General features: G+C 32.5%; 6 protein-coding genes and 1 long non-coding RNA gene across 8 annotated transcripts; 3 read left to right on the forward strand and 4 right to left on the reverse strand.

The window, feature by feature from the left end:
• Nucleotides 1-289: 289 nt before the first annotated feature.
• On the reverse strand, nucleotides 290-3,325 carry LOC144573765 (alpha carbonic anhydrase 7-like). Its single transcript, XM_078323514.1, has 8 exons — nucleotides 3,203-3,325; nucleotides 2,914-3,131; nucleotides 2,709-2,815; nucleotides 2,456-2,561; nucleotides 2,286-2,357; nucleotides 663-767; nucleotides 522-575; nucleotides 290-387 (listed from the first exon to the last, which is right to left on the reverse strand). Exons 1-8 carry the CDS (start codon nucleotides 3,285-3,287, stop codon nucleotides 304-306), a joined length of 831 nt encoding a protein of 276 aa, XP_078179640.1. The 5' UTR covers nucleotides 3,288-3,325; the 3' UTR covers nucleotides 290-303.
• A 3,811-nt stretch (nucleotides 3,326-7,136) lies between these two features.
• On the reverse strand, nucleotides 7,137-9,368 carry LOC144574206 (alpha carbonic anhydrase 7-like). Its single transcript, XM_078324106.1, has 7 exons — nucleotides 9,235-9,368; nucleotides 8,914-9,131; nucleotides 8,713-8,819; nucleotides 8,075-8,180; nucleotides 7,651-7,818; nucleotides 7,511-7,564; nucleotides 7,137-7,406 (listed from the first exon to the last, which is right to left on the reverse strand). Exons 1-7 carry the CDS (start codon nucleotides 9,317-9,319, stop codon nucleotides 7,323-7,325), a joined length of 822 nt encoding a protein of 273 aa, XP_078180232.1. The 5' UTR covers nucleotides 9,320-9,368; the 3' UTR covers nucleotides 7,137-7,322.
• Nucleotides 9,369-14,809: 5,441 nt separating this feature from the next.
• Nucleotides 14,810-18,675, reverse strand: LOC144573766 (alpha carbonic anhydrase 7-like). Its single transcript, XM_078323515.1, has 6 exons — nucleotides 18,588-18,675; nucleotides 18,275-18,492; nucleotides 18,067-18,173; nucleotides 16,337-16,442; nucleotides 16,056-16,205; nucleotides 14,810-14,893 (listed from the first exon to the last, which is right to left on the reverse strand). Exons 1-6 carry the CDS (start codon nucleotides 18,673-18,675, stop codon nucleotides 14,810-14,812), a joined length of 753 nt encoding a protein of 250 aa, XP_078179641.1.
• An 8,021-nt stretch (nucleotides 18,676-26,696) lies between these two features.
• Nucleotides 26,697-30,928, forward strand: LOC144574352 (mitochondrial phosphate carrier protein 3, mitochondrial-like). The gene is made up of 6 exons (XM_078324296.1): nucleotides 26,697-27,125; nucleotides 28,529-28,890; nucleotides 29,145-29,188; nucleotides 29,798-30,012; nucleotides 30,386-30,510; nucleotides 30,604-30,928. The coding sequence occupies exons 1-6, from the start codon at nucleotides 26,877-26,879 to the stop codon at nucleotides 30,665-30,667; spliced, it is 1,059 nt and encodes a 352-aa protein (XP_078180422.1). The 5' UTR covers nucleotides 26,697-26,876; the 3' UTR covers nucleotides 30,668-30,928.
• Nucleotides 30,929-42,057: 11,129 nt separating this feature from the next.
• LOC144574311 (uncharacterized) lies at nucleotides 42,058-43,583 on the forward strand. 2 transcript variants are annotated; one of them, XR_013518181.1, is made up of 3 exons: nucleotides 42,058-42,187; nucleotides 42,301-42,345; nucleotides 43,346-43,583. It is a non-coding gene; the product is annotated as an uncharacterized LOC144574311 (long non-coding RNA). The 2 variants fall into 2 exon arrangements; XR_013518182.1 differs by having other exon boundaries at nucleotides 43,411-43,583.
• Nucleotides 43,584-47,072: 3,489 nt separating this feature from the next.
• LOC144574028 (S-locus lectin protein kinase family protein) lies at nucleotides 47,073-50,125 on the reverse strand. The gene has a single exon (XM_078323848.1). The coding sequence runs from the start codon at nucleotides 50,014-50,016 to the stop codon at nucleotides 47,377-47,379; it is 2,640 nt and encodes an 879-aa protein (XP_078179974.1). The 5' UTR covers nucleotides 50,017-50,125; the 3' UTR covers nucleotides 47,073-47,376.
• Nucleotides 50,126-69,933: 19,808 nt separating this feature from the next.
• Nucleotides 69,934-71,592, forward strand: LOC144574424 (heat stress transcription factor B-4c-like). The gene is made up of 2 exons (XM_078324392.1): nucleotides 69,934-70,533; nucleotides 70,639-71,592. The coding sequence occupies exons 1-2, from the start codon at nucleotides 70,276-70,278 to the stop codon at nucleotides 71,407-71,409; spliced, it is 1,029 nt and encodes a 342-aa protein (XP_078180518.1). The 5' UTR covers nucleotides 69,934-70,275; the 3' UTR covers nucleotides 71,410-71,592.
• Nucleotides 71,593-72,089: the final 497 nt, after the last annotated feature.

Genomic DNA, 72,089 nt, shown 5'->3' on the forward strand with positions numbered 1-72,089 from the left:
ATATGAAACTATTTGTATCTCAAAAAAATAATAATAAATAAGAATACGATTTGATCACTATCAAATCAGTATCTGACCGTTGACACCATAACACCTCTATGTTGGAAGCAATCAGTAGAAAAATAGATTGATGTGGAAAGAGTAGATCTTAATTCTCTTAGAACTAGTGATAATTATTTTTTTTAAAGGAAAAATTAAAAAATGAATGGCTCCAATAGGGAACATCAAAACAACATTTTGTTAAGAACAACAAAACGACATAGAAAAAATCATATAAAATATTATATTGAAGTAAAACATGATCTAGTTTTTAGTCATCATAGGTCTGTACATGTTGATCATTCTATCGTAGATACTTTGTAGAGGCCGGGAGTTGTCATGGGCCTTCTACAAAAATATTAATCCAAGCCTTAATAAATCAAATCCATGCATGAGACCTATAATTTACAAATAGATGCAAACTAGAAATATTTACAAAAAAAAAAGTTAGAAAATTATTTGTGATTACAATGTGAACTTACTTCATGAACAGCATCTTTTAGCAAATGTACCTGATCTTTTGATACGGTCCTTATCTATCAACAATAAAGCACAATCAAAACACAAATAACAGAAGATACTAAATGGAATTAAGTTTGTAGAATTAATATTCTGATACCAACCTTTTTGACAATTGTCCAAACTACCCCCTCGGTACATGGTGGTACAGTAAGAGAACCCATGTATCTGTAGTATTTTCTACTTCCTAACTTAATTTTGCCGAATTTTTTATTAATATCCAAATTTAATATTAAATTTCAAAAAATAACCGGGTCAGTAACGTTTTTCGAAATGTACCCTTTCCGGAAATTTTTTTTCCGGAAACAGAGGCTGTTTCCGGAAAAAATTTTTACGGAAACGATAGCTACTTCCGGAAAAAAAATTTCCGGAAATAGGCTAAATCCGGAAAATTTTTTTCCGGAAATAGGATTTTTTTTTTTTTTTTTCCGTAAAAATTTTATACGGAAATAGGAAATTTTTTTTTTTTTTTTTTTTTTTTAGGAATTTTTTTTTTTTTTTTATAGGAATTTTTTTTTAATTTTTCAGTTTTTATTTATAATTTATTTATTTTTTGTATTTAAGTATTACAAATATTTAATATAGTTTTTTAAAAAATAGATGGAATACTATATAATTTGATTTATTCGAAGGACTGCTACAAATAATCCGGATCAACATTTTTCATGCCGGATTTTTTATGACCGTAAAAAAAAATAATATAATATAATATATGCATATGTATATGTATATGTATAGGTATATATAATATAATATATATGTTAAAATGTGCTTGCATATCAAATTTTATATTTTTTTGAATTTTTTTACTATTTATTAAGTATTTAACAAAATCGCTATCTATATTCAGACCATTGAATTTTTGTACCCATCTTAATAAATAGTAAAAAAAATTAGAAAAATGTAAAATTTGATCTGCAAGCACATTTTAAAATATCCATCATGTTGAACGGTTTGAATCGACTGTTTGGACTTTGAAAACTTTGAAAATACCGATCGTTGAATGCCTACCGTTGAACGAAAAATTCAACTGAATTTTTGAGGCACTAAACGAGGGTTCCAACACCTCATATTTTTTATACCTCATCATACCTCGTATTTTATATCTTCATTTTCATATATATTATATTATATATACATATATATACATATATTATATTATATATACATATACATATGCATATATTATATTATATTATTTTTTTTTACGGCCGTAAAAAATCCGGCATAAAAAATGTTGATCCGGATTATTTGTAGCAGTCCTTCGAATAAATCAAATTATATAGTATTCCATCTATTTTTTAAAAAACTATATTAAATATTTGTAATACTTAAATACAAAAAATAAATAAATTATAAATAAAAACTGAAAAATTAAAAAAAAATTCCTATAAAAAAAATTTTCGGAAAAAAAAATTCCTAAAAAAAAAAAAAAAAAAAAAAAAAAAAAAAAAAAAAAATCCTATTTCCGTATAAAAATTTTACGGAAAAAAAAAAAAAAAAAAAAAATCCTATTTCCGGAAATTTTTTTTCCGGATTTAGCCTATTTCCGGAAAATTTTTTTCCGGAAGTAGCTACCGTTTCCGTAAAAAGTTTTTCCGGAAACAGCCTCTGTTTCCGGAAAAAAATTTTCCGGAAAGGGTACATTTCGAAAAACGTTACTGACCCGGTTATTTTTTGAAATTTAATATTAAATTTGGATATTAATAAAAAATTCGGTTAATTTTGCTTGGATCAACAATTCCAACCCATTCTTCTTCATTATTTTTGTTTGCAATCTCCTTGATGTATGGTTCCAGCTGCATATTAAAAAAATAAAAATTAAAGCTTCCTAGATGCAAAATTTCAACATTCTATTTATGAATGTTGAAAGCAACTTCTTTTGAAGCAAGGGAACCTCATCCAGCAATGGGTCAGGACGCCCGTACTTGTACAAAAACCCGATAACCGCAATTTTCTTGCCATCTGGAGTCATGTGAACCATGTGCATCTCCATTGCAAACCTGTCAGTATATATTATTCTATCAACTTAATCTCAAGCAAAAAATACTTGTAACGAATTATAAAGGAGTAACAGTACAGCTAGAACTAATATTTTTAATAGATGAGAAACCGAGATGCTTCTCTAACTTGATGCAATAACAATTCACCTTCTGCCATTGATTGTGTGCTCGGATGGAGAATGCCAATGCATCTGAGTAAGATTATAATGATTTCCATCTATCTGTATGCTCCCGGCATCCTCGTGCCATTTCAGCTGTACATTCAAAGAAATCAAACAACAAACAAATTAATTGAACTACGTACATGATCCCGGTACAACAAACAATATCCCAATAAAGAAGTTAAAATTACCTCTATATCATGGCCACGGTTCTTCATTATGGCATTGGCCGGCCGGTACGACCGGAGCAGCCTCCCCATGTAAGGATTCACTTGAACCCTTTCATTCAGTAAATCAATGGGGGATTGCTGGTGACCGGTACCGCACTTAGTCCAATTTACATTTATCTTACCCCAGTGCTTGGGCCCATTTTCGGCACCCGATTCATAACTAAACTCGTGCTCATCCTCTGCACAATTGAGGAGAAAAGTTAGCTGAGAAAATCTGAAAGGTTAAGAGGAAGAGGAAAGCAAGACATACCAACTTCTTGGGATGATGCCAAGGGGATGGAGAGGAGGAGAGAAATGGTGAGAAATGTGGAAATCACAATTTTTATCATTTTCATTTCTTCCAAACTTCTAGTGTTGTAGTTTTCTTCGTTTTGGGGGAAAATGAATTTGAACAATTTGTAAGCATGGGATGGGTTTTATAAAGGCCCTAGGGTATCAATAAAGGCAGTCTTTTTTTTAAAAAAGGAATAAAAAATAAAGGCTGTCTGATTGTCTGGGTAAAGATTTTAACAGATTAGTTTTGGCTTTATACAACACACAGACTATAGAATCAAAACAATGCTGCATATGGTTCGTGCGCTGCATGAAACAAAAACTAATCTGTCAGGTGACAATAATTATTGTCTGAACCTCCGTCAGGTGACAATAATTTATTTACTTGCTATATATTACAGGATACACGGTTGGACCGAAAAAGAGAGAACTAGTAAAAGTTTGCATGTTCAAAATGTTGTGACAATAAACAAAGAAAGTATAACGAGGTGTTGTCACTTGTATTTAAAAACACTCCAACGCCCCGGTCATGAATGCACATACGAAGGAGAATTGAATTTTTTGTAACGGATATAAAATAGTTGTTTAGGGGGTTAATTATTTGGATTCTTAATCATGTTGGCCGTTCAAGTGGTGGAGGCTAATAAAAATTAAATTTTAGTGGAACATTATTTTTTCATCTGAATATCTTTGAGATCAAATATATTTATAAAAGAGAAAGCCCAAATAATTATGAACCTCCTCTTTCAATCATTGTTGTAAAAAATGTCCGTTTAAACTGATTAATCAGTCGATTTGTCGTTGGCAGCAACCAAACCGTTACGGAATTTTTTGATTAATCGGCTGATTATTTTCGATTATAATTGATTATTCTCTATTTTTTTCAATTAATCGCTTGACAGTACTGTGTCCGTTCAATAACCGTATACCGTTATTTACAACACTGCTTTCAATAAAGAGACCACAAGTTCCAATTCTTAAAAAAAACATGTTAAAAAAGATAGATGTCTCAATTTACCAGGTCACTATTTTCAAGGACATTTATTTTTTTATGTAAACGAGGACTCACGTCCTTTTTTCCCTTTTGTTTTAAATCTTCAGTTAGTTAGATTTTAGGGAAGCCAATCTTAAGAAAAGGAAGACCCTTCTATTCTCCAATTCGAACTGTTCAACATCGATCAAACAACTTCAATTACTTTTTTCTTTTAAATTAATACAATCTATTAAAATAAATCAGATGTAATTCAAGCCGTTTGATTGATTTTAAACGGTTCAGATTGGAGAATAAGAGGGTCATTTTCTCAAGAAAAGGAGCAGATTTCATTCCAGATTTTAGAGGTTGGGGGTTTTTACCATGCAACGAGCCGCGTGGCAAGGGTGTCACGTTGGCTCTTTCTCTTTTGCATATTTACATTTCAAACTTTGAATTTTTCTCATTGTATAAATAAGTTAAAAAATTTACATTAAAAAATATTAAAATTTCCGGTTGTTACAATGACATATATAAATATTAATGACGTTTTTAAATAAAAAATTAAAAATTTGGAAACAATTGTCAGTATTGCTAATTGAATATTTATATTAATGGATTACAAATAACTCAAATATATTTTTATGATGACGAGGACTGTTTTGTGGGGGAATACAAGGTTAATTGTTGCATTATATAATAATTCAGAAATGCCAAAAACTTTCTTTTATTCATATCAGACCCTGACATTTATCGGAAAATTGGCAAATATGTCCAACTAATCAAAGGCCATCTGATTAAAGTAGACTATATATTAACGGAGTTGGTGGATCTTGTTAATTAATATATTAACCACTCAAGTTATCTTTAACGAGTAACGACTAAACATATATATATATATATATAGAGGTGGGCTACGGTGAGTTGCGAAGTAAAACGCGTTTCTACTTCACGCCGTATTTTTATTTTGAAAGTCCAAACGACCGATCCGAACCGTTAGATGTTTAATCCATATTGAAATGTGCTTAGAGACCAAATTTTACATTTTTTGGAATTTTTTTACTATTTATTAAGCATTTTTGAAAATTGCTGTTTTGCTGCAAACAGTAAAATTTTCTGGACCATCAGATCAGCGACTTTCAAAATTGCTTAATAAATAGTAAAAAAATTTCAAAAAATATAAAATTTGGTCTCCAAGCACATTTCAATATGGAGAACAAGATGAACGGTTCGGATCGACGTTTTGAACTTAAAAATCGCAAAATATGAGCGTGAAATAAAATAGTCGCTTTACTTCGCAACTCACTGTAGCCCATCTCTCTCTCTCTATATATATATAGAGAGAGAGAGAGTGGCTAATATGCATTTGGTTACATATGGACCGAAGTGCTTACGGTCCAAATTTGATTTTTCAAAATCCAAACGGTCGATCTGAACCGTTCATCTTGTTCTCCATATTAATATGTGCTTGGAGACCAAATTTTATATTTTTCTGAATTTTTTTACTATTTATTAAGTATTTTACAAAATTGTTGATCCAACGGTAGCTGCTGATTTTACTGTTTTGTTAAGCTACCGTTGGATCAACAATTTTGTAAAATACTTAATAAATAGTAAAAAAATTCAGAAAAATATAAAATTTGGTCTCCAAGCACATATTAATATGGAGAACAAGATGAACGGTTCAGATCGACCGTTTGGATTTTGAAAAATCAAATTTGGAGTGTAAGCACTTCGGTCCATATGCAACCGAATGCATATTAGCCCCTCTCTCTCTATATATATATATATATCTGAACAACTTTTTTATTCCGATTGCAGTCGACCTTTTCAACAAATTAAATGTCAAATCTCAAGGAGGGATGACTATAGAGCTCATGAATATGGTCACAATATATGCGATATATTTGTGTTTTATTCTTTTCTCTCTTTTTTTTTCTTTTTTTTTTTTACGTTTCTGAATCGAACTTTGAATAAAACAGAAAAAAAGTATAATACGTTTTATTCGTGAATAAAACACATATAAATGCGAATTAAGAATTATTCGCAAGAAAAATACAAAAAAAGCCTCTTTATTTTTTGCTGGTTTATTTTTATTTTTTACTTCCTTGTTGTACTGAATCATTTCCGAATTATATCCGAATGATAAATTTTTGATCCCGTTGAACCGAATCCGAACTATTCATTTGTCACTATGCTCATGAATGTGCATACCTGTTGGAGTATTATATTTGTAGGAGAATAGCGCTTAAGTGATTTATTTTCATTTGGTATTTTTACACTTTTAATTTTATGCGCCTTTTTTTTCTCATGTTTTAGCTCCCTTTGCCTTTGTTTTTTTGTTTTGTTTTAAAAGTAAAGGAATTTTAATCAGATTTGGTACTGGGCCCTCCTTTCCTTTTGAGATTAGATTGGTCGAATTTAAAACAGCATCAATTGTCTACAACATTAAATATTGACGTTCAAGTATAACAATATTATTTCCTCTTTTAACCAATTTCCACATGTGCAAGCGATTATGTGTTTTGTGATTTGAAGAGAAAGCTGTATGAGAATATTCAGAGATGAAAGAAACCCCTACAATACTTGCTGGCACAATTAGGGAAGAATTCACAAGCTATTTCTCTAGTGGCGACACTTTATGGCATAGAAAAATAAACAGAGCGAATTTAAATTTCCCTTTGTTATTTGAAGAGAATTTATTTCCATTAATGAAAATATTGTGCTTTGTAAATTGTAACTTTTTTAAGACACCATTGGTGTCCATTAATGAAAACTGGAGGCGTGATCTCAACATTTTTTCTTCAATAAAAAAAAAAACATTCCGACAAGTAGTTTGATGTTCGATTTCTAAACTTCTGACTTCTGACTTCTGCCTGCTGATTCCATTAATAAAATTGCTAACAGTAAATTAAGAGAACTTTTATTTTTTTGAATTAAACATTAACAAAGAAACGGCCCAAATAGTGGGGAACATAAAAAAAAAAAAAAAAAAAAAAAAAGTGAAGAACAACATATCAAAATCATATAAAAGTAACAAATAATTGGGCTATTCTCTGTACTGCTCATTCTTTCTAATACCGCTATTACAATATAGATATTTTCCTTGGAGAAACAAAAGCATGATCTATTTATTAATCTTCATAGGTCGGTACATGCTAATCATTCTATCGTAGATACTTTGTGTAGGCCGGGCGTTGTTTTGCGCCTCCTACAAAAATATTTATTCCACATTTTTAAAATAGAAGCAAACATAAACTGGAAATATTTACAAAAAAAAAAAAATTGAAAATTTGTGATTAAAAGTAAACTTACTTCATGAACAGCATCTTTTAGCAAATGTACCTGATCTCTGGTTACAGTCCTTATCTATCAACAATAATAGCACAGTCAAAATTAACACAAATAACAGAAGAAACCAAATGAAAGTTGGTAGAATTTTTTCTGATACCAACCTTTTTAACAATTGTCCAAACTACCCCTTCGGTACATGGCGGGACAGTAAGAGAACCCATGTATCTGTAGTATTTTCTACTTCCTAACTTAATTTTCCTTGGATCAATAATTCCAACCCATTCTTCTTCATGTTTTTCATTTGAAATTTCCTTGATGTATGGTTCCAGCTGCATATATATTAAAATTAAAGTTTCTTAATTAGATATGTATGTGCTGGAAATATTCTTTTCAAACTCAAATCCATATGAATAATAGGGTGGAATTTCAAGAAAATATACACAATCAACTAAAAAAGAGAGAAAATAATTTCTTTGGACATAAGCCAGCAAAGCAGGAAGGGTATAATTTATTAAATATTGTTTGATACAGCTAGTTAGATCATGCTTTAATTAGACAACAGATTGGGTTGATTATCAAACAAACCTCATTCAGTAACGGGTCAGGATGTCCGTACTCGTACAAAAACCCGATAACCGCAATCTTCTTACCATCTGGAGTCAGGTGAACCATGTGCATCTCCATTGCAAACCTGTCAAAATTCTTCCATCAACTTAATCTCAAGAAAAGAAAGATACTTGTAACAAACTTTAAGCATGTCTGCTAGCTAGCCAGAACCAATTTAAATAGGCGAGAAACCGAAACTCTTCTGGTCTGTTTACATCCACATTTAATAGTTTAAGCCGAAATCTGTTCAGTTCATTACCACATTAATGTCAAAAGAACATTCATTAAATGCATCAAAATTAAAGTCATCTTACTGAACTGTTTGATTGAAATGTCCCACTTCAGGTATGGAACCGGATCACCTGCCCCTCTCTGGGCATGAAATTTCTGCCCCTAAAGTCAATGATACGGGTCCAGAGTAGATTTTGATATTTAAATATTAAATATAATTTTGTCTCAAAACTCACTTTGAACTCACATATCAGTGACTTTAGGGGCAGAAATGTGGGCAGAGGATTCGGTTCTAGTATGGAACGTCCCTTATTAGTTTGAGAGGGATAATTTTCATATGATTTCTGAATTAAGTATCTATATTAATGAAATATATAACAATTTACCTCTTGCCATTGATTGTGTGCTCAGATGGAGCATGCCAATGCAACTGAGTGAGATTATATTGATCTCCATCTATTTGTATGCTCCCTGCATCCTCGTTCCATTTCAGCTGTACATTCACAGAATAAAAATCAATTACAAATTAATTAGACTACAATATTCCATTACAACAATCAATTTCTCAATAATGAAATTATAATTACCTCTACATCATGGCCACGGTTCTTCATTGTGGCATTGGCTGGCCGGTACGACCGGTGCAGCCTCCCCAAGTAAGGATTCACTTGAACCCTTTCATTCAATAAATCAATGGGGGATTGCTGGTGACCGGTACCACACTTAGTCCAATTTACATTTATCTCACCCCAGTGCTCGGGCCCATTTTCGGCACCCGATTGATAACTAAACTCGATCTCATCCTCTGCACAATTGAAGACATGAAAAGAATTGCAAATTTAAACTGGAGAAAAGTTATTAGCTGATAAAATCTGAAAGGTTAAGAGAAAGAGGAAAGCAAGACATACCAACTTCTTGGGATGATGCCAAGGGGATAGAGAGGAGGAGAGAAATGGTGAGAAACATGGAGATCACAATTGTTTTCATTTTCATTTCTTTTAAATTTTTAGTGCTGTTGGGAAATGAATTTTGGGAATTGGGAAGTGTGAGATGGGTTTTTATAAAGGGCACAGTCTCTCAACTTTTGTCAGGTGCGTGTAAGGAATTTGTTTATTTGTTAGGAATAGGTTGCTCGGTTGGACTGGAAAGAAAGAAAGAATAGGTAAAAGTGTGCATGTTCAAAATGTTTAGATAATAAACAAACAAAGTACAACGGCTTCGTCGTGTATGCACATTCAAAGGAGAATTGAATTTTTATAGTAACGGAAAAATAATTGTTAAGGGTAATTATTTGTATTCTTAATTATCGTTTTGGCCGTTCAAGTGGTGCAGGTTAATAGAAATTAAATATATATAGTAGAACAAAAGTTTATCATCTAAAATTTTTTGACAGCAAATATATTTATTAAGGAGAACCATATATAAACCTAACACAGATAGTGATGAACTTCGCCTCTCTAAAAAGATGCAAGTTTAATTCAGAGGTAACTCAAAAGAAAAAGATATCGGCATGTATTTTTTTTTATTTAATTAAAGGCTAGACTAAGTTTTCTTTTCTTTTTTTTGAAAAAAAAAATCTTCAGCAAGTTTTAGAGTTTAAAAACTACTAACCTCTCACACAAATGAGAATGCTGTCTTTGCTAATTGTGCTAGACAAAATTGTGATATAACAAAAAGAGTGAGGCTATGATACTATGCATAGTTGGTTCGCACTGTGAACTCAAATTTTCAGTTTGAATGTTTTAACAATTGATCTGAACCGTTCAACATGGTCTCCGTATAAATATGTATTTGTAAATTAAATTTTATATATTTTTTAAAATTTTTTACTATATTTTTTGATAGGTAGAAAATCATTTGATCTGAAAATTTTGGACCATCTAAAAAAATAGAAAAAAAATTCTAAAAAAATGTAAAATTTAGTTTACAAATATATATTCATACAGAGTCCATATTGAACGGTTTGAATTGACTGTTAGAATTTATAAAACAAATATATTGATATGTAGTACGGATCAATTTGCGCTATGCATAGAACCATAGCCTCACTCTAACAAAAATATTAGGTGTCTTACCAAAAGTCCTCTCGTCAATGATCAAAATTAGATGCAAGTTCACATATGTAGCTTAACAAGGATTTTATTGCAATACAAATATTAATGAGGTTTATCAATGAGTTAACTTAAAAAAAAATTAAGAATAATTTTTCAAATCAAGTAAAAGATATTGAAAACAAAACAAAAATAGTTGTTCAATGTAAGTGTCATTATTCGAGTAGAGCAGCGCATAGTTAGAGCTATGTAGATGACATATTCAGGTAGCACATAATTGGGTTGGCTATATAGACATTATTATTCGAGTAGTACATAACTGGGTTGGCTATATAGACATTATTATTTGAGTAGCGCATAAGTGAAACTATGTAGAGGCGTCATTATTATATTTCCGGATAGTGCATGCATGATTGAGATATTGCAAATAGCCAAATACCAAACTGATGCTAATATAATGTAATTTTATTCTTTATCTTAAAAATGAAGAATGAAGCATGATTTAATTAATGAGGTTTTATTAGTAAAATTGAATGACTTCATTAAATTACTGCACATCAATATTTACATATTTAACATGATACATTAGCATTGTATTTTGAAGAACTAACGTTTATGTTAAGAACTAAGATACATACCTTACTTGATAGCTCACATCTCTATGCGTTTAAAAGAGCCCCTCCTGAAAAAAAAGGAGCCCCCTAAGGACAATTTGATACCTTGCTACTACTAAAGGAAAGTAAGCATAAGAGATAACAGCTGAAAGTAGAAAAAGAAAGGAAAAACGAGGCAAAACCACTAAGGCCCTGTTCCGTGGGCCTTAGAGGAATAGGAATAAAAAAATTTGAACTAATTTTTACTGTTCACATGAAAAAAAAAAAAATAATTCAATCCGAGTGTTTTTTTTTTTCTCACGTGAATAGTAACATTTACTCTTCTGCCGAACATGACATAATAATGACTAACAGTTCCATAGGCAAACAAAACAAAACAAATAAAAATAAAAATGGAAGCCAATCTTTGTCTCCCGACCTGGCACTTTCCGGCAATGCGCCATCATAAAAATGTCATGGTTCATTCTAGCATACGCTTACCGGCATTACAAGCCAAGGTTGGGCCACCTCCTGGTGCCGCTCGACTGGCTGTGGTGGGAGCTGGTGTTGTGCTCGCTTGTGCGTTGGGAGCTATGTATTGGAAGAGGTAAGAAGAGAGAGAACCTGCCAGTTGATTTTAGAGCCTCTAGAAATTAAGCTTTGGTTAATCAACATTCTTAAATCTTGAATTAGTGATTAATTTACATCTTAGATACTATAAAAAGGAAAAAAAAATGCCCCTGATAATTGGTAAGAGGAAAATCATATCGATTTTGTAACCTGCCCCATACTACATTGAGATATGATCTTCTAATACATACCACCATTTATTTCCCTTAAAAATGGTTTTGATTTATTAATTTAAAACAAATGAAAAACAGAGTTGACTCTGTCCTTTCATCATATTTTCCCTTATATGTATGATTTTCCTTGTGTTCCCTACATTTTAAAAATGATGGTCTGAACCATTACAGAAAGCACAGAAAATCATATCGATTTCTATTATTGTTGTTATTTTTTATAATTGTGCTCGGTGATATTTTAGTGATGTTGGTTAGTTAGTACAAGAATAACTCGATTGAAACAGAATACTATATTGGGTGATTTTCAATTTCTAACATTTTCCACTTTGATGGTTTCCAGCTTTCAAGTAAATAGAATGTCGAACCAGAGGACTGTGGAACTTGTCAATTATATTGTTTATGTCAAATAAATTTGCTATGGTATTTCAATTGTATTGAAAAATAAATATATAAATGTGTTGTTTGTCTTATATATTAGATTGGTTATGTTTTAAGTAATAGTAAACTTAATTGTCATTTAATATTTTATTAAAGACTGTTGAGTATTAATAAACCATTATAAATTTCAATTTCAAGCTATTTGTTAAATATATATTTTTATGGGGACGAGGACTGTTTGTGGAGAATGCAAGGTTGTTGCATAATACATACCAACAACCTTCTTCTACTATTCATAATGAATTAGCAAATTATTTTTATGTGCAGTCAATCAATAATCATCTGATTGAAATGGACGGTTTAGATCTGGCAGAAGCCGCGCGTCCAACGACAAATGGCAGGGGAGAGAGCAATTTTTTTTTTTTTTTTAACGGACACGGATCCTACAAAAGAGTTAGATGACAATTGGCTGCATGCAGTCATCCGCAGAAATTTTAGTAATACCATTTAAAAAAAAAAAAAAAACACTTATGAAATTGGAGAATTTTTGAAATACCAGGACTGTCATTTCAATCTGCGGCTCCATTTTTTAGAGACACGGATTGAATTGGGGAATCAGATCACCTCCTCCCCTGTGAGTAGGAATTTTCTACTCCTAAAGTCACTGACAGCTGGATCCAGAGTGAATTTTGGCATTTAAATATTAAATAGGGGGGGGGGGGGCGGGCAAGAGATTAGGTTCCTTGAATTGGAAGCTCCACAAAACCTAAATATCAGTATATTATGGTGGATTTTTGGAGGCCTCCAATTCAATCTGCGGCCCACCAAAAATAGAGCTGCATATTAAATTGGCAATTTTGATATTTTTGGAATTCCACAGAAAATGTGATTTTTTTTGTTTATTTTTCTTTTGGAATATGATATAAATTAAGATTTCTGAGTCATCCGATTTACGAAATAGACTATATCAACGGAGTTGGTGACAGCCCGTTAATTAACTAAACACTTTTAAGTTGTTTTGTCAGACGATAATGACATCAATCAGAGATCAGACCAAGTTTTTAGTACGATCGGTACCGGGCTGTCCTTTCTTTCTGAGATTGGATTGGGGAAATTTAAAACGCTTCAATTGTTTAGATCATTAAATAGATCATTAAATATTGACGTTTAATTATTATAATATTATTTCCCTTTAACCGTTTTGGTCAAACTCAGTCAAATCCAATAAAGTAACTCAAATTATGAGTTTAGATTCAAAATGTCTGATTCGGGTAGAAATGATAGAATGCACGAAACTCCTCTAATATTTTTAACAAAAATGGCTGCCTGACAGTTCGAATCTAAATTCAAATGTGGGTTACTTTATGTGATATGAATTCGTTCAAACTCACATGAGACTTGACATTATAGTGCGTGGGACCCATTCGTCAAAATATAAAGCTTAAGCTGCAAGCCGGTAAGTAGTTACACGTTCGATTTCTAACTTTGACTTATGAATCTGTTTAGCAAGAGTGAAATAGAGGAAAAACATAGAATATAAATTTTATTAGATGAATTAACAGCGTCAAAATGAGAGAGAGAGAGAGAGAGAGAGAGTCAGTCAACGGAAGGATAAATTATTTATTGGGTGAGAAAAAAAAAATCTCCCATTTCAATAGTTTAATTGTTTCTTTCAAAGTACGTACGTAGCAGTGTAGCACCACCTTAATAAAAATGCTATTAAAGAGACAACTTTTATTTTACAAATCTAGCTGTAAAGATATTAAAAACAAAAACAAAAAAAATATAAATATGTTGTTTTTCTTATAGATTACTCAGTGTTTTAAATAGCGCGCTATAGCGGCGCTATAGCGCCGCTATAGCGTTTTCCGACCAAAAAAGCTATGGCGCTATGCCCAAATAGCGCCGCTATAGCGCGCTATTCCGCGCTATTCCGCGCTATAGCGCCGCTATTTGAGCATAGCGCGATTTTTTTAACCCGTACGCTATTTCGCGATAAACGCTATTTAAACCATTGAGATTACTTGTGTTTTAAATAATATTAAACTTAATTGGTTTTTCTTATAGATTACTTGTGTTTTAAATAATATTAAACTTAATTGTTATTTAATATTGAGTAGAACTAGGGTGTTCTTGAGTTCACTAAGTTCTTTGGTGAACTTAAGTCTACAATCTGTCAAATCAGTTTCAAATGACGAATTTAAACCGTTGAAATCCGTCTACCTTACGAGTGATGTGTCTACATGTGAAAATTTTAAACATTATAATTAATTTATTATAAAGTCAATCGGTCAAAATTAGAAGGTTAATAAATTAATTTTAATGCATTCATTTTTTGAATGTTTTTTGACCGCTTGACTTTATACTAAATTAATTCGAATGTTTAAAATTTTCACATGTAGACACATCACTCGTAAGGTAGACGGGTTTCAACGGTTCAAATTCGTCATTTGAAACCAATTTGACATATTTTAAACTTGAATTCACTAAGGGACTTGGTGAAGTTAAGAACACCCTAGTTCTTTAAATATAAATAATATACCATCTAAATTAATTTCATTGATAAATACAGAGAGATGAAACATATTTATTTAAATAAATGTTTTGAAGTAATTAATAAAAAAATTTAAAAATAGACATCCATAAGAAAAGCATGATCTAGTTATCAATCTTCATAGGTCGGTACATGTTGATTATTCTATCGTAGATACATTGTATAGGCCGGGCGTTGTCATGTGCATCCTACAAATATTAATAAAAGACTTAATGAATCAGCCATGAGATCTGTAATTTGTAAAAGAATATTAAAAAAGAGGAGGTGAAACCGAATTACACCCTATATTTTCAAAGTTTTTAAAATTCAAATAGTTCAATATAAATATATTAAAATGTCCTTGCAGATCAATTTTTACATTTTTTTAATTTTTTTTACTATTTATTAGTTTTCAGACCATTGAATATTTGTAATCATCTTAATAAACAATAAAAAAAATTTAAAAAATGTAAAATTTAACATGCAAGCACATTTTAATATATCCATCATGTTGAACGGTTTGGATCAATTATTTAGATTTTGAAAAATATAGCATGTAAGCCAATATTACTAAAAAAAATGTAAGTGGGTCCCTCATTTAAAAAAAATATATACATATATATTACAAAGTAAACTTCATTAATGGCGTCCTTTAGCAATTGTACCTGATCTCTGGATACAGTCCTTATCTAGCAACAATCACACATGCCATTAATAATTCGTCATCAAAATTCAAAACAACCAAACTAAAACACAATCAAAACCCAAATAACAGAGAAACTAAATTAGGGGGTAAACGGTCGGATACGGATCGGATAGTAATCAAACTGTATTCTTATCCGTTATAATTTTTCAGATACATATATAAATACGGATAGTTTCGAATACCGATACGGATCGGATATCGGATGGATACGGATTGAATATGAATATAATTCAGATAATTAAAGATAAATTATTAATGTATATTCTAGTAAAGAATAACATCTAAAATATAATTTTTCATAATAAATTTGTTGGTTACAAAATATATATCATATTATCAAAACATTAGTCACTAATCATGTCATAGTGTTATATTGTTCATCAAAAAATATATGAATATGCAGTTTAATAAATCATTGGTATGAATATGTAATTTAAAAAATTAATTTAAGAACATAGACTACATTTGTTGTGGTTTAGGAGTGTAAACGATCGGATACATATAGTTAAAAATCTTACAGTATTCTTATCAGTTATAGTTTTTCGGATACAGATACGGATACGGATCGGATAATTTAAATTATTTTCTCGATTCGGATTCGGACAAAAAATCGGATAATATCCGATCCGTTTACACCCCTAAACTAAATGCAAGTTAATTTGTACAAATTTCTCACACAAACCTTTTTGAATGGTAAGAGAACCCATGTATCTGTAGTACTTTCTACTTCCTGGATTAATTTTCCTTGGATCAACAATTCCAGCCGATTCTTCTTCATTTGTTTTGTTTCCATTCTCCTTGATGTATGGTTCCAGCTGCATGCATTATTAAAATTATAGCTTCATATATAGTGCTACAAACATTCTTTTCAAATCCAGAAAATAGAGATCAGGCTTTAATTAGAGAAAGAACAGCTTGGGTTTTGTTAATTAATTATCAAACAAACCTCATTCACTAATGGGTCAGGACGCCCGTACTTGTACAAAAACCCGATAACCGCAATCTTCTTGCCATCTTGAGTCTGGTGAACCATGTGCATCTCCATTGCAAACCTGTCAGAATTCTTCCATCAACTTGATCTCAAGCAAAAGATACTTGTCACAAACTTTTAAGCAAGTCTGCTAGCCAGAACAATTTAAATAGGTGTTCACATCCACATTTCATAGTTTAAACCAAAATCTCTTCAGTTTTTTTCCACATTAATATTGTCAAAAGAACATTCATTAAATGCATCAAAATTAAAGTCATCTTACTAACTTGTCTCATTGAAATACTTGTAACGGGATTATATGCGGGATGAAATTTAATGGGTACGGATTATGGAACTTTCAAATTAATTGGCGAGAACCTATACCTATGATAAATACAGACATGGTTATGAGAATGTGTTGGTATTAATGTTTAGTTGTACTGTGAGAATAGTTGTGAAACTTTTTAATTTTCTTTATAAAATGCTCGACATCAATATAATTATTGTTTATAATATATAATTAAATAAGGTGAATTAAATAATAATATAACAATATTTATTAACTATTTCATAAGCGGTTGTTATCCAATCATCGAAAAACTCAATTAAAAAAATAGAAAATTGATTAACACTAATACTTAATTAGTTAGAAATAAAATTCAAATATGTATTTTTATTATAATTTTTTTATATTGAAGTTTTATATTGGTTATTATGGATTCTAAATTTTTTTAATATAACGACAAAGAGGTTATGGTTATATATGTTTTTAAAGTTCAAACAATCAATGTGAAGCATTCAATATGATCTCCATATGAAAATGTCTTTGCTGAGCATATTTTACATCTTATTTAGAATTTTTTACTATTTTTTTAGATAGGTAAAGAATCACTTGATATGAAAATTATGATAATTTTCTGCTAATCTAAATAAATATAAAATTGGTTATGTTGGTATATTTCATATAAAAATTATGTTCAACGGTTTAGAACAATTATTTAAACTTTCATAATAGAGATATGGATACATAGTATGGATTGATCCGTAATATGCACCATATCCTCACTCTAACAACGAGTACTATAAATTAGCATATGAATTCGTAATGAGACAACTCGAAGTGATTAGATGCTACTTTATAATATCTCAAAAAAATGATTTTTTAGTTGATAATAGGATTAAGTTCTCAAATGTCTTAGAAAGCATAAAGTGAAGACAATGTGAAAAATAGAGGAAAGAACACCTAGTTTCAACTTGATGTTTCTTTTCCCAACAATTTACACTACAATGGAAAATCCAATCTCATTTCATACAAATTTCCATCCGAATAGGCTAGAGAAATTATATCCCAATTAACCTAAATCTCATTCATTCTGGTATGATTTAGGCCATCCAAACAGGATCAGTATCCTCCCAGGTACCTGACTCAAAACAATTGCAACGGACGGTCCAGATTTATTCTCAGCCGGTGATAATTCGGAATGGCGCAGGGGAGCAACATTATTTGTGCTTTGAGATTCGTGTCAATTTAAAAAGAACAATTTTGGACCGTCCAATTCAATTGTACTCAGTCTGGTAACCTAAGGGGATGTGAATTCATCCAAACAGGGGGCCTTAGTTTGAGAGGGGTTATATCCTACTAATTAAAAAGGATAATTTGCATATGATTTCTTAATTAAGATATAATTAATGCAATAAACATTCACCTCCTGCCATTGATTGTGTGCTCAGATGGAGTGTGCCAGTACAACCGAATAAGATGATAATTATTTTCATCTATCTGTATGATTCCGGCATCCTCGAGCCATTTCAGCTATACATTCACGGAATTAATGAAACAACAAACATATTAATTGAACTACATGATCTCAGTACAACAAATTAACAATATCCCAATAAACAAGTTATAATTACCTCTACGTCATGGCCATGGTTCTTCATTATAGCATTGGCTGGCTGGTATGACCGGTGCAACCTCCCCAAATAAGGATTCACTTGAACCCTTTCATTCAATAGATCAATGGGGGATTGCTGGTGACCGGTACCGCACTTTGTCCAATTTACATTTATCTCACCCCAGTGCTCAGGTCCATTTTCGGCACCCGATTTATAACTAAACTCGTGCTCATCCTCTACACAGTTGAAGGCAAGATAAGAATTAACTGATGAGAGAAATAATTAACTGAGAAATTACAAAAGTTCAAAGGAAGAGGAAAGCAAGACGTACCAACTTTTTTGGATGATGCCAAGTGGATGGAGAAGACGAGAGAAACAAGGAGATAAAAATTGTTTTCATTTTCGTTTCCTTTTAACATTTTTAGTGTTGTTACACCTTCTTTTTGGGTGGGCAATGAAATTGAAAAAAAAATTTTGAGTAAAAGTTGGAGGTGAAGCCACCTAACTATTTAATATCCTTGTAATACAACAAAGGATTTCCCCCATATGGATTTCGAACCCATGACCTCTCACATAGAGACCATGTGCCTTTGCCACTACACCAAATGCTAGTTCTTCAATGAAATTGAAAATTGGAAAGTATGAGATGGAGTTTGTAATTTGTTAAAGGCACACAGCGGATTAAATAGTGGCAGTGATATGAGGTGTGAAGAATTGGTTTAGTTGATTGGAACAGGACCGAAATTTTTATTTATACCATAATAAAAAAAATATACCAAAACACCTTCATTTGTTGGGAATTTGAATTTTATCCAGACCGTCAAACCGTTTAGCGGTCTCAAAGACTGAAGATCGCTAATTGGTCTTGCGGTTCCAGTGTAGGAGGCTCCAAATGGAATATAGCGACCCTGTTTTTTTTTATAGAAGTGACATAGAGAAGTTGTCCGAAAACCAATTTGCCTGGCAGAGATAACAAGTTTTTTTTTGTTTTTTAGTTTATGTTATTAATAAAATTTCTGTTATAAAAAAAAAAAGGAAGGGGACGGTATTCCATTTAGGGTGGGGCCGCAGGAGTATATGGCGGCCTTCAGTACTTGAGACCGCAGAACAGTTTGACAGGCTGAGTATTTTTCTAATTATCCAGAATCTAGCATGTTTTGGTTTTTTTGTTTTTATCATGGTATAAATAAAAATTTCGGAGAATGGGATGCTGGATGGACCGGTAAAGAGAACTAGTAAAAGTGTGCTTGTTCAAATTGTTGTCATCAGAAACAAAGAGGTAAAATAGGTGTTGTCACTTCTCACAAAAGACACTCCAACGGCCAGGTCGTGTATGCACATTCAAAGAAGAATTGAACTTCTTGTAAGTTCAGAGAGAGAGAAAAAAAATTGAAAATTACATCAAGCCTCAGTTCTTCTTAACATCTTGTAACGAATAAATTGTTGTTTTGGGTCAATTATTTGCTTGGTAATCGTTTTGTCCGTTCAACTGGCGCAGGTTTATAGCAATTAAATCTAATAGAACATCATTATCATTTGCACAATTTTGAGAGAAAATTTATTTATAAAAGAGAACCATGTAGAAGAGATACTGATGAACCTAACCTTTCTATGAAGAGACGTAAGTTCAATTCTTGGAAGAGATTTCAAAAGAGATAGATCTCAGGATTTACTGAACCATTCTTTTATTTAAGTAAAGGATGGATTAAGTTTTCTTTTTTTTTTAATTCTTCAGCTGGTGCTAGATTTTGGAACTACAACCTCTCACACGAATGAGAATATTATCTTTCCAAATTGTGCTAGACAAAATTTTCATAAAAATATTGATTATATTGATTGAACAAAAACATTAGATGCCTTACCAAAAGTCTTGTCACCTGATCAAAATTAGATGAACAAGTTCACATATGTAGCTTAATCAGGATGTTATTGCAATATAGCTTGTGCATGCCAGAGGATAATCAGTGAGGCCATGTCACTACTATAAAGGTTTGAGATGGGGTTTTGAAAGGCTTATCAGAACTGGTACTGTACCAGGCTATCAGCTTGTTGATGCCAGATGGCCAACAAATTTTACCAGAATATATGGGCAAGAACGGATTTAATTTTGTTGACTTTTTTCAGTTTTAAATGTATTGCGTACAGGGTTTTAAATAGCAAGTATTTTCGGATGATAAAAGCTATGGTGCTATCGGCGCTATAACGTGCTATAGCGGCGCTATAGTAGCATAGCATTGTTTTTTTAGTCATTCTACTATGACGCGATAAACGCTATTTAAACCTTTGATTGTATATTTTCATATTTATTTTTAGAACACTGGTTTTGAGCATAGAAGGAAAAATCGGTCGTTCCGGACCGGAATCGGCCGATCCAAATCGAAATCAAACTGTACCGATTTGATTTCAGGTTGAGTTACACGGTAGGTGATTTGTTTCGTCCAATTTTAGCTGAAACTATCCGATTGCAGTCAAATTTTGTCCAAAACGCGCAAATATAAGTGTTGACAAATTATTTTTTTAGTATCAACGAAACCAACTACTACCACATGCACCATGCTACCTTTTGTTGCTAGAATACATAATTACATGCAAATATAAGTTTTGCTAGAATATATAAGAGCAGTAATATATGCTTGTATTATATTGTATTAGTTGATTATTTGATTTGAAATCATTTGTCTAAACATAAATTGTTGACAAATTATTTTTTTAGTACTAAACAAACTTATGACAAAAAGTCCAAATTTCTGATCCGATTCGGCTGATTCCGACCAATTCACCCGATTCCAATTCCACGGTCAAAAAACCGATCCCGATTTCGATTCCAATTTTTTATTCTATGGATTTGAGTATTACTTTTTGTTCTCTCTTTTTTAAGGTTAGATGGCTTTATGCCATTAAAAATTATATTAAAAGAAAAGTTTATTTACATGATCCTAGTGCTATTCACCTCTTATAAATAAATCCTAACATTATGATTTTTCTTCTCATTTAGTTACAAAACTTATGTAATTGGTTAATTTAATGAAATCAAATGAGAACAAGAGCCACATTTCTCCTAAAAATGGCAGTCTCAGGTGTGAAGAATACGTTTGCTAGGTTAGGAATGGGATGCTTGTTGGACCGGTAAAAGAGAACTAGTTAATGCTCAAATTTTTATTTATACCATAATAATGAGAAAATAAATCAAAAAACTCTTGTTTGATCAGAATTTAACAAATACCCAGGCCGCAGGGGTATTTATTTGGCAACCCAAAGTCAAGGGTCCGCCAAATGTCCTAAGGCCTGGGATCGACCAAACAATTTGATGGCCCCAACTTTATTTTCAAAAAAATTAATAACTAAAAAACAAAAAAGGATCCAATGGGGTGGTTTGGTTTATTTTTTTTATTCTATAAATAAAAATTTCGGTAGTAATAAATGTTTGCATGTTAAAATTGTTGCGACCAAAAATAAAGAAGTAAAAGGAGGTGTTGTCATTTCTCACGAAAGACGTACTCCAACGGCCGAGTCGGGTAATGCACATTCAAGATTTAAAGGGATGAGAATTGAATTTATCGTAACGGATAAATAATGGTCTAGGGGTAATTATTTGCATTCATAATTGTGTTGACCGTTCAATTGGAGCGGGTTAATTGAAATTAAGAAATCATCAATGCCGGGAATCTTATACTAATTTCAAGAGGTAATTATTATTATTTTTTTTAAGTTTTAAAAAATTTAAAAAAATTATTTTTATTTTTTTAATTTCAGCTTTTCCTTTATATTTTCTTTATGTTTTCCTTTTACTTATTTTCTTAATTTGACCTCAAGCCTGTTTGAGCGTCATTTGTTTTCTTTCATCTTTACAACTACAAGTCTCTTGTAACTGCAAAATATCAATCAAATACGAACTAGACTTCTATTTTTTTACTCAAAAAAAAAAATTCAAGAGATAATTGTTGTTCGCAAAGTTTGTTTGCTAAGTAGGGAATAGGGGATTTAGCAATTCCTCTCTCAATTGTGTAAAGTCATTGTTTTACTTTTTTTTAAAATTAAAATTAGATTGTCTATATTATTTCTTATATATAGCCTAATTTAAAATTTAATTATTTTGAAAAAAAAATTATAAAAAATTAGCATGAGATGAGGGTCATATAACTCTATTATCTAGTGCAAAAAATTAGTGTCGAACATATGATATGACTTTTTCGTACTTGTAGAGGACAATGCCTTAATTATTAGATTAGATGTGATTTTTGAGATTTTTTTAATTTTAGTTCAATCAAAATTACTTTCTATCATTATATCCTACAGTAAATTGTTCGATCATTTTTTTAATAAAGTTAGGTCACTATTATGATTATAAAAACATTATTATTTGTAGGTAATCTCTAATTTAGATCTTTAGACGTTCTTAAATTTATTTGTACATAATCCAATAGATATATCTAATATTATGCATAAAATTTTGCTATAATACATGTAATTATGATTGTGTGCGTATATCTTCATGTTTTTAAACAATTTACCTCAAACTTATGATTTAAAAAAAAAAAAAATTCTAGATTATCTTTAACTTTTTAATTTGGGCCGTATCTGGAAATGGAATTAAACTTTTTTAATTTGGTTATTGCGGCCATTTTTATTAATAACACAAAAAAAAAAAATTTTACAAAAATAATCTCAAAATCTGAGTTTTTTCAAATATGACCAAACCGCCAGGGTTGCTGGCGGTCCAATTCTATAGCGGACTGCCAGGGACACGGGCGGTCCGCTATTTTTTTTTTTTAGAGATCTGATGTTTTCTTAATATTTTCATTTGTGAAGTTTTACTTTTTTTTTGTTTAGGGTATTTGTCAAAAAATTAAGGACTTGGCATTTATTTAAAAAATTTCAAGTTCTGACAGCTTGTTGATCTTCTTCTCTCTTTTTTGGCTTTTATAATATATGTATAATATATACATATATACATACATACATATATACATACATATACACATATACATATACACATACACATATACACATACACATACACATATACATATACACATATACACATATGTTTAATCTATATTAAAATGTGCTTGGAGACCAAATTTTACATTTTTTTTTAATTTTTTTACTATTTATTAAGATGGTTTGAAAATCGTTGTTTTTTAATGTCTACCGTCGAACGAAAACTTAAACTGGATTTTTGAGGCACTAAACGATATTTTTTTGAAATTATGATGCTTCCGATGCGACAATGCCCGGTGTGCCACCTAGACAAAATTGGATCCGTCTCATCTACCCCTTTCCGAAAAGTGCTCATACGCGTAAATCCGATTTTCCTAGCCAAAGTTATGGTTGTTTAAAGTTTTTTCGAAAATTAAACTTTGGAAATTCATAACTAACTGTAGAAAAATCCAAATAAGTTGAAATTTATATCAATTCTGTGTATTTTTAAATGCTCTACATGCTGGTGCAATCACTTTTGTAGTTTAGTCCATGTATCAATCCATACTTGCTGATTTACTAGCGAAGGTCAAATTTGATGTTTTTAGTGCATTGCACTATACCGGTGGCCTTTGCCTAGTGCTTGGCTGCTGAGTTTGGACTTGATACCATACCAGATGTCAGTCTAGGATACTTTGTGCATGGACAAAGATCTAATTTGAGGTTTGAACATATTTTAGTAGCTCTAAACTACTGTTTTAGTACCACAAATATAGAGAAGAAGATCAACAAGCTGTCAGAGCTTGAAATTTTTTGAATCAAGACCAAGTCCTTAATTAGTGTTATCTTTAGACTTGTGATATCCAACTGACAAATCAAATCAAAGTTATAAAGAGCGACATCACTTATAAATATATCAAATGTTTTATTTTTTGACAAATACCCTAAACAAAAAAAAAACTAAAACTTCACAAATGAAAATATTAAGAAAAAATCAGATCTCTAAAAAAAAAAAATTAAAAAATTTTAAAAAAATAATAATAAAAAATTAAAAAATAGCGGACCGCCCGTGTCACTGACGGTCCGCTATAGAAGTGGACCGCCGCCAGCAACCCTGGCGGTTTGGTCATATTTGAAAAAAAATCAGATTTTGGGGTTATTTTTGTAAAAAAAAAACTTTTTTTTTTTGGTTATTAATAAAAATGGCCGTGGTTATTGTATTGGGCCTGAAATAAGAAATGAGAAACTGAGAAGGAGATTATACTAAGCGGGACTTGAATTGTGGATTAGTCTTGGACTTGTTAATTTGAATAAGCCTATTAATTGAATAGGGATATTCATCAAAAAGTGATAACAAATGGGATCATTAAAAAGGTGGCCTAAATTAATCGGATTACTTACGGAAACATTATGAAATGATTATATGGTCCACAATAATCCGTATATATTTCTTATTAAATCTTAATAAATCCGCATTTAAATCATACTAGAATTCAATAGATCAGCACTATTCTGCCCAATAATTAAATAATACAATTTTTTGAAGTATAGTGCCACATATCTAGAAGCAGGGAACCTTCCCAATTGGAATTCACATCCTCTCCGTTACCTGATAAGGGAATCTTTTAAAATTAGAAGATTTAGATCGTTCTTTCTAACTTTGCACGAATTTCAAAGCCCAATAATACTGCCTCAGTGCTAGCCCGAATCTCAAACCAGCTGAAATTTAATTGGGGGAATTTCACGTATACCCCTCAAAAACTTCAAAATTACGTATTTCCCCTTCTAAAATTTAAAATTACATATTTTCCTCTCTAAACTTCAAAAACTCACATATTTACCCATTTTATTGTCTTTTCTATTAAAATACATTCTAAATTTATAAAATACCTATTTTACCCTTTAATTAAAAAGCATAAAACACCCATCTGACTCCAATTTGAATCTAAAGGTTCCTCTACCGTCTGAATTGCTTTGAGAGCCGTGCGCGCTAGATCAGCACGAATCTTGAAGCGAACAAACACTGAAATTGATGCAATTTACACAGATCTTAATGCGATGCCCACAGATCAAAATTGCTTTGAGATTCATGCGGGCTAGATTAGCACGAATCTTGAAGCAAACACGCAATAATCTTATTGCAATACGTGCGGATCGGACAGTAGAGAAACCCTTCAGATTCAAATTTGAGTTCGATGGGGCATTTTATACTTTTAATGAAGGGTAAAATAGGTATTTTATATATTTGGAATGAGTTTTAATATAAAAGACAATGAAATGGGTAAATATGTGAGTTTTTGAACTTTAGAGGGGGGGAATACGTAATTTCCAAATTTAGAGGGGGAAATACGTAATTTTGAAGTTTTTGAGGGGTATACGTGAAATTCCCCCAATTTAATTTGAAACCGTAAAACAATGATAATCCTCTCCAGTACCTGAGAGGATGCGAATCCTCCGAATTGGCAGTAACAGAGGCGCAGAAATTCTCTACTCAGAAAATTACGTTTTCATATTTGATGGACTTCTACTTTCAACATAAAGTTTACATTATGTCGTTGACCTTAAATTCGGACAATCTTCACATTTTTATGCTTAATATTTTTAAGGGTTACATTACATAATTAATAATCTGTACAATCAAATAATAAAGCAATCAGGTCGCCGGTTTCGAAACCCATCCGGAGAATTTTTGTGAATATTAAATAGTTGAATAGTTTCTACTAAAAAAATGGAGCAATCAATTTTTGGACTCCCTAAAATCTCAATTAAATAATTAAATTATAATTTTTGTTTCAACTGATTGCATGAAATAAATAGAGAAATAATTTTTATTTCACACTTTAGCTTCGGATTATCTATCACTCAGAGCGTGATATATGCCAACTCTGTCAAATATAAATTCAAGTTTTTATTTATAAGTTTGTCTATTTTAAATCTTGTTTAATTTAATTGTTCATCAGAAATGATTTGGCATCTGGTTCTGATTGGTAGGGATTTTATGAGAACCCTCTGTGGACAGAAAATTTATGTTTTTAAAATCACTGACACGTAAGTTCGAGGTGGATTTTGACATATAAATATTGAATATAATTTTGTTTCTAAATTTATTCCAAATCCATGTATCAGTATTTTTTTTTTTTTTTTTTGAATTCGGGCAGAGGCTGCCAGAGAGTATCAGTGATTATATAGGCAAAAATTTCCTGTCCGCACATAGACAGAGGAACAGGAGATTCGGTTCTGAGAAAATGTCCAGCTGCTAGCACCTCTAAAAAAAACTATGAGCTACAGTTATTAAATTGGATTATGAAATTTTGACTTTTCAATGGCACAAAATAGAAGTTTCTTTTCTTTTTCAAATAACAACTCAAGAAAAATTGCTACGTGTTGAAATTTAATAGATTCAGGGACCATTCAATTACTTGGTACAAATCAAATAACAATTATGACTTTTGTTGGAAAATCTGTCACTGTTGCTAATCGTCAAATCAAAATTTTCTATTAATAAATTTAATTCTTCGACTCTTCGTCTCTTCGTCTCGAATTCCAACTTTGTTTGAAGAAACAAATTTAAAAAACAAAGGCAATCCAAGCATCTCGTTCGAGAAAATCGGAGGCACGTCTACTTATTATTGGCCTACCCACGTTTTCATTCTCTCTCTCTCTCTTCTCTTTTCGTCTCTCTTCTGATTCAAGCGTCAATATGGATATCTCAGAGAAATCGCGCCAATCTCTCTTCCCCAGTTACCTGTACACATCATCAGCGAGCAAGGTCTTTGGCCGAAACTCTAAATCGACCGGGTCGTTCATGATCCAGGCGCCGAATGAGTCGAGGAAGATCGAGATGTTCTCTCCGGCTTACTACGCCGCGTGCACGGCCGGAGGAATACTTAGCTGTGGTCTTACGCACATGGCCGTGACCCCGCTTGATCTCGTCAAATGCAACATGCAGGTTAGTTGTATGTACTCTTTTGTTGGGGTGTTCAAACGGTCGGTTCGGTTCAAACCGTAGTAAAACGATCAAACTAAACTTTTTTTGGTTTTTAAATATAGAATCAAACCGAACCAATTAAGAAACCAAAGTAAATCTATTAGTACTATTATTAAAGAAAATAATACATTGTCATATACCACAATCAAAGTTCGGTTTGGTTTAATAAAATCATTATAATACCAATAAAATTAGAGTTGAACCTATAAACCGGTCGGTTCAGTTTAATCAATTTGAGAAGTCTAAACCGAACTAATCCATTTAAACCAAAATATTCCGGTTCAGTTTAAAACCAAACAAACCGAACTGTTTGAACACCCCTACTCTTTTGTATCTTTATTTTGAATATTTTTTAGCTGTACTTGTGGGATTAGTTCGATGTAGATGGATGTATCTAATATATTTCCTTCATTTCTGTTGTTTTCTTCGTCTACCAAACTTACATATATCATATGGAGCTGGTGTTAATATTCTAAGTTGTGATCATAGCTCAATTTGTGATCATAATTCAGCACAGAAAATGTTTTATGTGAAGGATGAACTTAGTTGTCCGCTCTCATCGAATTACAGCGTAATAACGTTACAACTTTGTATGTAACATGAATTTATTAGGAATTTTAAGGGAGTAGAGTTAGGATGAGTAACTGAAACTCATATTTTGTTGCCATTTTGTCATGGACCTATGTTGGCTAATGTTATTATTTGACTACCATATCACCCGCTTTTTATGGGGTATAGTTGCACATCTAGGACTAATTTGGCCGAAATTGTTATTTATATCGTAATAAACAAAATAAAAATAAATACACCTGTTTGATGAGAATTCGAATTTTATTGAGTCTGCCAAATTATTTAGCAGCTCTAAAGATTAGGAGTTACCAATTGGCCCTGCAGCTGCAGCCTAGAGCCTCCAAATAAAATAACGGCCCCTTTGTCTTTTTATTATTATTTTTTTAATAGAAATTTTATTAACTAAAAAACAAAAGCCTTGTTATCTGTGCCGATCCCGTTTGTATACATTAAAAAAAACAAATGTGGCTGCTATTTTATTTTATTGTTCTGCCGTTAAAAAAAATGAAAAAAAATGAAATGGGGCCGCTATTTCATTTGAAGGCTCTAGACAGGAATTGTAGAATTAATTGGTGGCCCCAGTCTTTAAAGACGATTTGGTGAACTGAATAAAATTCAAATTTTGACCGAACAGAGTGTTTTGGTTTCTTTTTTGGTGAATATGGTAGAAATAAAAATTTCGGCTAATTTGGAGTTTAGCTCCTTTGTTGAGCTCAGTAGTATATATCCTAACTGACATTCCTTCTTTAAATATTCTTTTTTTTTTTTATGGTTATCCTTCTTTAAATATTCAGATTAACCCAACCAAATACAAGAGCATCTCATCAGGATTTGGTGTACTTCTACAAGAACAAGGTGCCAGGGGATTCTTCAGAGGGTGGGTACCAACCCTTCTTGGTTATAGTGCACAAGGTGCATGCAAATTTGGCTTCTATGAGTTCTTCAAGAAGTACTATTCTGATTTGGCAGGCCCTGAGAATGCGGCCAAGTACAAGACTTTGATCTATCTTGGAGGCTCTGCATCTGCTGAGTTCATTGCTGATTTGGCACTCTGCCCCATGGAAGCTGTCAAGGTGCGTGTTCAGACCCAGCCTGGCTTTGCTAGAGGCTTGTCTGACGGCCTCCCCAAGTTCATTAAGTCTGAAGGTTTTGGCGGGTATAATTTTAACTTATCGGTTTTGTTTATATTAGGTCTTACTGTTTTGCTTTTTCTTTCTCTGGTGTGGATTTTCTTTCATTTATTGGGACCTTATGACCGAATTTGGGGTTAACTGGTTGTCTAATGTAATATTTGGGCTGAAATTTCATTAAAGTCATTCCAATCAGATACAAACTGGTATGAACTTTTCTATTTTCTTTCCTGTTTGAACTCTTGAAGAAGTTCTATTTTTTTTTCTGATTGAAATGTAGGTTGTACAAAGGAATAGTTCCACTCTGGGGGCGTCAGATTCCATGTAAGTGATGCAAAGTGTCCCTTTTCTTTTTCTTAGATGCAGATTAATACACCTTTGTTCATGTCTTACGGAAGATAATATGCACAGATACTAAGCTTTCTTTTCTTTGACCAAGTAGTGAAATCTACCTCTTTGATGGAAAAGCCATTCTTGTTTTTAATGAAAGCCTACAGTGGTCCAATCAAAAGCTAAATAGGAATAGCATCTGGGGCTTTTTTAAAATACTTTTGCCACATTCTGGGAGTGTTTTTTAGAAAATAACTAATTTTTGCATTCTTTATGTGGACATAGCTATAGTATCGTAACGAAGGAATTGAATTTAAGTTGAATTGCAATTTTCCTTATAAATTTTCCAATTAGTCCTGTACGTTTGAAAACTAATTTCTGTCTAGGTTTATATATTTTCTCCTTTGTTTTTGAGGATCCTTCGTTAGGAAATAGGTTAACCTCTATAAGAGGGCAGTTATTACATACTTAATTATGTTGTTTTGATATGCAACCAATTCCCGCCTATTACTAAGTTTCGCATCATGGCAACTTTTAAGTACCAATGAACTTGGCAGAATATGTTGCACTGCCTAAACATGTCCTCACAATGTGTTTGGACAGATACGATGATGAAGTTTGCCTCTTTTGAGACGGTGGTGGAGATGATTTACAAGCATGCTGTGCCGAAGCCGAAGAGCGAGTGTGACAAAACCACCCAGCTCGGCATCAGCTTTGCCGGTGGCTATATTGCTGGTGTCCTCTGTGCTGTTGTCTCTCACCCTGCCGACAACCTTGTTTCCTTCCTTAACAATGCCAAGGGTGCCACTGTTGGTGATGTAAGTCCTTTTTTCACCTCATTTTTCCTTTTTTTTTTTAAATCCCGTACAAGCTTTCACAATTTGGGGCCTTGGTATTATACTTATGTAGCCACTTATTTGATCCTGTTACTGTTGGCGCCATATTTTGCTGTTGTACTGAATATATGAAACGGATCTCATTGTTGGAGAAATTGAAGACTGGACTCATTGGACATTTTTGTATTTTTCTTTGGTTTCTAATAGCAAAGGACAAATTGTTGCAATTATTGAGAATTGTATGGATAATTATGACATCTACTGGTACTATACTGGTATGTCATGAAGCTGTACATCTGACCTGTGCTGGTACATGATTTCTAACTCGTTCAACATGCATGTTTGCTCTAAATAGGCTGTGAAGAACCTAGGTCTCATGGGCCTATTCACAAGAGGACTTCCTCTACGTATTGTGATGATTGGTACACTTACCGGAGCACAGTGGGGAATCTATGATGCTTTCAAAGTCTTTGTTGGGCTGTAAGTATTATATCTGAAATATAATCCGATGTACGATTCTATTTGTACTCAAAGAAAGATTCTAATAATTTGATTTGTTATTGTAATTTTCAGACCAACAACTGGTGGTGGTGCTCCAGTTGCTGCACCAGCACAGCAACCCATAGCTACTGCTTGATTTTTCTTCATTCTGATGAATTGAAAATAACATGTATTTTCCGAGTTCTCTCCAGCAAAGATGGAGTGAATAACAATTTTTTTGGATGGTTATTTTTTTCTTCCAATTTTGTTTAGACTTCTTGAAGAGAGTTGAGAAATAATCAGAGAGCATTAGTGTTTGTAGTTTCATTCTCTGATATTGGTAGACCTACGATCTATTTTAGTTGTTTAAGTATTTAGGATTTTTTGGTTTGAAATTATATGTCTGGTTTTTTTGCCATGTTAATAATTTGTATAAATTTGTATAAATTACATGCAATTACTTTACAAGTCGGATTTAATGAAACGAGATATGTTCAGGCGAATCAGATCTGCCTATTAGATTTTGTGCAACCACGGATTTTGTGTTCAACCATATTATTGTTATTGGGCCTTCGGCCCTGTTCGGCAGGAGGTACATGTTTTGGAAGCCCAATTTTCATAGTAAATTCTGAACTCTGTAGATTCCGACAAAAAATGCCTCAAGATCAGTGATCACCAACATAAGAACAAAACATGTACAATATGGAACAAATTTTATTGATTGAAAAGAGACATATATGTAAATTTGAGGGATCCAAATTTACTTTTTTTAATAAAATTGAATTACATTTTAAATTTTTAAATTTTTCAAAATTCAAACAGTTCAACATGATGAATATATTAAAATATGCTTGTAGATCAAATTTTACCTTTTTTGAATGTTTTATTATTTATTAACTATTTTACAAAATCGATGTTTTTATACTATTGAATTTTTGTACTCATCTTAATAAATAGTAAAAAAATTCAAAAAAAAATGTAAAATTTGATCTGCAAGTACATTTTAATATATCGATAATATTGAACGGTTTGAATCGATTTTTTGAAAATGTATAATGTAATCCGGTGTCACTAAAAAAGAGTGTAAGTAGATCCCTACTCTCTCTCTACATGGAAGGAAATCCAATAGAACTCGAATTGTGCAACAAATACACATAAATCTAATGACAAAATGGATAACAACAATCTCTCCATTTTAAACTCTACTAATTCAAGAGAATTAAAATAGTACATAAAATATAATCCCTCTAAAAAGTTGCAGACGTGATATCATATACGCCATAATTTGTTGCATCTTTTCAGATCGATATTTGACGTGTCACTTAATTAATTTATGAGTATTAAAAACCATCTAAAGTCCACGCATGTCACAATCGGTTAATAGGAAAATGCAAAATAAATAATATGTTTTGCTACTTTACGATCTCTAAGCTAGAACACAACATAGCAAGTCGAATTTTTTGTGTGGAAGCATTTGATTGATATCAAATGGCCAGCAATATATTCTTTTAGGGTATATATGTTTGGTTGGGTTAAGAATAGGTTTTTTTAGCCGATTTTTTTATTTATATCCAAAAATTAAATCAAATTACAAAAACTAACCGAAGTATCGGTGAATTTCGATTTCTACCCAATCCGGTTATCCAATAACCGGATTTGGGATAAATGTCCGGTTATCCAACAACCGAACTCAAGAAATATAACCGGTTATTGGATAACCGGAAAGTTATGTTTTTTTTTTTTTTTTTTTTTTTTTTTAAAGAAAACCCGGTTAATCACTAACCGGAAAGTAATTTTTTTTTTTTTTTTTTTTTTTTTTTTTGAAAACCAGAAATTTCGAATTTTTTTTATTTTTTATATTAAAATATTAGAAATGTTGATTATATTTCTTTAAAAATAGATGAAATACAATATAATTTGATTTATTAGAAAGACTGCAACAAATAACCCGGATTAATATTTTTCAGGCCGGATTTTTCGCGGCTGTAAGAAAAATTAATATATTTCTTTATGTGCTATTGGAAAAAAATAAAAATGCTTAGATTCTGAGTTTTTGATTCCGGTTCAAAAGTCACTTCTAGGTAATCTAGAAAATATTGTGATCCATCTAGTAAATTTAATTAATAAAAAGTTGTTTCTATTTTTGAAAAAAATAAAAACTTTAATTTATTTAATAATTGTTTTTCAAGAAGAATTATCAAAATAGAAACAACTTTTTATTAATTAAATTTATTAGATGGATCACAATATTTTCTAGATTACCTAGAAGTGACTTTTGAACCGGAATCAATAACTCAGAATCTAAGCATTTTTATTTTTTTCCAATAGCACATAAAGAAATATATTAATTTTTCTTACAGCCGCGAAAAATCCGGCCTGAAAAATATTAATCCGGGTTATTTGTTGCAGTCTTTCTAATAAATCAAATTATATTGTATTTCATCTATTTTTAAAGAAATATAATCAACATTTCTAATATTTTAATATAAAAAATAAAAAAAATTCGAAATTTCTGGTTTTCAAAAAAAAAAAAAAAAAACTTACTTTCCGGTTAGTGATTAACCGGGTTTTCTTTATAAAAAAAAATAAAAAAAAATAAAAAAATAAAAAATAACTTTCCGGTTATCCAATAACCGGTTATATTTCTTGAATTCGGTTGTTGGATAACCGGACATTTATCCCAAATCCGGTTATTGGATAACCGGATTGGGTAGAAATCGAAATTCAACGATACTTCGGTTATTTTTTATAATTTGATTTAATTTTTGGATATAAATAAAAAAATCGGTTTTTTTAGAGTTAGCTTATGCAGAATAGTCTATTCAGTGTTTAATTGGATTAAAATAGCTAGAATAGGTAATTCAAACTTTTTGTCTTATTAAATTAGGTTGTTTTAAAGGTTTTAAAATTTAGTTATTTTAATGAAATAAACAATAGTAATTTTTTATTTGGCTATTCTAGCTACAACTGAATAATTTAGATGAATTAATATGATAAAGAGAATTACATAGAATAATTATTTTTTAAGTCGTTACAATCTATAAAGCTAAAATAATTTCTAAGTAGAATATTTTTTTGTAGCATTGATCTTTAATTTATTTGAAACCAATTTTTTTCCGATCCGAAGGAAATAAAATATAAATGAATGATATTTCCTCTTTCGAAATTAAAAATTGAACATATAACAATGCACCCACGAATCCACGATAGACTTATTAAATGATTATTGTGAAACATGCAGGTTTTTTTTTTTAGTTTGTACAATCTCCATATTTAAAAAAAAAAAAAAAAGCTATTACACAGCTTCGATAAATATCAATAGACAATCTAAATATTTTTTATAATTTCGGATTAAACGCATTAATTCTAATGGTTAAAATTGGTGCAAACAATATTTCCTAATACTAGAAATTTAAAATGATATATATAAAATGCATATATAGACCAGTGTTATTTAAATGTGCAATGCCAATCAACACAAAAAAAAAAAAAAAAAAAATCTTGAAAATTTATGTGCCAGAAACAAAAATAAACGAAAAAATAATAATAAAGCAGCCCTAATATGTATCTCATATTAGACCGTATCTGCTCATAAAAAAAAATATATCAATGTTTTAAACACATGTCGGATCCAATAACAGTTTGAAACATAGCAAAAAGCATATTAAAGAACCCCTTTTGTACTTGACAGAAAACTACAAATTACCAAATCAACATAAAAGATATAATATTTCGATCACTTGTTCAATTTATAAAAATGAGATGAACATTTCAGAACAAATCTGGTTCATTTGAATTTGAAATAGAGCATCTATACATTAAAAAATTAAACCATTTTTTTCCCCAAGAAAATGCATGATAAATAAATATTGCAATGGTTTATATGTAATTTCAAAATTATATATTACGCCATGACCACACATTACATGATAAAACGTTATGTTTCTAACCGTGACTGCACACGACCAAACGAAACAAGGTTGTCCCATTTTTATTAAATTAATTCAATATTAGTTGTCATGCGTGTCTATTCGTGATGTGATGTGTCAAGGTCGATTCGCATGATATGGCATGTCGTGTTATTTTCAACCGAAAATAGCATCACGCAAAATAACACTTTTCGTACTGATTGCGTAACGTGACATAATGTAATGTCACTACATCATACAAAATAACACTTCTCGTACTGTTTGCGATTCGATGCCATCCATGTCCGGTGATGTCTTTTCGCAATCTCTAAGCATTGTTTTCTCTATACATATACAAACATGCCAGGGCCAGGTTGAGTCATACGGAAAGCACAACAACAACAACAAAACAATTTTTGCTCTGGAACTCTTTTTTCAAATGTCAGACTCAGCTTTCATGATCCAGCCCACAGTTTTCAATGCAGTGCAGATGTGCACTACCGATTAATTAGCGGAGAAAAAGGCAAATTTGTTGGAATTCGATTTTCAACTCTTTCATTTGTAGCTGCATTTATTAATAATTTCTGATATTTTTATTAATATTCGACATAAAATAAAATAGAAATTAATAATTATATCCACGATTTCTAGGTTTTTTAAAAAATGCTCAAATCGGTCATCTAGTAATCGGTTTTCATTCTTTTTCAAAACCAGCCACTAGATGGCCAGTTCTAAATTTTTTTTTTTTATGACACTATGAATTCATAGATGCTGAAATTTAAAATTACCCAGTGTCTATTTTTTTTTTTTAAATATTAGAAGAGAAAGAGGAAAATAGAAGGCTATTTTATGAGACAAAAATGGTATTTATAAAAACTGGCATTCAAATAAAAGTTATGAAACATGCAATCTAATAAAAATAGTTCTTAAAATATATAAATAAAGTTCACACAAACTTTAAATATAAAAATAGTTGTCAAACCTGCATCTAATTAAATAAGTCCACAACTTGCATGCAACTTAATTTTCACTACACCTAAAATTAATTCCGAATAACCGACCATTTTCAAAAGATGGTCTACCAGATGCCCTCCTTAGTTGGGTACCAGATGGCCTTGCTTGCATCCCAACCGCCTCTCCCATTGCCTCTACAAACATTTGAGATGCATTTTCATGGCTTGTAGTTGTGCTTCGCCACGACTTTCATGACCCACTTGCCTCTGTCATAACTCGCATTTTCTGCTGCATTTCCTACGTTTATGGCCTATGCATTGCATTTGTTACTTAGTAAGCTACTCAAAATTGGAATTAAATATAATTTTTGATGAACATTGCATACCTCTTTTGTTCCTGTCGAAAGTGGAACGGCGAGCACAATGCCCCATTTGCCTACCTTGCAATTCGTCCATGGTCATTACATGACAGATGTGTTTTTTCTTCCCAACCCAAATCCAAGTTTTGGCAGGAAAAATTATAGGACCATTGTGCTCATGCTAGTCATCCATATTGCCATAAGGAACAAACACTCTCAAAATGGGAGAATTCCACATTTACCCAAGTCACACGGCCAATATGCAACCCATTTATGGAGGGCCGCAGATTGGCTTAGAGGTCCTTGAAAAATAAAAAAAAATGCACTGCAATCACTACTAGAATCTGAGTTTTTTGCAAGCGTAGGACTAGTTTTTTTCAAGGTAAGGACGGCCCTTGCAAAAGAAATGACATTTCTGGAATCCTCAAACTTTTTGCAAGGCTAGTCCCTTGTAAATTGTATCGCAGGGAAATGTGTGATCTGCAACCTTGTAAATATTTTCATCCTGCCCTTGTAAATACATTTTGAAAGTCAGATATTATAATTAATTGAACGTCCTTGCAAATAGTCAACCCCATCCGCTTGCAAATACTTTGCCACATTTTAGCTGTTATATTTTATTAAAAGTACTTGCAAATACTCAACCCCATTCGCTTGCAAATACTACACCACCTGTTTATATAATATTTTATTGAAGGTCCGTGTAAATACTCCACTAGCATCATTAATTGAAGTTTTGGCTTTCGGTTTGGTACTGGAAGCCTATCTCATCATATGAAACTTTGATTTTTGTCAAATTAAAACATAGAGGAGCATCAACGATATTGTTTCAATCATTTAGATTGATTCTGGAGTGTACCTTATGTTTTATTAGATTTTCAATTTGAGTATTTAGCAATTTTCACTGTGTAGTTCATATGCTGGTGGTTCATGATTTGATCCTTAAACTTATTATTTTTTAATATGGTTATATATTTTTATTACATAATCAGATCCCTGGCCATGTTAGGAACTTCTGGGTCCAATTTCACATTTTTACAGATTTTATTTATATTTTTAATTCATGAATTTGGCATGCAAGGGCATCAGTTTGTCATTTTCTGTCATTTAATTGTTAATTTTATTCTAGGCAATTGGCTACATGAAATTTGGATTTATTTTCATGAAAATATCCATTTAGACTTAATGTACTCATGTAATTTATTTCAGTTGCTTTTCTGGCTTCCCTAGCATACTGGTAAGGGGTTTAGTACCATGGCCCTTGTGTACCAGCAACAGAAAAGAAGAAGAAGAAAAAAATTAAGAATTTTTAGAAAGTTGAATTTCAAAAATTCATTAAAAATAGTACAAAATTCATTTTTAATCAAAATTTGGGTCCAAACTGCATGGAATTGAGTCCTTTATCTGCCTGTCATGTTTATTTTGACATAATCATAATCTTTGTCCTCTGATTTGCCATTTTTTAGCAGAAGGGCATTTTGGGTCTTTTTTATGACAGTAGAAGTCCACAAGGGTCTGGCCACTGATTCCAACTGTGTAATGTAACTTGAAAAGAATGTCTATCAGTTGTACATTTAGATATATACCCATCATAATCTCTTTAAATAGTAAAGAAATTTAGATATATACCCATCATAATCTCTTTAATTAGATATTTACCCATTCAAAATTAAAAATTAGTTATTCCCATATAAACATATCAGTTGTACATTTTTGTTCTACAGAGAGGCTATGGTACTTCCTATCTAGACAGTATATCTTGATTTAGATATCAAACTTTATAAGAATGAAACCAAGGTCATCATGGTTAAAAATTAGAACATCAATTGCATACCTAGAATCCTAATTCAGACTTTGCATTGGAGTTGACAATAATTCTTTACAAATCAAATTGCCAAATGCATGTAACCAGACTGTTAGTGCTGTAATTACCAAACATATTTTCACTTTAAGAGTAGATTTGGCAATTAGGAAAATATACATGTCACTTTACAAATTTAAATCGATTATAAATAACATAAATTTACTAGCTTGGTTACTAACTTCAATTCTTCAATTTCTTTTTGGTTCGGGCATTTTGTCAAACACTTTAAATGCATGCATGAATGCAACAAAATTTACTCAAACTTACGAATGCACGTGATTCAGCAGGGCATTTCATCAAACACCTCGTGGCGTAGTGGAAGTGTAAGACACAAATTTAGAGAACATCACCAACCATATATAACTATCAAATCAGATGAGAAAGAAAAAAGGAATACCAATTAAGCTCGGAGATTAGGCTCAGGCAGCTGTTAGAAAGCTCTCATAGCTGTTAAGAGTATACATACACTTTTTTGTTATTTCATCGAACACCCTTTGTGTGCACGTATGTCATGAACAATTAGATTAAACAAAATCAAAGACAGCGAGAGAGAGAGGCGGACTTCTCCAATAAGCTGAGATCAAGTGTGGCCTCACCTCTCAGATTGATCAATGGCAAGCCCTCCTAATTAAGTGAAAATGTGAAATCAAGTAGATGCACCATTGTTCTCAAAAAATTAGGTGGGAATCCAAAATGGTTTGGCGGTAGCTAAAAGAGGTGGAGGGAAGTTGCCAAAATTAGGAGGGAATCCAAAATGAGGAGGGAAGTTGCCAAAATTTTGGAGGGAGCAGTGAGGATCTGTTAGCTCAAGCATATCATCAAACATCTTGACTGCGTGACTTGAAAAACTAGGAGGGAGGTCCAAAATAAGATGTGTACGTATTCTAAGTTTTATCTTCAATTATAAAATTAATTTGTAGGACAAAGTTTTATGTTAAGTAAAATTTGTAGTAAAGTATGGATATTTGAAAATTTTCTGAAAAATTACAATAGTTAATAATAAATTAAACAAAGTTATATGAATAATAATTATATGTCATGTATGAAGGTGTAAAATTTGTGGATATTTTATAATACAAAGTTTTATCTCAAAAAACAAAATTGCATTACAAAATCTTATCTCAAATAAAATTTATAGTACAAGTGGAATAAATTTAACTTGTAATTTGGGAAAAAAATAATGAAAAATTGAAAATACAACCATAGCTTGTATTCTGGAACTATTTACAATTTTACAAATAATATGAAAAAATTCAAATAAAATTTATAGTACAAGGAATAAATTTAACTTGTATCTTGGGAAAAAAATAATGAAAATACAACTATAACTTGTATTCTGGAACTATTTACAATTTTACAAATAATATGAAAAAATTCAAATACAATTTATAGTACAAGTGAAATAAATTTAACTTGTATTTTAGGGAAAAAAAAATAATGAAAATACAACTATAGCTTGTATTCGGGAACTATTTACAATTTTACAAATAATATGAAAAAATTCAAATAAAATTTATAGTACAAGTGGAGTAAATTTAACTTGTATTTTGGAAAAAAAAATAATGAAAATACAACTATAGCTTGTATTCTGGAACTATTTACAATTTTACAAATAATATAAAAAAATTCAAATAAAATTTATAGTACAAGGAATAAATTTAACTTGTATCTTGGGAAAAAAATAATGAAAATACAACTATAACTTGTATTCTGGAACTATTTATAATTTTACAAATAATATGAAAAAATTCAAATAAAATTTATAGTACAAGTGGAATAAATTTAACTTGTATTTTAGGGAAAAAAATAATGAAAATACAACTATAGCTTGTATTCTGGAACTATTTACAATTTTACAAATAATATGAAAAAATTCAAATAAAATTTATAGTACAAGTGGAGTAAATTTAACTTGTATTTTGAAAAAAAAATAATGAAAATAGAACTATAGCTTGTATTCTGGAACTATTTACAATTTTACAAATAATATAAAAAAAATTCAAATTTTTAACGGTTTTTATTACTAAATTATATTTATAATTATTAACTTTATAGAATTTAGTCCCACTGACATGTATTAATGTTTGTCCCACTGACATGTATTAATATTTGTCAAAATATTTAGTAAAATTTAGTCAATCAACATCAAGATTCCACTTTAATTTTAGAAAATATTTTGTGATGGAAATTATATTAATGAAATTTAGGTAATAATTAATGTTATAACATGTTTATTGCTTTATTAAATAATTTTCACACATTATATTATATAGCATTACATGCATGTATATATATATGACTTACATCTTCTATGTATGAACATGAAACATAAACTCTTGTTTCATGAGTTAATGAATACGCATGGAAAGATGTCTTCTTTTAGTTGATCGGAACCGTTTAAATTAAAGAGCACTATATTTATTGTCATGCACTCAAGTTTGATCAAATTATGTATTTATTTACCCATCCATCTAGTTGATCAAAAATCGAAGCATCGTATGGCCATAAACATTTCGTGTTGGATCGAAACTCATAAGTAATAAAATTTCCAAACTTTTATATTGGCCACGTTCAATGTTCTCCCTTGATCATTTTAAAACAAACTTGGAATGATTTCATTGCAGATCGACCGTTGATTTCCCGCATGAAAATGAACGGTCTGAAAAAACTTTCTTAATTTGAAGGGACATATAACGATGAAAGTTTAAAAAAAAGGTCATGTATAAGTATTATTTGACCATATAAAATATAAAAAAATAAGAATACAAATTTTGAATTTTTTTTATACGTACTGCTGTACATACATTAGGTGGTTAGTATATATATCAAACTTCTATGCCGTCCGATGATTAAAGAATGGTCTTGATTTATTCATTTTGAATAGTTGTAGTAAAGAGTCTGTAAAACTCTGAGGTAAAATAATATTTCTGTTCAGATCCAGCGGTAGATAATACATAGGATTCTTTGATATTAGTGCATAAAGATGATCACATGGTCCGATCTAAATACAAATATTATGTTACATAAGAGTGTATGAATTTTTTATTTACCTCTAACTTTTCATTTCCTTCGTTCTCTCTGTGCACAGCCGCCAAACTTAGGTTTTTCATTTCCAGAGTTTCATCTTTCCCCCAATTTTTTCACCTTCCCTCCTATTTGATAATTTCCCTCTCATATTTCGTCACAAAATTTTCGTTCCCCGCTCAGACGCTAAACCCTTAGTCAATCCCACGCCCAGCCATTTCCTCTCAGGCCCCAATCAGCTGCGCCCCACTTCTTTTGCTCCCTTTCTTCTCTAAACCCGATTAACAAGATCTCCAGACCATCCATAGACCTTTTGCTCTCAGGCTCAAGAACTCGGCTTCTAGCTTTTTTCTCTGGCGTGATTTAGATCTTGAGTAAGGCTAGATCGAACATCCAGTCGTGTATGGTGTGAACCAACTGATTTTGTCCAAATCAGGTAGTAAGGTAGTAATTAATTTGGAAATCACTAGTTTTACATTTTTTTTGGTTTAATTTGGGTAACCCTAAATTTTCACCTATCAGAATAATTTTGAAATTGAACTAGCAATAGCTTATTTGAGTAATTTAACTCTTGCCTTGATTGATTGTTAGAAGTTTGTGTTATGGGGCTTGCTTGTTTAACTGTCAATAACTTTAGAAATCTTCACCTAGTTGAATTTCAGTTGGCCATCTTGATTTAATTTAATGACAAGTGGTCCAGATGTCATTGCTGCCTTGAGGTTTTTAAGGATCTTAATTGAAAAGTTTTGTAATGCTTATGCAAGGAAGAGACTATAAATAGTGAATTTTGCAAGTTTTTAAAGTAATTTTTCAGGGGGAGAGGTGCACAGGTACTTGGTGGAGATGGCCATGGCGGGACGTGACGCCTTTCACGCCACCGCAAATGCTTTTCGTGTGTGCGACCTCGCGCTCTTTCTCGGAGGTCAGTTCTTGCTCTTTCTCGGATTGTTAGAAAAGCTGGTTAGGATTGTTAGACAAACAGAAGTGGTTGTAATTATGTTAGAGTATTAATCACAATGTGTAATTCTGTTAAGAGATTAGCTTACTGTTGCATAAGAGAGTGAGAGAACTCTATATAAATGACACTGTACATGTACATGTACAAGATTGCAATTATTCCTCTTTCTCTGCCCTTTTAATATTTCTTAAAATCTAACAATTAATTGGTGTTTATTTCAATGACTATAGCATGCTTACCTTATCTTTTTTCATGTAATGTTTTGTATTGTTGTATGAAATCCAAGTATATTATGTAAAATAGACAAATGCATGCCACCGGAGCTGTCAGTCAAGACTGCAAGATGTTTGTTTCGCAATTTTCACCTTGTATCATAGACATATTGATAATAGAGGTTTGCACATTTCTTATCTACGGTTAAATTAATCAAGCTTGAAAAAGATTCTTTATATTGTTGCTACATGTAGTTTTTTACAATACTAATCTTTTGTCTTAAATATGCTATACAGTGCCCTCAACAGCCGAAGGGTGATGTTAAGAGATGTGGATTCTATGTCATGAGGTTAATGCTCAAGCCAATGACTACTTATTTCACTACTTTTCCCATTAAGGTATGATAATACATTGATTCATAACCATGATCTATTTTTATCTCACTAACCACGATTAACTAAGAAATTATACAAGATACCTACATTAACTATTTTATTATGTTTTCATGCAGTGTTCTAGACCTTCTGGGCTGCATTCAGATGAAAGCCTTCATGATGTAAGTCAATTGTGGTCTCAAGTTTTTCATGAGAGAATGTCAACCAATTTGTACCAGTATATGATTGCATACGATGTTCCATTCATTTATTGTAGTTTTTTTTTCTCTGGACTTTGTTTTCGGTTTCCCGTTTGGGAGTTAGAGGTTTGGGCCCTTGGCTGATCTCTGGTTAGTTTAATTTGCTGGTGTCTTATAGTAAATTAACACTTGGGTTCTACATTGTTATTCTGAAGACTTGGGTTCTCTTTTGGTCAAATTATAGATGCTTATAAGCAAGCTGATGGGAGGAAGATTGATAGCCGGAGGGTGCTGGTGGATGTTGATAGTAGCAGAACCGTCCCTAACTCGCGTCCAAGAAGATTAGGCGGGGGGCTTGGATCAAGTAGAATGGCTGGTAAAGAAGCTCCCAAGTACTTACTATATCCTCTTATTTTCCTATATGTATTTCTAATTTTCTATAGTAAAATTGGTACATGGAGAAGGTGAACCAAGTCTTTGTAGGTTATTTTTTATTAGTGATCAGGGATAGAGCAAAAAATGTTATTGCATTTTTGAGTCCCCTGCATGGCCAAGTTAGAGTTGTTCCTTAATTCTTATTTCCCAAATTAGGATCTGATTTGGTGACATTAGATCAGAAAACAGTTAGAAATTATAAATTTGAATAGGGTAGATTGATTGTTCAAGTGATATATTTGGGAGCTGACTTTTTTACTTGGAACTTTGTTATGTGGCCATAAAACTAATAAAGATAATTGTATTCTGCCAGGGAGCCGCAAGTGGCAGCAACAACGTGCACTCGATCGAAGGAGCCTAGGGCCAGAGATGACAAAGACCGGTAATGCTCGTCATATACTGTAAAAATATACTCCTTGTTTCTAATTTTAGTATAAGATTTCGACACAAGCGACTCTTCACATACTTGTATAGTTGGATGGTTAATTTATGAATTTGCATAATACTTTGGTTATACTTTAGAAATTTCCAGGAAGTTTTGATATAGTGAATTGAAGCAAGGCATCTTTGTTGGAAATCTAACAATTTCTCTCCAAACAAATGCATGCACAGGATTTGAAAGAAAAGATGATGTTGCTTTTATTACATGCTACTACCCACACTCCCATGCACTAAATGGAGTTTTTGACAAAATAAGCAGCAGGAAGCAAGTACTACTACTGGTACTTACAAAGAGATGAATTAGGGTGTATTTTTAGTATATATAGAAGTTTCTTTTAGTACTTTTGTTGTAATATTTTTTTGATATTTTGATACAATGTATGATGATTATACTATGTAGATTAATGCTTATTATATGTTTTATCTTTATATTTCAATGTGTTTATATAAATTCAGTTCAATGGGAAATGAGGAATATAAAATTTATCAGGTTAGTACCAAAATGGTACAGGAAGGGAGGATTGTAGAATTAGGGAATATGTTGATATGTTGCAATAATTATGGTTATTATTTGTGTTTTGGTATATAAATGCAAATATTAAGAATTGCAAGCATGCAAAAAGTATCATTGCTGGCCTTGCTAATAGTCAGGTGGGACCCACGTCCACTAGTCTTGCTAATAGTCAGGTGGGACCCACTTGTGTTAGCCTTGCATATAGTCAAGTGGGACCCACATTTTCCAACCTTGCAAATAGTCAGGTGAGACCCACCTTCGCTTCCCTGGCAAATACTCCAAACTGGGCCAACTCTGAAAGTATTTTCATACGTAGTTGTTGCAAGGCAAATCTCTTGCAAAAGGTCAGAACAGCGTATTTCCAAGGGAGGCCTTGCAAATACTGAGTATTTGTGATGAATGCAGTTCCAAGGGTACATTTGCAAGCGTATCTCCTTGAAAATAGCATTTTTGGACTTGTTGCAAGCGTATCTCCTTGCAAAAGGTCATTTTCCTTGTCATGTAAAAAAATCAGATTCTAGTAGTGAATATTGAATATATTTAAGTTTTGAGAGCCTTCATAAATGAGTCAATCTGCAGGCCTCCATAAATGAGTTGTAGATTTGATGTGTAGCCCGAGTAAACGTGAACCTCCATTTTGACGGTGTTTTTTTGTTTTTATGCTATTAATAAAAATTTCGGGTCCTCATATATAACTTGAACATCTGCCTTCCCACCTGAACATCTCCATCATCCAGAGCTGACCAATTTGCTTAGCCATAAATTTGATAATAACAAAAGCAAATCTTAAGGCTTTAGCGTTGGAAACCTTTCCAAATATCAGCTGTCGTGATACGACCCATGATATTGGATAGCAGTGCAAGTCGGACTAGTTGAGAAATCGGCAAAATTGTTTGAATTCAACTTCACTTGTTTCCTCAATATCCGTACATTAATTTAGTATTTTTCACAGTGGAGGGTCAATTTTTGACCCGGTGTAACTGGGACATTTGTTCCCACCTTTGTAAATGTGATTTTTTAAATAGTATTTATTGCGTCGTCATAGTAAAACGGTTGAAAAAACGATGCTATTGTCATATTACACCGCTATAGCATATTATAGTGCTAATAGCGCTATAGCTTTTATAGTCCGAAAATACTATAGTGCTGCTATAGCGCACTATTTAGAACACGGGATTTCACTGACAATTTTGATTAATTACTTTACAAGCAAAATATTGATGTTTTCAATGATTAGATTTTATTTCTTAAAAAGATGCTGAAACTTTTCAAAAATCACCACAACCGAAAAAAAATATATAAGATTAATCATAAGAACTTCAATGATTTTTTTTTTTTTTTTTTTTTGACGAAGACAAAGTTCAATAAACTTATATATGTTGATACTAGCTTTATTTATGTGCTAATTAATATAAAAATTAGAATTGCTTAACTGAAAGTTAACCTCTTGAAATTTTCAAATTCTTAATTAATATATACCTACGCATTGTGTCAAAGAAAATTTCTCCAACTTTGTTTTTTCTTTCTTTTAAGCGAATTTTTTTTATTTTGAAAGATAAGTGAACCTGTCAATATCTATGATTGTAAACCGAGGCTTAACAAATTATATGCATATTTCTTTGCTCGCAACGAATGTAGAGCAACAGGAAAAATAGATAAATGATCTATTATCATAACCTTTTATTGATGAAATTCTCGGTATATCTAAGCATGGTATGCTATGTGAAAATAATTGATGTGCAGAGACAAGAAGTTGTTGAGTTTGAGATGTTTATCAGTAGACATTTTAAACTTGTATTAAATAAAATGGGTTGGTGTTTGTACCGTGTACGCTATGTCAATGTAGGCCAAGAAGAAAAAAGAGGTCCAGTGAGATAAGAAGGATAACATAGTTTCAATTAATTAATTATGTAGATTGGAAGAAATTAAATATTTTGGACGGTAATTTGACTGAGACTGATGACAAAAACTGAGAGCAATAGATTTAGTTTCTAATTGAAGCTGTTACCTAACTATTATAATGTTCAACAAATACAGCACATATATAAAAGTTATGTTGCATGCATATTGTAAACATTTTGCCTGTTATATAAAATTTGATGCGTACTAACTATCAATGTAAATTTATGAGCCATCTAAACTTGATATCTAAATTGTACATACATAAACTTCAGCGTGGCTGTAGCACAAATGCATTTTTATATTTGGCAAATAGCCATTGTAGCCTAAATAAAGTCAATTTGCTATGGAAAAATTAAATGTATATATACCCGTCAAAGTTTTTTATTCCTTCTATTTATATACGGTGGAGCCACCAATTGTCCAATTCCCACATCAGTTCAAAAGTGCTCAAAATACCAGTACAATATTGTGCAAGCTGTACCAGTACCGAGCCCTATGTCTAAAGTACTGGTACGATATTACTCAATTTCACATATCATTTTATCAGCATAATCAAATTTCATTTTATTTGAAGATACTAAACAATGCTATCCAAACGAAAGATAATTATTCGAAAATCCAATAAAAGATCTCTTATGAATATTTAAAGTTGACTGAATTGACTCTTATCTTTATCTTAAAAAAATATGATTAACCCTGATAAAGCTGGACATTCATTCATATTTCTATCTTTTGTTAAGAACCATAATGAGAGAAGATTTAAAGTCACATCATAGGATCTGATAATTTTGTAGAATGCTTACTGATACAATAGGTGATTAGGACCGTAAACACAAAATAGATTACAACTTTTTCTATTTTCAGTAATGAGAATCTTTTTTTCGACCTGACTTAGCACAGTTATATTACCAGTTGATGTAATCATGTCAGTAAAGTCACCTCCACTACTGATAATATAGTTAAGGTAAAAAGCAACCGAGCAATAGTAGATTGGCAATGTACTGATATAACCCTGAGGCTATGTAGTTGGTAAAAACCTCAACAATTAAACAAAATCATGTTTGCAACTTGTTCATAGTTCGACTAGTGAGGAATCCTTTTGCTTTCTGTACTGTTGTTTCTTTTCCCTTTTGTATTCCTTTTAGTTTTCATATATATTGGCATTCTTTTCCTGAACTAAGTTTTTGTTATTCTTGAGGTTGGTATATATATATTTGCAAGTAAAGAAAAAGACTCCTTAGTCCTTACCCTGGATGCAATATGCACATTAAGGCATGAGTGTAATCAGAAAAACAGAATCAACAGCTGGAGATTCCAGCATCACCTTCTAATCATTTACACTTCATAAATATTTTAATTGATGGACTACAGGATAATATATTCCTACAAAAGACAGACTAGACTAGAACCCAACTTCAAAAAATACAAAACTTCTAATGTAAAAACATATTACTATCTAAGTACTTTATACTTGATACATGACCTCATTTATTCTCCTATTCTATCTCCAAAAGAAATTCAACCACCACTAAATAGCTACCGACTGCACAGCAATACAAAATCAAAGAAGAAAAGAAAACTAACAAATAAAAGTTTTCCTTACTATACATCATCATTGACCAGTCATACCCATTCCAAGCAACCACAGCTGCAGTTCGCCTGTGGCGCAAACTATGTAACAACTCATAACTGGTATTGCACTTAGCTTCACAAATGTTGAGCTATCTAGGACCAGAAAGTTGTTGTGCTGACATATGTGAAGGTGACAAGCTAATGGCTGTCATCGATGAACTCATACCAGTTCCTGAACCACCATTGAAATTATGTGACGACCCAAGTCCACTCTCGAGCTCGGAAAATCCCATTCCATACATCCTTAAAAAGTTGAGTGATTTGACCCGTGGCTCCCATGCTTCTAATGTGCCTTCCATCATTCTGACAATTGTTGCCATGTTTGGCCGCAATGCCGGTTCTTCGTGCAAACAACTCAGTGCTATCCGTACCATCGTGCCAACCTCCTCTTCAGTAACCCTACCTTCCAATCTAGGATCTGCTAAGTCATTGTATCTCCTTTGTTCGTGCTTCTCAAGAGCCAATAAGGGGAAGTATTCAATCCGTCCCTGGCTTGAATCCTCTGATAAATCCGAATGGGTGGCCCTGTTATCACCACTCCTCTCACTTCGGTTCTTCCTACCCCTGACAAGCTCAAGCAGCACCATCCCGAAGCTGTAAACATCAGCACGATCAGAGATGGCAGCGTTTGTGAGCCACTCTGGAGCCAGGTACCCTCGGGTCCCACGCATGGTGGTGAACATTGCTGATTGTTCAGGAGCCATTAGTTTTGCGAGCCCAAAATCAGATATCTTTACCTGACCACCATCAGCCAGTAATATATTCTCAGGTTTTATATCACAGTGCACAATTTTGTGTTCGCAACCTGTATGAAGGTAGGCCAACCCGCGGGCCGCGCCAAGTGCAATCTCGACGCGCTCACCCCACTCCAAAACAGGCCCCACGTGGCTGAACAATGGTCGATCCAACGACCCCTGGTTCATGTATTCATATACAAGCAACCTTTTGGAGCCCTGTGCACAAAACCCACGTAGACGTACAAGATTGATGTGGCGTATGTTACCGATAACTGCTATTTCTGTACAGAACTCTTTCCTCCCATGTACACCAACACCTTCTATCTTTTTAACAGCAACAAGTGAATTATCAGGTAATTCACCTTTGTACACTGTACCAAACCCACCCGCACCTATTTTGTTTTGGAAATTGTCTGTTATTCCCTCAAGCTCCTCGTAAGTGAACCGGGTTGGTAGACCCGGAATAAATACATCATCTTCATTATCAGTATCAGTATACCTACTGAAACTAGAAGGCGACTTGTGATGACCTAAATGAGTGTTCTTTATGCCGGCTTTGGATTTTCCAATTGCTTTCTTCTCCTTCTTTTGCCACCGCCAAAAGAGTATATACAATATCACCGCAAGTAAAAGAGCAGTGGCTATTGATGGTAGAATAATCGCCACAGTGTGCTTAGATGATGAAGATGATTTAGGGGGACTTGGAGGGACTGATCCAGCAAATGTCTTGACATAGCCAATTGCATTCTCAGTGCTGGCTGAACTACTTGAAAACAGTGTACCAAGCGGGTTGTCCTTTAACAAGTAGCAAGACAAGGAAGAGTTGTCGTAAAAATAGCCTGTGCATGTGCAGTTGTTGGAACAGAGACTGCGGCAATTGGAGATTCCTTCACCTGATGTTGTCGCTGACCTGAACTTTATCGAAAAGTACCCGATTTGATTTGTCAGACTCAAATAAGAAACCGACATGGCTGGATACGAGTTGCTACAAGACAAAGTAGAAGCCAAGGTAGACCCATCACCTGGCACACAAGAGCCATTTGCAGCCTTGGTGAACTGAGATGGGCAGGTACAACTCGAACTGTTGCCGGAGGGGTTACATAAACCGAGGGAAAGACAAATATATGGTAAACCACAATCATCAGTCGGTGCAGTAAAATCTCCCGAGAGAGGAGAGCTTGAGTTAACAGAACTGTAACTCCTGATTGTTAACCGTCCCTGACTACTCAGTTTCACCACACGAAATGGGGACTGAGTTAGTGAAACTGCAACCACAATTGTTTTGTCAGAGGCCAGAAGGTATAACCCTGTAGTGTTCACAACCATGGCCGAGACCGGTTGGTTGCTGTCCTGGAATAATCTTGCATCATTAGATGACCTCCAATAATCCTCCCCAAGCCACGTCAACCTGATGTCGGATGTGGTGACCAAAAGGCGATAATCTCCTTCAGCAAGGTTGGTGTCATTAACAGAGGAGGAGAGATAGGATCCAGCAGGGAGTAATTGGGAAGAAACGATCGTGTCCGTCGGGTGATCGAAGGATTGCCACAGAGAAGAATTGGACTTGTCTAGTAATAGCAAGTTGCCTGTGTCAAGTAATTGAGCTGCGGTTACTGGGGCCGATAACTGAGGCGTCGACCAGAGCACGGTGCCATTCGAGTCCGAGACAGTTAACCCAGCAGCGGTTAGTGTGACTAAGCCAGAACTGGATATGGGTTTGGCGCGGTTAGCGGACCAGATAAGAGTGGCAGTAGAGCTGTGAAGAACAGAGAGGTAATAAGAAGATTGTTGGTACATGGGATTGTAAATGGAGGCTTGGAAGTAACCATTGGGGGAGGTGAGAAAGACACCGCTGGTGTCAACGTAGAGGAGTTCGGAGGCAGTGAAGTTGGGATAGATGAATTCCGTATAGATTGGGCCAGCCATGGATACATGGTGTAGGAGGAGGAGGAAGGAAGAGAGGAGAGAAACGAGAAGAGGGAAAGGAGACATTGAGGAATGAGAGTGAGAGGCGAGGTGAGCCCATTGGGAAGGGAAGGAAGGGAAGGACTCGAGGGGTGTGAACTGGAACAGGGAAGGTGGGAGTTGGATGGGACGGGTAGTTGGTAGGCGGGATGGTTGATTGGTGTTTTTGCGTTGACTATGAGCTTGTAGCCGCCTATTGGCTAAGGGAGATGTTATGTTGGTCAAATGGCCGGCCGGCTATGGAAAATGTTGCTGTTTTAGGAAATTATTTAATATCAAATTTACAAATCCATCCTCAAAAATGTTGTAATCTCTTTTATGGATACTTCCTTTTGGTGCAATTTCTCTTAATATTGTCCAAAGTTTTTTTAGTTAACAACTCAATTAATCAAAATTAAACAAATACCACTCATTCCTCCGATTTCAATTTTTATCACCCACAGTTCCTCAAGACGCGCACCAAATTTTTAGGTACGCGTTCTGAGAAATTGCACCAAATTGATTTTTTTTTATTATTATTTTTTATTATTTTTTTATTTTTTGGTGCGCACTCTCAGGAAGTGCATCAATTTTTTTATTTATTTTTGTTTTGAATTGTTTGAAATATTTGAACTAATTTTTTTCTGTTCTATTTTATTTTATTATGTGGTATTTGCATTTTGTGATAAGAAATTGATATGATCACTTTGATAGCCGTGTTTACACATTGATAATGAGCATGTTAGAAGTTAACATAAGATATTTAGAGTATTTGTTAGCCCCAAAGAATTGTATATCTTTTGTATTTAGTTGCAATCCTACAAAGACAATGGCCAATGTTTAGTTAATACCTTGCCAGCTTGGCATATAATTATTGGTATCTGTTTGGTTGGCTGAAATAGAAATAGTATCCTTTTATCAAAATCAGACTTGATGCCCTTATTGTTAAAAGACTCTTTCCATTTGATTTTTTAATCTCGTAATGTTTTCCTAAAAAGTTCAATTTCTTCTACATTTTCTTTGTGTAAATATTTTTCTTAAGCTGTAGTACCCCTCCTCAAAAAAATTCTAACTTAAATTCATAACTAGTTAAGCCATCAATTTCAACCAAACAAAAAATATTTAAGGCACGACTTAACTTTAGATATCAATCAAATATAAATAATTTTAGTCATCATAACTTGGAATAACCAACTTAAATCTTCTAAACTTTATGCCTCAACCAAACACCACCTATAAAAAAGACCCTAACTTATAACGGAACTCTCCTCCTTGAAGAGAACTAAATTTTCAAGTTGGTGTTTTAAGCACCTAATACTTTTATTAAAATGTAAGGCAATTTTAAGGCGCCATATCATGCTTGCCTAATGTACATAAAATACTAAACAAGTGTGTGATACAATGATAATCAGAGGCAGATGCAGTGTCTTATAGGGTAGAGCAGTTGCCTTATCCTGAAAATTCATATTTAATTTACACGAGCTAAATTTTACTACTTTACTCTACTCTGGAAAAGAGAATTGTCCTACACTGGTCTTGATGTGAGTTCAATAGTGGAGATGTGAACTGGGTTTTAGCTTGTGATATCAACTGAGTTTTGAATCTCCAAATCCAATTTGCTGCTTTAGAAACAAAAAAAATATATAAGATGTGTTACTCTAATTAGAATGCTATAGCTCTCTCTCGCTAATTGGAAAGCTGCACTAGTGCGCTGAATCATAAAGGCAAACAACAGAGAGCTCTGACTCAAACAGAGAAGAATGAACAGAAAAACGAAAATGAAAAGAATTGCTCCTCTCCGTTGATTCGAAAAGAAAAATGAAAATCCTACTTCTGCCTTCTTGCGACCTTGCTTCTTTCTATGTGGTAATTTAGACTTCTTATTTTTTTTATATTTTTTAGTTTTATGAAATTGTAATCTAGGGTTTGAAATTTTATATTGAATTTAGTTCTTTGAATTCTAATGGATTGGTAGATTCAATTTTTAGATCCTAGAGTTGGAATCATATTTAATTGGTAGATTGAATTTGTGATTGGTAAATGGATCATAGAACTCTAATATTCGATTATCTAATGAGTTTGAATCCGATTACTAATGGATTTGAATCCGATTCGATAATTTCTTGTTCTACCCTGATAAAAATCATGCATCTACCCTGATTATAATACGAATGTCATACAAAACAACATGATAGTGGTATTTTACTAATGTATTATTCAACTTTAGTTATGAATGACAAAAGTTTTCTCAATTTTAAAGGTTTTTCCAAGTTTCTAGCCGTTCCAAATTAAGCCCTCATGCTAATCTAATTAGTAGCTCCATATACCTTGGAAATAGGAAACAAGTTCTTGCTTGATCTGTTTAATTAGGGGTGTCAATGAATGCGGTACAGATCAGGCAGTTTCCATTTTTTTACCCGTATATAATTAGTTTTATCCATACTCTACATTTATCCGTTAAGATTGTGAATAACGAAACAAATATGGATAATTATTATCAAATAAATTAATAACTTATATAATTTAGTCTAAAAATATAACATCATATCATCAAATTAGAAAAAAAATTATCTCATTAGTTTAAAATTTTAAAATTATCAACTAAATATAACGATATAAAATATTGCATCATTCAATTTTGTCATAAATTACTAATTAAAAAATAAAATGTTGGATAAATTATTTTTATTGTAATTAATAAAAAAATGTAAATTTTTTATCAATTAAATGTAATAATAAGAACAAAAAATTATATACTTATACATAAAACTAAAATAAAATATCATATATAATTTAATATTTATTAATAACTAACGGGTAGAAAATAGTTCTCCCCCACACTCTTACCCAATAAACCAACAAACAAAATTTTGTCTTATTCATACCCATACTTTTCAAATTAACCAAAAAAAAGCATATTATCTATAACCATCTTATCAAATGCAGAGGAAGCAAACAGTTGAAAAGATTTCATTAACCCTAACCCCCCCCCCCCCCCCCCCCCCCCCCCCCCCTATGTTTAATTAGGATGTGGGCCATGTGGGCACGCATATGTAACAAAATATGTTCTTTTGAAGTACTACCTAAGGAAGGGTCTCCGTCTGATTGTCAAACTTACGAGGATACCTGATGTAAAAATATAACAATAAGATTACCAGTAGATAAATGGCCAGAGGTAGTGGGTTGGTCCAATGTGTATGAGTATGACTAACAAGCTTTAGTACCAACTACCAAGTAACCAAAAACAGGTTGCGTGAGTTGACTGTTTAAGAGAAAGTGACTTTGTATTTGTAACGGTTAAAAGGTGAACTCCGTCGTTAATGCATGGTCAGGATTATGCGTAAATAGTAAATATGGACAAATCACGGATGTGGACGTGTGGTTTAAGTTTAACAAGAGGACAAAAAAAACCCAGAAGCGCATATCTGGTGTCTCATCTCAAGCCACTCGTGAACAAATAAAATATATACGATCAGAATATGACCCGCCATTTTTTTTTAATAGCCATCATTAAATAAAAATTAATATAGATATCTAAAATTTTGCACAAATTATACAAATACCCAGATTGCCGAGTTTCTCGTTGGTCCAGAGTTTTTGTTTTCCTTTGAAATAGGATAAGCCTTGCTTCTCTCTCCTTCCACTCACAACTCACTCAAACCCAATATAATAGAAAAAGAGGAAGAAAAGAGGCAATTTCAGAGGAAATTTCAGACAAAAAAAGATGAATAGTAAGGACCGAGATAAATTGTCTAGTCGTGGCATAGCGAGAGAAGGGTCAATAAGTAGTCGAGATAGAAATGAGGGAAAAAAAAAATGTCAAGTCTGCTTTATATATGGAGATATTTTTTAGGTTGCCAATTCGGTACAAAATTTCAAACAATGATTTTGTGGAACATCCTTATGACTATGGTTTGGAAAAAAAAATGTTGATCTAGAGCCGCTAACATCGGACAATGACTTTGTTCCTGGTATTTATACTAGAAAAGCTATCACTTCATCTATTGTCAGTGATCTAGAGCTGCCTAATAAGAACTAAGATTATTGGTGCTTAAATTATGATTTTAGAGTTTTAAGTTAGATGAATTAGGGTTTTTCTATTTTGTACTAGAGTTTTATTTTCATCAATTTAGTGTTTGTGTTTAGGTTGGATGTAACTTTGTAATTAAATTTTACTGTATTTTTGAAGTTCATTTTTTCAGAATGGCAAATTATCTCTTTTGAACAAACTTTTGACCCAGTTAAAAAAATAAATCAATCAATAAAATTGGCATGCATTTAGACTTGATTTTCATTAAAAAAAAAACATTTTTTTATTTATTAAAAATCTCAAAATTAATTTTTGAATATGGTAAAAAAAAAAAAAAGTTATAAAAACTGGCTTTCAACTTACTCATAACTTAGTCTAAATCAAGTAGTTCAAACCATACAAATAAAGTTCACACAAATGACAAATAAAATAATTTACAAAGCTGCATTTAAATAAATAAATTCACAACATACATATAACTCAACTACGTCTGAAATAAATTATGAGGAACGTACCGATCCAGTTACAGAAAATGACCTACCAGATGCCACCTTACGTTTAATTAGGATGTGGGCCATGTGGGCACGCATATGTAACAAATTAATATATGTTATTTTTAAGTGCTATCTAAGGAAGGGTCTCCGTCTGATTGTCAAACTTACGATAATACCTGATGTAGAAATATAACAATAAGCTGACCAGAAGATAATAAATGGCCAGAGGTTATGACTAACAAGCTTTAGTACCAAGTAACCGAAAACAGGTTGCGTGAGTTGACTGTTTAAGAGAAAGTGACTTTGTGACGGCTAACCGCTGAACTCCGTCGTTAATGCTCAGGATTATGTGTAAATACGGACAAACCACGTCCGCGAGTGTGGTTTAACAAGAATACAAAGCAACCAGATCCTGATCCACATATCTGGGGTGTCCGTGTCCGATACCTCTAGTGAATAAATAAACAACGTGCGATCTGAATATTACCCGACATACATCATACGATGCAGTACAATACTCGGCCCTGTTCGGCTGTCAAAATTTTATTGGAAATTTGATGGGTTTTGACTTTTCATCAAATAGGGTTGTATTCCCTTGGGTTTTGACTTTTGATCAACTAGGATTGTATTTCCTTTCAAGCGTTTGGCAGCCCAAATCTCCTGTAGCTGTGATGTGTCATGTGTTCCTGTTTCAGACTTTCAGTACAATTTTTTAGGGAATCTCACCTCATATTTCTTTTCCCATTCTCTCTCATTTTTGTCCTCTCTTACTTTTTTGTTTGAAGACGCGGCAGAGTTGTCTTTTTTTTATTCATCTCCACTGTACACTCTCTCCAACAACCGCTTAGTTTACAATGGGTTATATATACAGTGATATATCTTTATTCATTTTAAAGTGTGGGACTAAGAAAACCAACGTTCCGGACTGAGTTCTTTTTTTTTTCAATATTAAAAGTGATTCAAGTGAATAAAAAAGGTGACATGTTGAAAAATTGTAATATGGATGGAGTTGCTGTGTTCCATTTTGGTTTCTCAAGTTGCTTGCTATGTTCAATTACAAATTACTACTAAGCTTAAATTAATTTAATTCAAATTATCGGGACGTGAAATTTAGATTAACTTAATAACTCCGGAAACGATGACAAAAACAATAATAATAGTCTAATAGAAGATCAAATAAGAATGATATTCTAGCACTAGCGAGGGGAATAATTTTATTCCATCTATTGCAATTAATTGAAGTAAAATTGATATTTAAATCACTTACTCCATCATAATTTACTTTACGTTAGTTTGAAAGATTCAAAGTAAAAAAATACTCCAACTTTATTCCACTTACCATAAACAGCATAAACAGAAGAAGGTAGCAGGTGCTAATAAACAGCTTAAATAACGAAGTATTAGGTTTTATACACAAATTATTCTGAAAATTCAATTTACATACATGAATTGTTTCTTTATAAATGTTTATTAATGTTTATTTTTTGGTAAATGTTTTTAATTATTGTTTATTTATTTTTTATTTATAAATCTTTTCTTATTTTATTTTTGCCCATTTTAGTAGTAATTATTATTAGAAATGTTTCATTTATTTAATATTATTATTTAATTGCATTATTATTATTTAATTGCATTATTATTATTTTATTATTAAAAATAACTATATAATTAAAAAAATGAAAATCTTGTATTAATCACCACAATAATTATTATTTTATTGATATCAAGTATTTTAGAAAGAAAATTGAATTTCCCACAACTATTTTCATACATAGTACAATCAAACACTCATTCAGGCCCTGTTCGGCGGTAAGAGAGGAAAGGGAAAGGGTATGGGTAACTTTTGAACTAAATTCTACTGTTCATGTGGGAAAAAAAAAATTCAGTCTGAGTGAATTTTTTTTTTCCCACGTGAACAGTAACTTTGCTGCAGCAGCTGAACAGGGCCTCAATATATTCCCATAATCATTCTCGTGCATATTTACGAGTATGGGTTTCCATAAATAAAAAAGTGGATTTTCAAACCCGTCAAATCCCATACCACCCCACAAATTCTGTGACAAACGAATAGACCCTACGAGAATTTTATACGGGTTATGTTTTGCTGTGTCGAAGTTTGTGTGTGGTGTTCGGAGGTGAAGATATTCATGGCACATCATATGCAGGACACGGATACGGACACGTGCTGCGTTTTGGGATGAGAGTTTTTGACAAGGAAAATATAAGAATAAACCTAACAGCGAAACTATGGGAAATAAATATAATTTTATTAAAATTAACAAACCGATTTATTTGGGCCGAGGGCCTGTAGCACAGATTTAAAGAGTAATGCTCCTGGGCCAAACTCAAAAGGAGCCTAACATCCTCCACTATAATCCATTTTAGCTTCTACGGGCTTGTAAGCCCGCAAATTAAAGCCCGAAAGACAAGGTGCTTGGATTCATTCGTCTGGCCCGAAAGAAAAAAATTGCTTGTCTTCATTCTTTGTTCCATTATTCTTTGCAAGATAATGCTAAACAAAATCCCAACAATATCATAAGACTGTAGACACACTACCCTACTATGATAAATATTTATGAATCTTAATCATTGCCACTACTAAGAACTATATTGGAACAGTAACACCCAAAATATATATTGTCGTATTAGATCCATGTCAACTATATATATATATGTACTTCATATTACACCGAAAGATCTACAAATTAGATAGCTAGGTCCATGTATGGCATCTGTAACCCGAAGTTTCACCATGTATATCCATTTTTATGTACATCATGCTCTCAATTCGGCCTTTTATGTCAGAGCAGCCTAATCTGTAAATTCAATTGTAAGAGGTCCCCCTTCTTCCTCCTGTGCCTTTTTGTACCTCATATGCATGTTTTCCGCTCTTAGTTCTCTTGCGTTGTAGGCGGACCTTTTAGCAGTTTAGCCTACTGAAATTTCAGGGACCTTGGTGTGGTCCTTATAACAATTGGGTTAAATTTTGGAAGCCGAGGCCTGTCGCGGTGGCCTCTTATGAGTTTTATCTACTACATCTTCGTTTACTAAATATGTCAATTTGGATGTCCTGTCCTTTCTGCTATGCATAGAATTATGGTTTGGCGGGTATATGCTAGGGGTGTCAATGGGTATAAATATAATACGGGTAGAATGGAAATATTTTCATACCCATACCCACTAAGAATGACCTCACTCATATCTTACCTTTACCCATTAAGATTTGATCTTATCCTACCCTATGTCCCTATCCTTATCCGTTAAAATTATCGGGTAACAAACGGTAGTCAGGTAGTGGGTGATCAATAACGAATAATACTACTATAATAATTAATTTTATTATATTTTACAAAATGAACATTCAAACTCATGTATTTCAACTAAATTATATTTTCTATAAAACAAGAGAATTCAAAAACAAAAATATATCTTCCGAAAATTTTAATTATTTAATTAAAGAATAAGACATACAAATAAATCACATGCGAGTCAAAGATGGAGCCAGGAACTACGAGCTTTTTTGCCACCCCTAACCTACTACTACTTGTAGATGAAAAGTTAGGAAAAAGTTTCTTGCTTGGGGGCCTTTTGTTAAATTGTCACGCTGATAAAACTTGCGATATATAAATATCTAGGCAATTGAGCATCGAGAGCTAACAAGATCAATGGTTCAATTTTTCACAATTTAACCCTCTCTCTTGTTGGATATGGAAGTGAGGTTAAAAGTGCTATATATTTTGTTATAAGCATGTTGATGAGATAATGTAATTATTCCACCATAACAAAATTGAATGAACCGATCGGAATGACCTCTTAATGTCGTTCAGGAGGTTCTTTAATACAAATATGATCCATTCATTTTGAATGGAACGGTTCAATTTAAAATAATAATCCTTTTTAAAGGTTGAAAGCATAAGCTAATTCTATGTGGCAACGAGCTGGCTCGTCACGAGTTGGGTTCAGTTTGAACTTGTTATCAGCTGGCTCGTTTGAGTCACGAGCGAGTAAATTTTAGGGGTTTTAGTTGAAATCTCAATTTGAAATCATCACGAGCTGATGAACTGGTTCATTGGGTCTAATTGAATCCTATTTTAAGAATAAAATAAATTTTACGAACTTTTGGATCGAGCTGGATAGTATAAAATGTACACAAATTCATATAAAGTCACAAATTGATGCCTAGCCGAGTTAGCTCATAAGCTGACGAGCAAGCTATAAGCCCCAACTTGAACTCGTTAATTCTGAACTGAGCTAGTGGCGAACTGGTTCGTTAACAGCTCAGTCCAATAACAAGCAAACTGTTAGCGAGCCAATCACATGCGAGTCAAGATCGAACCACGAACTACAAGCTTTTTTGCCACCCCTAATCCTACTGCTACTTGTAGATGAAAAGTTAGGAAAAAGTTTCTTGCTTGGGGGCCTTTTGTTAAATTGTCACGCTGATAAAACTTGCAATATATAAATATCTAGGCTGTGGATAGGCCTTGCTTTTAACAAGATAAAAAAGGCTCGATAAGGCTACTGGGTCTTTCTGGGCTTTTCAGGTTAGTAGTTACCTCGCGGGCTTTGCTTTATAAAGATCAAGAATATTATCATATAAAAGCCTATTAAGAAGCGGTTTACATTTTATAGCAAATGTCAATTACTAGATTAGTGAATCTGATGGATTATAAATTCCAATGAATGATTCAAGATAGTGTCAAACAGTCAAACACATCAAATTTGGATCTCCGATTTATTTGGAATTAAATTAGTATATAAACAATCGGACCTTTAATTTCTAGTCATACATAGTCATAAGATTTACGAATTATTCGCAAATATTTCTTTTTTGTTTACGATGTTGAACCAAACGCCGAATTATTCGGTTGACCGAACTTGAACTTAATTGATCCGAATAATTTGCGAATTTTATGAATTTTCCTAATTATTTGCGAATTTTTTCTGATTTTTCCCCTTAATTTTTGTGTTTTTTTTTTCAGATAATTTCAAATTATTCTTGAATTGTACCCGAATTATTCTCCAATCGTGAATTTTTTATCTTGCCAAACCGAATCCAAATAATTCATTTGTCACTGTGGTCACAAGTACTTCCAAACTATCTTTTGTCTATCAAGTTTCAATTATTATGTTTCAATTATTATGATGAAACATATTCCAAATTTCTACTGCAACATCTTGTTGATAATTAAGTCCATCATGCGAACCCAAATATAAGAGCCCATAAAATCATTCAGATTATCATTCGAAATATATACAACATACCAAATAGGAAAAAGCAAAAGTTTGACAGCAGTGGAAAGGAAAAGCTGCAATGAATCCAAACTTGCGATCCGTTGTCCCATCCCATTCCTCCAGTAAAAAAAAAAAGTTGGCACCATTCGGGGTTTATCATCCTTTGCCTCTTGCTGTTGGTGTCTGATCAGAAAATTGGCGCTACTTTTTAGCCACAATAATTCCCACCACATGCAGCGTCATCAGGTGGTGGAGCCGAGAAACAGGGGAGGAGATCATGGGCGACATATTGTGTGTGTATAGTATTTAGCTTTTTTTTATAATTTCTGATCAGATGGAAGGAGAGTTGGAATTCAGATGCCCAAAAGGTGGAATAAATTAACTGATAAAAGCGGGTTTACTAAAGAAGTGGGGAAATTGGGGTGATGGAATCCGAACAGCTTTAGGCTTGTCACGGAGTCCGAGGTTTCAGGATTTTACACTTCATGGAAAGGTCAGATCTTTTGAGCTCACTGTATGTGTATATGCTGTTTGGTAATTGATTAATTGGTATTTAGGTTAAAGAGTAATGTAATTTAAGAAACTTTTTTTTTTAGTAGAAATTTAAGAAACTTGTTTATAGGATGACAGGCAGGCATGATTTTTTTTTTATAAACCATAATTAGAAAAAAAGATTTTCATGATTACTGTTTTTTTTTTAAATCATAAAAATTGAAATGTCATTTTGGTTTAAAAATATATTTATTTTTTTGACCGAAATGACAATTCGGTCTCAGGTATTTTCACAGTTTTTCAACTTTTTTTGAATTTTGTGAAAACAGCTGGGATCGAAATAGCAATTTGGCCCCAAAAAAAAGGACCAAAATTACATCTCGGTTCTTATAATTTTTGTAAAAAAATAATAATTATATTAGTTTCATAAAAAAAAAATTCTAATTATGGTTTATAAAAAAAAAATTCTGAAAAATCATGCAAATTGTGGTCAATTGATAAGAACTGAGAAGTCAAGATGAATCGTACTATTCTGCATTGAATCGCCATCACAAATTGACGTCCAATGAATTCATGCTCGTGGTATATTCCCGTTCGTTGAATGTTATGCTACAAGTTACAGAAAGTGTCTTGTCATATTAAAAAAAAATCTAAACAAACCTCCTGACTTCTTTTCATACGGGCATACATGTACTTTGCTTCAGAAAACAAACTTGTTTTTGCTGCATCCCCATTCCTTCTCCGAGGCGTGAAAAAGAATGAAATATTCTGTGTTAATGCGGCACAGTTGGAGCGTAGATTGAATAGACAAGGTTGAGTTTGTTAAAATGAAGTAAAATATCAAAAATAATGTCAGTAAACAAAGAGATTATTTATTAAAATTATAAATTACTCCATATTTTGCCTTGAAATGGATTGATATTTACTCATACAGTCAGGACGGACTCAAAATTTTTGTCAGGGAAGAGACAAAAATGTCGAATCGGGTTTAAATACATTAACTAATTAGGTACTCGATAAAAAATAATACTTTAACTTACACTTTCCAATACTTTCACTTGTAATTTTTGATTCTCTAACCTATAATCCTAATTATCAATTATAATTCAAAAAAATTATTTTAATTTTAATTCTAAATTTTGTTGGATATGTGTTCTAAAAGTTATCTTATGTTGATCATTTTTACATGTTATATTTATGAATTGGATGCTACATGCATTTTTGTTCCATGAAATTTATGTTTATCTATAGAAGTGTTCAAGAAAATGCTCTTGGTCTTGAACCATAGAACTTTATATGATAACAAACATAAATCTCTAAAATGTTCACAAACTTGGTTACTAGCATGGAACACTAATATACCATGATAAGTTTGTCATGTTGACTAAAGTACATTGTAGTTCTATAAATGTTGATAAAGGCTTACCGTTTAATAACATGAGTATATGAAAGGTTTCACATATTGAACAGACCTAACAAATGAAAATATTATATGGGCTATGTTAGTGTCATTAATATTTTTACTGTGTCTCGAAATTCTAAGATATGAGATGTATTTCTTTTTCACATGAGAAATATATAATGTAATTAGTATTAAAAGCTGCTTATCATAAGTGGTGATAAAAATATTAGTTCCTTGTATATAACTTGTGCGGGAGAAAGTTATATGCCAATAGTATCATTACCCCTTATTTATAATGAGTGGTGATATTTTATGGGCCCCTTGGTAAAGTAGAATTATAATGCATGCAATATAACTGAAGTGCAGTTATATATTTATAATTTACTTAAGAATCCAAGAAACGAATATAATACAAAGATGACACAGTCCGACTTTGTATATTATTCATAATATCATGTGGCAAGGAATGAACACAAATAATGTTATTTGTAACGTTACTTTAAATGATCGTGTATTGTAAAAGGGATACTTTACATCTATGTTATTTGGGTAACTATAATGTATAGCTAGAATACCGCTTATAGTTTATGGTAATAAAATATTTTATGCCATTGCCAACATAACACTGATCCTCCATATAGGTCACACCAACTGAATGAGAAACAAGAATGATATTTTATTTATATGATGTATATTATTTCATATGATATGAAATAGTATACATGTGATAAATAAATATCATGATTGCTTAGAACGAAGATAAATTTATGAGAAGTGTGCATGTATATTATTTGGTATAATACGGTGCATATTATATAGTATAATATACATGACACATAAATATAATAATGTGCAAAACATTGTTATAACATAAGTTTATTAAAACCCAAAATCAATATGAGTTGAGGTTGGTACTGTAGCGGTTACTGTAGCAGCGGCTAGGGTTGGCTCTTTTAATAAGGAGAATTATACTAGGAAGTTACACAATGGAAACCCTAGTATATTTGTATATAAGGAGATGTAGAGAAGGTATTCATGAAGTAAACAAGCAAGAAATTTTCTGAAAATTTATTTTCTTCTCTTCCTCTCCCTCCTAGCCTCCATCCCTCTTCATCTTATATTATTGGTTTCTCTAATGAGAAGTTATTAGAAGAACAAGAAGAGTTATTAACTAGGTTCTAAGCTTATATTAGATTAAGATCTCTAGCAAGGTATTTTTAATCCTTGTTTAGTTCAAGGTGAACACTAGGAGGCCGTTTCTACAAGAAAAGGTATCCAAGAGATCTAGAAGAGAATTCGACTTCTCTCTATTTACCAAATTGACATTTGGTAGAGGTATATCCAAATCACCTTTAATAAATAGATTTGTGATGAATGAATGAGTAGATATCCATCTGCATACATTTGAATTGCTTTAATAGAATTAGCATAATAAAGTAGATCCGTAGATGCTTGTAAGAGAGTTAAAATTTTGAATTTATCGCCTTGCCACATCATGAAATCCTTCAAATTTAATATGAATTACAAATCAAAATTCAAAAGGGGTAGAAAAATTTTCAGGAGGGCAAAGTTGATCGGAACATCCCGATCACTAGTTTTAAAATTAAAGTGGGTGTTTTAATATTTTTTTAGAATTTTTCAAAATTAGTGTTTTTCTGAAGAAAAATATTGATTTTGAAAAATTCTAAAAAAAGAGTAAAAAATTTTCAAAAAAATGTAAAATTTGGTCTCCAAGCACATTTCAATATGAAAAACATGTTGAGAAGTTCAAATTGACTATTTAAACTTTAAAAACTAGAAATATGAACGCAAATTAAAACACTCACTTTAATTTGCAAAGCATGCTAATTTTTTAAACTAGAAATATGAAGTTCAAATTGACTATTTAAACTTTGAAAACTAGAAAATCAAATATCTGAATGGTGCATAATTTTTTAAATCAACTAATTTTCTACCTATCTAAAAAAATAGTAAAAAGTTTCAAAAAAATGTAAAATTTAGTCTCCAAACACATATTAATATGGAGAACAAGATGAACGGTTCGGATCGACCATTAGAATTTTAAAAACTCAAATATTGAGCCGTAGCACCGTAGCCCTCTATGCAACCCATAGCACCGTAGCCTTACCCAAATTGGATTTCCTCTTCTATCTCTTTGCCATTAATATTATTCAGATGTTTGGAGTCTTTTTTCAGCAATTGTTTAAATGGATTCTAATGAAATGTGTAGATTTATTCCACTTTCTTCAACAACAAAAAATACATAATTTATAGGAGTTAGCATGTTTGACTATGAAAAACATAAAGCAAGTATTTTCTATTTCCTCTTCTCTTTGCCATTAATATTATTCCCGAAAAAACAAACAATAATACTATATATTTGAATTACAAATTGTATCTGACAACAATATTTGAGGGAATTAATTCTATGTGGATTGAATTGTGTCGAATAAATGTTTGCGCAAGGGCCTCTTGAATTTTATTTTTTATTTTTTGCGAGCGCGTAATATACAATGAGGTTTAAATTTAATAGGGATAGACATGAAATTGGTGGTCTTAAATGAGATAGACCGGTCCAACTAGGTAACGTCTCCATGTGATTTTTCACAAGACTGTAGAGCCTGAGAAGGAGCCTGTGCTATCACATTTTTCTTTTCATTTTCATCATTTCTTTCCATTTGGAGCTACGTACCACCCATTCGCTTCTTTCATCTTTCCCTTCCCTTCCCTCCCCTCACTTTTAGTTCTTGCACTGTGTTATTATATATTTCTGCGACTGGATCAGGCAGGCGAGGCATTTTACAGCGTGTGTGAAAAGGCATTTCCTCCAAATAGAAATCCATTTATGATATCATATATATTATATATATACCAGCCTCCTTCACAAACTTGTATAAAACAGTTCACCCAGGACAGGTCAGCCGTGACAGTGGAATGCAAACGCAATATCCTCCGTTATTTACGAATAGCAAACATATGCAAATAATGCAACTGTATTTTTTGTATGGGCGATTTAAGCGGATACTTGAAAACGGCATGTTCTTTGTTGAATCATAAATATTAAGAGCAATCTACATTTTATTATTTGTAAAAAATTAAAAATGTTGTCGTAAAACATGCAATTTCTACTATAGAATGTAGGAATTCGTATCCTCTGCATTAACTCAAAAGAGAATCTTTTGATAATGTATCTTAACAGTCTTATTTGTTTATAAATTCGTGCAGACTAAATTCACACTAATATTAAAGATCCCATGTGTTAAAATTAGAAGGTCAGATTAGTTCCATATAAAATCAAACGGCCGAGATGCATTAACTCAAAAGATTCCCTTTTGAGTTAATGCAGAGGATATGTGCATGTTCAGAAGAGCGCTTACTGTTTAATAATCTAATTCAATTCAATTAGAGGAGAGATTAAATGTCCCATCACTTCATATCTCAATCGTGCCTCACAATCTTTATCTCAATTTGAAAATCTAAACAAAAGATCTGAGCCACTCAACGTGATATCCACATTAAAAATGTACTTAGAGATCAAATATTGTATTTTTGAAACTTTTTATTATTGTTTAAGATAGGTACATAATCACTGTTTTTTGAGAAAATTATGGACCATCTAAAAACAATGATATTTTACCTATCTTAAAAAATAGTAAAAGTTTCAAAAAAAATATACAAATTGATCTCCAATTATATTTTAATGTGGATATCACATTGAGCGGTTCGGATCGTCTGTTTAAACTTTGAAATTGAAGATAAAAATACTGAAATATGATTGAAGAATGAAACGATGCGGGCATTTGAGCCCTCTCATTAAATTAATAATTTTTTAGAAAATATCACATCAAGTTTTGCAATTAATTTTCAAGTTGTATTGAGTTATCTTCATTCATGCAATTGCAAAAAAAAGTTATTCTATCGTCTAATTCTTAAGATTGCTTCTTCTTTTTTTCACAACAGTGAAACTAAAATTACAGGGATGACAACATTATTAAATTAACATGAAAAAATTGCTAAATTGCTGATGTAGCAAATAAATTCAATTAATATAATTGCATAAAATAAATGCTAATAAGTATTTCACCTAATATGGTATCTTAAAATAAATTTTTATTATTAGTATCGATAAAGGACACTATATAGGTATTCCAAATTACAATGAAAATTCAAGTATTTGGCAAGATTAATTAAGTGAATATTAAGAAAAACATAAATCCTATGTTTGACAAATAAAATAGTAATTAATTCCGGCCATTTTTATTAATATCCCTAAAAACAAAGAAAATTTTAAAAATGCCCCTGTCCCCAAATTTTTATCAAATATGCCCTGACCGCCTGGACCCAGGGTGGCCCAAAACACACAGTGAGGCGCCCGTGGCTGGGGCGCCCCATGGTAACTAGCGGAGCGCCCGTGGCTGGGGCGCCCCATGGCCTTTGTCTTTTTTTTTTTTTTTTTTAGAGATGTTAGTATTTTGATTTGAATAATTTTGTGAAAAAAAAGTTTTCTTATTTAGAGTGTATGCCAAAAAGTAAAATATTTGATATATTTACGAAGTGATGTTAGTATTTTTTAGTGAACTTTGATTTTTTTTATTTTTATTTTTTTTGGTGAACTTTGGTTTTATTTGTCAGTTGGATATCACAAGTCTAAATATAACACTAATAAGGACTTGGCTTTTATTATGGTTTTTATAATATATGTATAATATACACATACACGTACACATACACATACACACACATATACACATACATATACACACACATATACACATACATATACATATACTAATAAGGACTTGGCCTTTATTATGGTTTTTATAATATATGTATAATATACACATATACATATACTAGTATTTTGATTTAAATAATTTTGTGAAGAAAAAGTTTTCTTGTTTAAAGTGTATGCCAAAAAATAAAACTTTTGGATATATTTATGAAGTGATGTGATGGACGAACGATCAAGAAATTGGAAAAAGTAATGGAAAGATAGATTTGGTTCTGAGATCACACATTAAAAACTCAATTCTTTGATAAAACTGAATACATTAAAAACTAACTTCTGCCAAAAGACATGACTTCTATTTAAATACAAACCCTAAAAACATAAAATACATAAAAAAAAAAACATAAAAGACCCTGAAAACTCTAAAATTATAAAGAAAGGTCCAAAAGTCCATGAAAGAAGGCTCGGATCGCGAATCTGAGCCCGAAAATGGGTGAAACAAATCTATATATTTGTTTCTGATCCGGTTTTGGGCTGTGGAGTTCCTGTCAAAATTTCAGCCCGATCCGACGGACGGATCAAAAGTTACGCCCCTTTTCGTGAAGCATGCGCAGGACCATATTGCATCATGATGTCGTAAATTCATATAATATGCAATAAATTTTTTTGGCAGGACCATATTGCATCCAACGGACTAAAATAGTATGTGTATATATGTAGCTTTGTATATGTATATGTATATATGTATGTGTATGTGTATGTGTATATGAGTGTGTATATGTATATGTGTGTGTGTGTGTATGTGTATATGTATATGTATGTGTCTATGTATGTGTATATGTATGTGTATGTGTATGTGTATGTGTATGTGTATGTGTATATTGAGGAGGGTTCAAATGCCTCCATGTTTTTGTGCCTCCATCATGCCTCCATCTCTCTCCATCATTTTCAAAGTTCAAACAGTCGATCCGAACCATTCAATCTAACCTCCATACTAAAATATGTTTGGAGACCAAATTTTATATTTTTAGGAATTTTTTTACTATTTTTTTAGATAGGTAAAAAAATACTGTTTTTAGATGGTTCAGATTTACTGATTTTGTACCTATCTAAGAAAATAGTAAAAAAATTCCTAAAAATATAAAATTTGGTCTCCAAACATATTTTAGTATGAAGGTTAGATTGAACGGTTCGGATCGACTGTTTGAACTTTGAAAATGATGGAGAGAGATGGAGGCACAAAAACATGGAGGCATTTGAACCCTCCTCGTGTATATTATACATATATTATAAAAACCATAATAAAAGCCAAGTCCTTATTAGTGTTATATTTAGACTTGTGATATCCAACTGACAAATAAAACCAAAGTTCACCAAAAAAAATAAAAATAAAAATAATCAAAGTTCACCAAAAAATACTAACATCACTCCGTAAATATATCAAATATTTTACTTTTTGGCATACACTCTAAATAAGAAAACTTTTTTTTCACAAAATTATTCAAATCAAAATACTAACATCTCTATAAAATAAAAAAATAAAAAAAAAAAAAAAAAAAAAGGCAAAGTCCATGGGGCGCCCCAGCCACGGGCGCATCACTGTGTGTTTTGGGCCGCCCTGGGTCCAGGCGGTCAGGGCATATTTGATAAAAATTTGGAGACAGGGGCATTTTTAAAATTTTCTTTGTTTTTAGGGATATTAATAAAAATGGCCGAATTAATTCACTTCACAGGTAATCAAATAAAGTTTAATGATAATTAAATTAAGATGGAAGAGAAATATAATATTGAAGATGCAGAAATAAATGTAAAATAAAAATTGTTCACGAATTGCCGATGTTTATGTCTTAAAAGTTAAATTTAGATAAAGTAAAATTAACTAATGTAATTATTTAGATGATGTAAGTTTGATTGAAAAAATAATAAGGTTTACTTCTAGAAATAATCTAAAATTATTCTTATTAGGATCACTTGGCAATGAATATTTTGTCAATATTGACAAATATTTTGAATGAATTAATAAATTGAGAAGTTAATGTAATATACAATATATTACATTACGAAACTTATTAAGTTAATATATTGTCAATAATTTTTCGTCCTCAATTGAAACGTCCGAGCAATCTGAAATTTATTTCCATATTAATTAATAATATCAGCATGCGTTTTTTATTCAGAGGCTATATATTGGATGAGGAGGGATCAAGTTACAATAATTTTTGAGTTACAACAAGTTACAACAAGAATTTTCTATATTTTCAAAGCCCAAATCGTCGATCCAAACCGTTAGATGTGATCTCTACAATAAAGTGTGCTTGGAGACCAAATTTTACATTTCTTGAAATTTGTTTACTATTTATTAAGATGAGTATAAAATTCAATGGTATGAATTTGACTAGTTTTTGTACCTATCTTAATAAATAGTAAAAAAATTCCACAAAATATAAAATTTGGTCTCCAAGCACATTTTATTGTAGAGATCACATCTAACGGATTGGATCGATGATTTGGGCTTTGAAAATATAGAAAATTCTTGTTGTAACTTGTTGTAACTCAAAAATTATTGTAACTTGATCCCTCCTCATATTAGATTACAAAATATATGAGGAAGTTAAACAATTAAGAGTACAGATAATATTTTTTAAAGATTAACTATTTCTTTGATATTATTAGAGTTATAATCTGAGATGGCAATTTTTAATTCACTCTCAGAGATGTGAAAGAATTTTTTATTTAGAAACTATGTAAAAAAAATTCTTATTAAAAAATTGTTTATAAATTCCATGTTGATTAAATAATTGGTCCAAATATTTTTTTTTAATTTATTGATGACGTGGTTTAATAGAAACTCTAAAATCAATTTTAGAGATGTAAAAATTTATAAAATTTTAGAGATTTTAATTTTTAAGAAGTAATTAACAGTTATTTAAAAATTTATTTAAGTTGCTGAGACGTAGATTTTCTTAAATAAAATAAAAACAAACTGGTCAAAATTTTGGATTTTTTTTTCTTCAGCAACCAAAGTAGCAGATTTGAGTGGATGGAACGGGTTGAAGTTTCCCCCAATTTTCTTCTTGGCCAAACACTTTTGTATATTATTTTATGTCACTTAATTTCTGTAAAAAAAATTGTATATATGACCCTCATATAAATGTGAATACTGCTCAGGATTGATTCCTTTATATATATATTTTTTATTTTTATTGTCAGTTGTCACGTTGATATCGGCATATAAAAAACAATTTGTATTATTTGAGTTTAAAAATATTATGGCTCGCCACTCAAAATTAACAAATCGATTAGATTAAGTGCATGAATCTAGAAAACATTCGTATTCTACAAGTTAGAATTAGGAGAAATAACAGACGTTACGAATCATAATAGAGATGGTTCAGAGCTCCAGCGTCAGCCCATGCCTTTGCTGATGCTCGTCTTAAGTGCGTGCGCGCTCTGGCCGCGCCCAAGCGTCAGACTCATCACACCTATAAGCAAATCGCACCAGAATCGCTAAAAAGAGAAGCGATATAAAAAAATCTACAGAGAGAGCCCAGAGCAGATGCGATAGAGAGAGAGAGAAAGCTAGGTCACGGGTTTACCTTGAAAGTTGAATCTTCACCTTCCTCTCTCTCTATCCGATAGAGAAACCAGACATACAGACACATATTCCCTCTACACCCCCACCGCCCACTTCCTTCCATCAGACCCGAGGCAAACCTCTCAGTAAAAAAATTTACAATTCCAGCATATCACACACACACACCTACAAACCAAACCAAACACCACATCACCCCACATGCTACTATCCTTTTCACTTCTCTCTATTCTTCCTAAAACCCAGACCAAACCCCTTCTTCTCTTTCTAGCTCTCTAGACCCAACCCAGTCTCTTTCTACTTCGTTTCCTAACTCTCACAATTAATCCGACGATGATGGAGAGGTGCTGGGAAGGAGGAAGCACTGCTGCTGTGGGTGCAATGGATGCGCACAAACCCGTACCCGCACCGTTCCTAACAAAGACGTACCAACTAGTTGACGACCCCTCGACCGACCACATTGTCTCGTGGGGCGATGACCGGATCTCTACCTTCGTTGTGTGGCGACCACCTGAGTTCGCTCGCGACATCCTCCCCAACTTCTTCAAGCACAACAACTTCTCCTCCTTCGTTCGCCAACTCAACACTTATGTATGCATTTTAGTTACATACATTCATCGAAGGCACCAATGTTGGTGTACTATTTCTTGTCAATTAAGTTAAATATTGATGAAGTGTTACATTCGTTTAATGTAGGGTTTTAGGAAGGTGGTGCCAGAGAGATGGGAGTTTGCGAACGAGTTCTTCAGAAAGGGTGAGAAGCACCTCTTATGCGATATTCACCGGCGAAAGACACCGTCTTCAGCAACACCATGCCCTTCATCGCCTACCATGTTCCCCCCTCACCACTTTCCTTTATTTCATAATGCGCACTTCTCTGATGATCACCACCACCATCCGCATCCCCAATCAACCAACTACCATCCCGGCCTTGCAATGCCACAGCCGCCTCGGCTTCTAATGCTCGGCCCCAGCCAAAATTGCACTCCACCTAACAATGCCGTGCCTCCTACGGCATCCGCATTGATGGATGAGAATGAAAGGCTTCGTCGCAGTAATGCTGCTTTGCTCTCGGAGCTGGCGCACATGAGAAAGCTCTACAATGACATTATATACTTCGTCCAGAACCATGTCCAGCCTGTTGCACCGAGCTCAGCTGCATCTCCTCTTTTGCTTGGTCTACAGCAGAGAAGCAAGAAGACTGGGTTGAACTCTGGTAGCACCACTTCAAGTAGTTCACTAACCATTGCTGAAGAGCCATATCCGCCAGTGGAGAACAGGGAGACTAACAGTGCAAGACCAATGCTCTTTGGGGTTTCTATTGGTGGAGGTGGGAACTGTTCTAATGCCGGAAGCAAGAGGTTGCAATTAGACGAGCCGACTTCTCCGTCGACTAAACCCCGCTTAGTGTTAGAGAAGGATGACTTGGGACTTAACCTAATGCCAGTGTCTCCTGCTAGTAGCTAGTTTAGCAAGTTTAGTTCTTGATCTTCAGTTTTCTCCTATCAGAGTGTTAAATCTCTAGTAGTAGTATTTTTGCTCTTTGTTAGCTATTTAGCTATTTAGCTAGTTAATTTCTTCCAATGAGCTCTTATTGATGTAGTTCTAATTATGTTTTTGTTATGTTCTAATGTAGTATTTTGTACATAACGGATGCCTCATTCAGCTTTTTCTTGGTTCCTCTGACTTGCTACCATAAGAGCAGTTAGAGCATTCAAAAAAGTACACTAAAATCTGTGCGCCTCTTTATTCTTCTAAAACCTATGAAATCTCTAGTCAAAGTTGTATAGCTGTATAATGTATGAAAACAACAGATGCAGTCCCATCTCTCTCTCTAGCGAGAGAGAGAGAAATGAGAAGGGAATCGTCCTTAGCTGAGGTGAGAGCAGCGCAGGTCTTCCAAGAAAATACACTGTAGAAATGGCAGGGTCATGATTATATAGGAAAAAATAGTCTAATCACCAGTCTAATCAAATAGCCTTCAATGCAGAGGAAAAGGAAAGCGTAAAGAGCGGGCAAGAGATCGGGTGGTGATGCCATGCTGGATTCTTCTCTTCTTCTTCTTTCTTCTAAAACTTCTCTCTCTTCCTTCCTCTCTGTTTCTTAGGAACGTGATTGTTCTGAGTAGATTCCCGTCTTCATGCAGA

The sequence above is a fragment of the Carex rostrata genome, chromosome 22 (genome assembly GCF_964058835.1).
Source record: "Carex rostrata chromosome 22, lpCarRost1.2, whole genome shotgun sequence".
Lineage (NCBI taxonomy): Eukaryota > Viridiplantae > Streptophyta > Magnoliopsida > Poales > Cyperaceae > Carex > Carex rostrata.

Excerpts from the sequence above, each read along its gene's own strand:
- LOC144573765 (XM_078323514.1), bottom strand. The coding sequence starts at position 3,287 with ATGAAAATGATAAAAATTGTGATTTCCACATTTCTCACCATTTCTCTC. Across the intron at positions 3,132-3,202 it reads GGCATCATCCCAAGAAGTTG|AGGATGAGCACGAGTTTAGT; the intron begins GTATGTCTTGCT and ends TCAATTGTGCAG. Across the intron at positions 388-521 it reads TAAAAGATGCTGTTCATGAA|AAGGCCCATGACAACTCCCG; the intron begins GTAAGTTCACAT and ends ATATTTTTGTAG.
- LOC144574206 (XM_078324106.1), bottom strand. The coding sequence starts at position 9,319 with ATGAAAATGAAAACAATTGTGATCTCCATGTTTCTCACCATTTCTCTC. Across the intron at positions 8,181-8,712 it reads CACACAATCAATGGCAAGAG|GTTTGCAATGGAGATGCACA; the intron begins GTAAATTGTTAT and ends GAATTTTGACAG. Across the intron at positions 7,565-7,650 it reads TTTGGACAATTGTTAAAAAG|ATAAGGACTGTAACCAGAGA; the intron begins GTTGGTATCAGA and ends TATTGTTGATAG.
- LOC144573766 (XM_078323515.1), bottom strand. The coding sequence starts at position 18,675 with ATGTTAAAAGGAAACGAAAATGAAAACAATTTTTATCTCCTTGTTTCT. Across the intron at positions 18,493-18,587 it reads GGCATCATCCAAAAAAGTTG|AGGATGAGCACGAGTTTAGT; the intron begins GTACGTCTTGCT and ends TCAACTGTGTAG. Across the intron at positions 16,206-16,336 it reads CTGACCCATTAGTGAATGAG|CTGGAACCATACATCAAGGA; the intron begins GTTTGTTTGATA and ends TAATGCATGCAG.
- LOC144574352 (XM_078324296.1), top strand. The coding sequence starts at position 26,877 with ATGGATATCTCAGAGAAATCGCGCCAATCTCTCTTCCCCAGTTACCTG. Across the intron at positions 28,891-29,144 it reads AAGTCTGAAGGTTTTGGCGG|GTTGTACAAAGGAATAGTTC; the intron begins GTATAATTTTAA and ends ATTGAAATGTAG. Across the intron at positions 30,013-30,385 it reads AGGGTGCCACTGTTGGTGAT|GCTGTGAAGAACCTAGGTCT; the intron begins GTAAGTCCTTTT and ends TGCTCTAAATAG.
- LOC144574028 (XM_078323848.1), bottom strand. The coding sequence starts at position 50,016 with ATGTCTCCTTTCCCTCTTCTCGTTTCTCTCCTCTCTTCCTTCCTCCTC.
- LOC144574424 (XM_078324392.1), top strand. The coding sequence starts at position 70,276 with ATGATGGAGAGGTGCTGGGAAGGAGGAAGCACTGCTGCTGTGGGTGCA. Across the intron at positions 70,534-70,638 it reads TTCGCCAACTCAACACTTAT|GGTTTTAGGAAGGTGGTGCC; the intron begins GTATGCATTTTA and ends CGTTTAATGTAG.